The sequence below is a fragment of the Ochotona princeps genome, chromosome X, assembly GCF_030435755.1.
Source record: "Ochotona princeps isolate mOchPri1 chromosome X, mOchPri1.hap1, whole genome shotgun sequence".
Taxonomy (NCBI): Eukaryota; Metazoa; Chordata; class Mammalia; order Lagomorpha; family Ochotonidae; genus Ochotona; species Ochotona princeps.
In genome coordinates this window covers 17,259,319-17,315,071 of record NC_080865.1, presented here as the reverse complement: position 1 = coordinate 17,315,071, position 55,753 = coordinate 17,259,319, and the positions used below count along the sequence as shown (strand labels likewise).

The following is a 55,753-nucleotide window of genomic DNA, read 5'->3' as shown; positions in this document are numbered from 1 at the left end:
TTGCATGGTGAAAATACAAGTCATGGTGAACCAAGAAGTTTTATTTTTGTATTATTTATGTTAGTATCTCTGAAATGGCAAAGTTAGACTTCACACCTTCACACTGTGTGGCTTGGTTGTCTTAATGCTGTAAAACAAACCAAGAAAAAAAAAAGTCCTGATGTGGTGGAATTAAAAAAAAAGTGTCTTTCAGCTATAATTTCAGTTTATAAAAGTCAATGCTTTGTCTGCTACAACTTGTCAGAACAGTTTGTCACAAGTGAGTCAGCATTATTGAGCTGGATAGGAGTGAAGGTTTTCCTCAAAATATAATGAAATAACATCATTAAACATATTTAAATGTTCTCTTGCCAACACTGGAGAAAGGCTAGTATAGGGACTCGGCTCTCTCCCTGTCCAGCCCTGGGGGTTACTTAATTACCCTATACTTCAGTTTGCTTACCCAGCTGAGTTGGATGTTTTACTTGCCCAGCCTACCTCACAAGCTTGTCAGAAAGATCAAGTTAAATCAAAACTGTGAAAATGCTTTGAAAATACTTGTAAAGTGCCATGCACATTTAAAGAGTTATTACAGTTATTCAAGTCTATAAGCAGTTTATTATTTTTTTATTGTTGGAAAGAAGTAAGTAGTGCCATCCACAATGAATGTCTTGAGTGAATATGCGGGCCTTTGGCCTTCTGGGCAGCTGCCCTTTCATGTGCCTCCCATTGCTTGCAAAAATTATCACCTAAATTTGTGGCATTTGGAGAAAAAAGAACCTTGAGCAAATGCTTCTGAAGGCAAATGAGTCTATCATTTTGGTATTGTGTTCCATATAGGATGTAGCATCATCTTTTCAATATTTGTGTTACAACATGAATGCCATATTCAAGGCTAAGTTTAATCTTTTCAGTCTTGTGAATGGGACAATAAGCACTAAACTTTATGGTCAAATACAGCACTTATTGGAAACTACCGTAGAACATTAGTGTTCTGGTTATGAGTGCATATGTCAGTATTTCTCAACCAATACATTGTGGATGTGAATTTCTGTGGACTGTCCTTCTGCATTCATTGATTTAAATATTGTTTATGTTTCTTCATATAATAAATTAATTTTTCAATTTCTCTTTGCATTTCATTTCATATAGGATCTTTTTTTTTAAAGATTTATTCATTTTATTACAGCCAGATATACACAGAGGAGGAGAGACAGAGAGGAAGATCTTCTGTCCGATGATTCACTCCCCAAGTGAGCACAACGGGCCGATGCGCGCCGATCCGAAGCCGGGAACCAGGAACCTCTTCCGGGTCTCCCACATGGGTGCAGGGTCCCAAAGCTTTGGGCCATCCTCGACTGCTTTCCCAGGCCACAAGCAGGGAGCTGGATGGGAAGTGGAGCTGCAGGGATTAGAACCGGCGCCCATATGGGATCCGGGGCTTTCAAGGAGAAGACTTAAGCCGCTAGGCCATGCTACCGGGCCCATATAGGATCTTAACATGGAGTTTTTACGTGGTGACAATTTCCAAAACAGATCTGAAAGTGGTTTGGTTTTTGTTAGTTGTAATCTTCAACCTCTGTGGAAGACCGTTCTGTAGAATGAGAAATGTGGGTGTGTTAAAATTCAGTAACAGTCCATGGTAACTTCTCTGATTGAAAAGCATTTGTTCTGTTTGGGAAAGATGCACTGCAGGAGTCTGGTCAGTTCTCTGACAGTTGCCACGTGTGAGACAGGAAAAATGAGGTGATTCATGTCATTTCAAGACAAATACAACTGGAATACTGATTTAGAAGCATAAAACAACAAAGGGGTAACTTGAAATTTTTACAAATTAATGATCAAACATAAATGACTAGTGTCTATTCCAGTTCTTTATTTTTTGTCAATCTTTTAGTTGCAAGGTTTCATTTCTTTGTCTTGTTTTGTTGCTATAGAGCTACAAAAGTTCTCAATATATTTTGAAGATTAACGGTTTGTCAGTTATATGGTTTGCAAACTTTTGCCCCGTCCTCCCTTTTCATTTTGTTGTTTCCCTTTTCTAGCTAGAACTTGTATAAGATATCTCTTGGTGCTAAGAAAACTGAATGTCAACAAGTATACATTCAAGTAGAGAAATCTGAATTTAAATCTAAATTCAAATCTGATGTTTGTGCATATTTTATTTTGAAATAATTTCAAACTAATGAAGAAGTCTCAAGAACAATGTAAGAAATTTCCTAATAATCTTCACTCAGATTAACCATTCCAAATATTTTCTGCCTTATCAAAATTCTTGAGAATATTTTCCCTAATGAAGATACTCTTCACATAGCCACAGTATGATCACTAAATACAGAAAATTTAACATTATGACAAAACTAATGTCTAACCTTGTGTCTGTATTCCATTTAACAATGTTCCCAATCACTGAATGTGAATCAACTCATTTCTGTGGGATTCTCTTTTATTAAAAGCAAAGATGTAAGTTTGCTGTGAATGCTCAGAAAGCGACAGCAGACTTTAAAACGTTATGTGAAGAAGACATATACACAATATCAGATCCGGTCATTTAAAGCCATAATTCTGAATTGTTTGGAAATCTTAGTAATTCTTTTTTATGGATATCCACTTTAGGACTCAGGTGTTTGCCATGTAATATGTGCTTCGCTTCCCCCTCCTTCTGTAAGAGTTCTGTGTTACAGAGGTTGAACCCAGCTTCTAAAGATCAGGAATGAGCTCAGGGGCTTAGATGTCCTGCTATCACCTTATTTCTCTGGGAATCCCCCTTGCAGGAAACGTTCCTGTGACCATCTTTCCACCTGGGAAAGAGCTCAGAGATCTGAATTATACGCTGTGGAAGAATGAATAGCATTGTTGTCTTTTTTCAGGAAAATATGTTTTATAAGCAGCCAAGATCGGTACAGAGTTGGACACCAACAATTGTTTCCAATCTGTTCTTTGCCAGTACATGCTTTCATGCTAGGGTTCTAATGTGTTAAACAGGTGTGTTTGCTGCTCTCCAGAATGGCTACACTTTTGGCTGCCCTCTCTGCAAGGTGGTTTCTCTGGAAATTAGTTTGCCAAGGATATTTAGGGCAGCGTTGATTTAGGCAGGCTTTCAAACACCCAGGGCGTCTCCAAAGTGGATGGCGATAGACACAAGTGCCTCTGCAGCAGGTGATCACTGGGCCCAGACCCTTGTCGGGGAAGGGGCTGCAGAGTGTGTTTCCTGCCAAGAAGATGCTCTCATCTGGGAATATTGTGAGATTCCGCCCTGTGCTTTTGCGCCCTCCCTGTCTTCCAGCCTGAATTAATTTCCCATCTCTGAATGATAAAGTCCTGATTGAAGCCTGATTAACCTGCTTCCAAGAGCCCTGGAAATCCTGTCTTCCCTTGACATCTGCATTATGCATACTGTTTTAAATTCTTATCAGTTTGCTTCCTATCTTAATTACCTAAATTATACAGTTAACGAGACAGAAGGCTTTTAGGAGTGATAGCAGACCAAAAACAAAATAGAATTTAAAAACCTTGTTTTGGAGTGGTACAAGTTCAGCTCTCCCCCATGCCCCACCCCCGGTCACCCAAGCACAGGGGAGAATGGCTCCCTGTTGTCACCTTTTTGTTATTATTTATTTTTATTGGAAACTCAGATTCACAAAGAGAATGAGAGAAAGATCTTGCATCTGCTGGTTCACTCCTCAAAAGGCCACAGCATACGAAGCTGGGCCCATCAGGAGCCAGGAGCTTCTTCCAACTCTCCCACACGGGTGCAGGGGGCCCAATGATTTGAGCTGTCCTCTGCTGCTTTCGGCTATAACAACAGAGTTAGATCGCAAGTAGAGCAGTGGGGATACGAACTGATGCCCACATGGGATGCTGGTACTTTCAGGTAAAGAATTAGCCTGTAAACCACTGAGGCAGCCCCACCTATTGTCACCTTCTAACGAAAGGGACCTAGAATTATTTCAAGCAACGGTGTCCTGCTATAAGGCTTCAGGCCTCCAAGAATGAAGAGTATCACCCTCCTCAGCACTAACAGAGATGTGTGGATCTTTGCTGCAATTATTTTTCAAACCAGTGAGAATGCCGTAAGGAATTAGCAGGACTAATTAAAAGTGTTACCATAGAAATTTTGTCATTATCGTCTCAGCCCCCATCATAAATAAGCACTAAAAATTCAATCACTATCATGTGGGGGATGACGTTAAAAGACATCATTTGTGATTAAAACTTTGGGGAGCTACTGTATTAGGAAGTTTTTATCTCTGCTGGAATAGTTTCTCCTGTGTACTTTATGATCTTTACACTTTTTTAAAAAAATAATTGTGTATTATTTATTTTAAAGGTGGAGAGAGGGAAAGAAAAAGAGAATTTGTCTCCACTGATTCACGCCCCAAATGACTGCAAGTGCCAGACTGGGCCAGGCAGAAACCAGGAGTCGGGAACACTATCTAGATCTCCCATATGGGTGGCAGGGATCCCAAGCACTTCGGCCACCCGTGCCTTCCCAGAACTGGTGCCCCAATATGGGATGCCCACATTACAGGCAGCAGCTTAACTTGCTGTGCCACAAGGCCAGTCCATTGCTCTTTCTTGTAAAAACTTGATTCAAGAGAAGAGAAGATAGTTTTATTGGTTCTGCTTTCAAAAAATGCGTTATTTACCTTCACCAAAGCAAAATGCTTTTAAAATATCAAGGCACCAGTACATGTATAATAATAATCAAAGCAACATAGTGGTTTCCACATACTCTTCAAATTTGGCCTTATTAAGAAAGAACATCAGGGTATTTACAACACCAGCTATAATTTATAGAGCACTCGATTGAAAGTGGCTTAAACTTAGATAACATGGTGTTCTGTAACCTAACAAGAAGTCTGCAGTGAGATGATTCTAGACCACAGCAGGGACAAATTTTCTCAGGCCTTAAAGGGTTCCCACTTTTCTGCTCTGACATCTTCAACCTGCTTCCTCACCTTCTATGCTTGTCACTTCTATTTTTCACAGCAGTTCTTTGTAGCAGTTACTGCAAGTATTGACATTTGACAGAAAATGAATTGATAAGATAACTTCCCCTGTGACTGCAGCAGGGTTGACATTCAAGCCTAATATTTGGTACCCAAATCCCAAGTGCTAATCACTAGTCTCTCCAGACTCTCGAACTGGTGTCAGATACGCTTTAAGTCTGGCAGGTGTCAGAGATTCAAGAAAGACATGCTAAGTAGTATTTTCCTGTCAGAGAAGCAGAAACCTTGGGGAGGGCTTTTTGAAAAGTTCATGGGATGCATGTTATAGAAAACTGCATGATTTTTAGTGTTTTGCACCAAGAATAAACCCACCATTTATTTCACTTTTCCCACCAGCTTTCTAAAGTTCCCTTAAATGAAACAGCCTGTAATAGGAGGAACTCTCAGCATCTTCCAACACTCCCCATGTCATGTTCTGATATGCCACAAGGGGGGACTACTAGATTAAAACCACGAAGGTTATAGAGGAAAGGACTCAGGTTGAAATCACATTGATAACAATATTTGTGCTCCTCTTTTCCTGGAAAAAAGCAATAAGAATTAACGTGGGCAATTAGCAAGTTAGAGCATGTGTGAACTCCAAAGCTGGTTTCTCACATCTTACTGCTTATTCTTTAGAACTGAAAGACACCACCTGTAAATAATATGTTCACAAAGAAATCCATTCTTCAAGCTTGTGCTTAGAGGCAGGGCGAGGGGTTTTCAAGTTGTGTCACAGTGAAGGAAGACAATTGTGAAAATATAGTTATTTTCCCCACCCCCATGATACAGATTTGCTTCAACAAATCATTCTTCATCCTCTCTCCCCTCCGCCCTCCCTATATCCCCCTCCTGTTATTTGTCCCTAAGTTATTACACTGGCATAGTCATTTATTTCACTGTTACAGGCTTAATTTTATGATAATATATCATGGTAAGTGTAAGAAAAAGAAAAAAATAAAGTAAGGGAATGAAAAACAATAATTAAAAACAATAGTAAGAACACTGTTATTTAGGAGTAAAGGTGCATGCTGTATCCATCCATTAAATTTTCCCAGTATTCTCCTCTCGCTTGTAGAGTTTATGGAAGGAAAGAAATGAGAATGCAGAACTCTAGTCAGCTGATCTGACTCGTCTGGAAGGATTCTTTTTCTCACTGTAGAAGTGTTTGAGTAGTTTAACTGTTTACAAACAGGCTGTAAGGCCTGCCCTTATTTGTTTATTATAAGTTTTTTACATACTTATTTTTCCTCACCATCAAGACTCAAGTCTTGGATTGCAAGACCAGTGGGAAAAGTAGCTCAGCCAACTGCATCAGCAAGCACATCTTCGCGTCTACCCAGCACTCAACTGTGGAATATTCTTGGCCCTGAACTCTGAAAGAAAAGAGGGATCCAGGAGTTGTGAACAGAAACAGAGTGATCTTAAGCCACCAAGGTCATATGTTGCACCAGAACCACTGATAATGGGGAAGAAAATGATCCTAACTCTTCTCCCTGGAAGAACACTTCATTTTTTCAGTCTTAGGACTCCATGACATGGTTTTGCATTCTATTTTCCATCTTCCACATAGAAATTGCCCCCTACTTTCTCTGGAGAAGTGGTTCTGGAATTCATGGATACACGAGGTTTCCATTAAGCCCCCACAAAACTACTACACTATGGCAGGACTGTACGTATCTGAGAGAGCCACCTTGCGTTAAGGGAAAAAGCAAGTACCATATTCTCATGGCCCTGATAACATGCACCTATATTGAGAGAGAAAAAAAAATGGAGGCTGCCATGTCATCTCCTTATAGTACATTCCTACTCAAATTTAAACACTAGTATACGACTATATGTATATGCTGTCCAATATGGTAGCAAATGGCCACATGGGACTACTTGACACACAACATTTTGTGACCACGTAGAATAGAAAGGAATTGTAAATTAAAGACATACCAATTTGATACTCAAAGGAAGTAAAAAACAAAATCTTTTTTACTAGTAATGTAAATAGAATGACATGTTGAAATGATAGTACCTTGGGTATACTGTACTAAATAAAACATACCATAAAATCAATGCCATCTCTTTATTTTCTCTTTAACTGTGGCTGCTGGGACTCTCAGAATGTCCCAGGTGGCCTCTGTTTGGAAGCCTGCCAGATGCCTTAAAGCCTGTTGCCATGTGGAAGGCTGCGTGCCCGGGAAAGTGCCCAAGCAGCCCAAGCTGCTGCTTGAATGGCCTGCTCCTCCTCTCCTGTTGGGAAGCCTGTCCTGAGACCAGAGCAGGCTCTCCTCCCTCTAGCCATTGCTCCTGTGTCCACAGGGAGTGTCCTGAGAGCGGGGAATGTTTGCACTGCAGGGGCTCTTCACCTTGGCCGCCAGCAAGAACCACCCAGGCAAGGCAGGGAGGGCCATGGAAACAGCTGCCTCACCCACCCGCATCGTGTTCCAACAAAACGGAAAGGGAAAAAGGGAAAGGCCTTGCTAAGCCTGATGTCCGCACAGATGCTGAACTCTGGAATAACTGGACACTGAGCTGCCATGCTCAGTCGCTGGGACGCCTCCCTTATTCCCTTCCTCTGCTCAGAAGGCCACCCCCAGTAATGTGGCATGGCACCAGCATGTGCCCTCATGGAAGAGGTACCTGGGCGCAGCCAGGCCAGGGCACGTTCCAGTGGGCCACACAGGTTGTACTGAAATCTGCAGCCTGACTCTGCAGCTGCCCAGGCCTGTCCTCTGCACATGTCCAGGGCCACCGTTGGCTCCCTGCAGGGTGGCCAGCCAGGTGCAGATCACTCGCTTCTGCAGGCCCCAGGAAGGTGCACACTCTGATGAGTAGGAGCTGGGTGACACAGGCAGAAGGGGAAAGGCCATTCTCATGCATTTTGAAATGGGATAACTTCTCGGCCTCCCACTCTTCAGAACATTTGCTGCCTGCTTTACGCGAATGAAGTCGTCAATCAGGACCATAAGCTAATGGGAGGCAGGAGCAGGGAGGTCCAGTGCTTCGCGCAGACACACAGCTGTGAAATGCCAGCCAGGGCTGTGCGTCTAGCTGGGCTGCAGCTTGTGCTCTCAAGGCCCGGTCTCTTCCTCTGTCCCATGGCCCTGTCACCTGCACCCTCCTCCTCCTCTTCAAGGGAGACACTGAGATGCAAGAAACCTTCTTAGACCTGGGTGGCCTGGGAGAGTCACCACTGCCGTGCCTTTTGGATAGAGTTGGAGTGCAGTATTTAGAGGCAAATAAACGAGGGGGGGGAGATTACAATTGTGTTTAGTCGTCATCATTTAACTCCCCTTCCCCAACAGTATTTAATCCGTCACTATGAGTTCGTGTTCTTCATGCAGAGCTCTGGACACTTGCACAGAGCTGGTGTTGCGTGTGTTACAGGGCTCCCGCCCCCACTCCATGGCCTCCCTCCTCCTGCCTCCAGATCGCTTCCGCTCCTCACCGGTCCTGGCCCGTGCATCTACACAGCTGCTGCAACACTGTGTTGCTTCTGCTTGCTTCCTCCACGGGCGTTTCATTCACGTGTGATCTCCTTGAGGCCAAGCACTGGCAGCTCCACAACGCCTCCCAAGGTAGGGAGCCCTTCGTAGGGGCCCGTGAGGAACTGTGGACCGATTCCCTCGGGAAGGGATTGAGCCCTTCGTAGGGGCCCGTGAGGAACTGTGGACCGATTCCCTCGGGAAGGGATTGTACGGTCTCCACATCTTTTTTGTCAATATGGCGCCTTTCCCTGGTTGCTCGCGTCTCAAGCCTTTGAAACTTAGTGTACCTTTTGCTTCTCTTATGGATCACATATCTGTATTGGACTCTTGGTAAACTTCCGGGGCTGAAATTTTAACACTCCAGGTTCCTTGCTGAGTGATCTTGGGTTAGGTCTGAAACTCTCTATGTCCATTGCTCAAATGTGAATGAAAACATAGTTGTAATGTCTCCCACATATCAGCCATAGATGAGAGGATGCTTGGTCCCCGTTTACCTTCAATGAAACTTCTGTGGTCTGCTTACTATACCCCTGGACCCATTTACACATGCGTGATTTTTTTAAGTATTAAAGTTAAGTTTTCTCTCCATTCAGTGAATCTCATTTTTCAATTATGCTTTTTAACAGATCCCTGGGCTGTCCTATTTTCTCTGACCAGCAGGTGGTGCTGAGTGCTAGGCCAGGGTCAGATGGTTCCCCTACTTGAGCCCTGCTGTGGAAGTGGCACAAGTTCACTCCCTACCTGGTTTTCTTACTCCGTGGTTAGTTGTTTCTTTCCCTCCGTGACCTCCCTTGCTGCCTGCACCATCTCGGTGCGGCCTCTACCCACCGCCTCAGATGTGTGTCTTGTTCAGTTCGCCCATCAGACTTGAGACTGCCATGCTGGCCAAAATCACACTATTTTTAGAGTCCTTGCAAAGCTGGGAAAGCTAAGGACTGGGCCAATAAATGTACAACTCTGAAGGAGAGGGACGGAAATATGTAGCTGGTCTGCCAGCCCTGTCCACAGCAAGCCCTGGCAGGCCAGCAAGGTTAGTCATGTCGCTGTCACTGTGTCCTGTCCTGGTGCCAGTCCCTGGCAGCGCAGCTCTCCGCCACCATTACCAACAGGGAAGCCAGACAGGCCTGCCACTCCCAGTAGGCCCAATATCAGGGGCAGGTGCATTCTGGCGCAGTTCCCAGGGAGCTAGGCTGCACGTGGCAGCCTCTAGCGGCTCCTGCCTGAGCCCCCTCCCCATTTCCTCTTCCCCAGCTGGTGCCAGCAGTTGTCCAGGAGCCCCTGTGGGCAGCCAGGAAGTCCGTGTCTCCCACGCACTGTATCCTGCAGCCTTCAGAAGAACTGAGAGTGACTTGGGTGGCCACCGCTGTCTAGGTTCAGAAAGTGGCCCTGCCATGACGGCAGGAAGGGGACAAGCTGGGACTGAGTCTGGGTCGAGTGACTTTGAAGACCTTGCTCTTCCCCGCTCCCTCCCTCGAGGTCCTGGAGGCCATCACATGCTGTGAGGTTTACAGTTGAGAGAAGAGTTGTGGGCCCCACCCAAGCCCCTTGTTCGAGTCCCCCAAGCCACACCCAGGTACCACCCTAGGTCATCACAGATTTGCAGAGAGAAATAGCCGACAGTTGGCCTACCACCCTTGGAAGCTGTGTGTCTTTCTCATGGGTTCCCTCTGCAGCATCACGGGACAGGACCCCCAGCACCCACACATAGTCAGCCCTTGGCACAGGCATGTGGTGAGCCGCTGCCACGCACTCCAGGGCCTGGGAGCCTGGGAGCCTGGTGGACCTGTAGTGGGTGGGGAGGCGGGAAGGGCAGCTTGCAGACACCTGCCCAGGTGTAGAGCCTGGCCCTGGCTGCTCTGAATCACCAGGGATTCCCCTCCTGAAGGAAGGGCTGGTTCTCCCATCCCCACTTGCAGGCGCTGTATTCTGAGTGACGCTTCAGATGAGGGGAGCGGACACCGACACGCAGCCCTGGTGAGACCCGTGGAGAGTCCAGTCCTGTCCCCGGGGATGCCAGCAAAGACTGGCCCAATTTCACCGAGAGCACTCAGTGGACAAATGTACGTGCCTATGGCTGGGACTGTGCACCGCATCTCCCAGTGTCGCTGTCTGGGAGAGTGGAGCAGCTTGTTGTGAGAGTTTTGTTTCAGTGCATGGTTGATGTCACTGGCCTGTAAAATGAGTAGGCATGGAAACTGTTGAAGGCTTGTTCTGGAAGGCCCCATTAGACTAGTATTGCCAGTAATGTTTTTGTTCCAGAATGCTTCCACTTGCAGTAGGAACCATTGATTCCCAATCAATTTAGTGCACCACAATCAGAATGTTTTAAAGTAAAAACAGACTAAGAATTGGATACAAAACAAAGTACCTTTTTGATTTTTACACATAGAAGGATTTGTGGGGAGATTTTTGTTTCAGTTGCATAAACTTATGTATGCAAAGAAGCATCGTAGGAAATGTGTTCTTACCAGGCCTGCAGTCAGCAATGTTTCTGCAGCTCTGTTCCTATGAGTCTCACCTGGAAAATCTTCCCGCTTTTGAGGAGCAGGATATTTCTAATGGCTAAACCCTGGCCATAATTGAAATGGTCCTTAATAGTAGAAAAGGTAAATAAATTAGAACAGGTTTGGTCAATGAGAGTGTTGTACATGCTGCCAAAAAGTGAATCATTCACAGCTATGTGCAGTAACATGAATGGATCTTACTTATATCAAAGGATGAGGGAAAATGCCTCTCTTTTAAAAAAAAATTTATCGTGTTTACATAGTAGATAAGGGTGGGAAGGATAGAGGGTTCGGGTGAAGTGGGTGAGACCATTGTTTCCAAATTTTCTTTTTCTTCTTCCTGTATCTGGGGGAAGGAGGTAATAAGACTGGCATGGCCCACCTCACCTCAGCTAATGCCAGCAGGTGCTGCATCCTGGTCCAGCCTGGTTGGCACCTGATTCCAGCTCCTGTTGTTGGATGCTGCAGTCTAACCTGGTCCAGCCAACCCCCAGTCCCAGCCCTTATGTGAACTGACTGGTGTTGCGGCCCAACCCAGGCTGTCCTGTGTCCCTTCCTAGTTCTCAGATCTGCCAGCGATTTTATGAACTGACCCAGCCTGGCCTAGCCCAAGACCTGACCTACACGTATGTCAGTTGGGCCTAGTCTGGGTTGCTCTCTGCTTTGGTTCTTGCAATCACCTTCAGGGACTGCATCCTGGCAGAAGAATTTCCCAATTTCACCCACATTGGTGAATAATTTGCCCAGGTTGACTTAGTCTACCTCCTGTACTGGCAGAAGAGTGGCTTTGCCCAACTGGCCCACAACCATTCTAGTTCTTACTGTTGGGCGTTTCAGCCCAGCCACACCTGATCTACTCCCAGACACTGTTCTTAATGTGGTTTAACCCTGGTGGTACTAACATGGTATTCACATCATGATACTTAGGCATATTGTACACTGATGCTATACTTCCTCTGAAGCAGGGGTAGCTTGAAACAGGCCCTCATTCTAGATCAGTATCATCCAATAAAGTTTTCAGTGTTGATGGAATATCCCACATCTGTTCTGTCCACATGTAACCATTGAACAATTGAAATGTGCCCAGAGTGACTATAGAACCTAATTTTAAGTTATATTTGATTTTAATTCATTTAAATTTAAAGAACCGCATGTAGCTAATGACTACCATATTGGCCATCATTAGTTGAATCCCATTTAACAGTTACAATCAAAAGTGCTAATGTTCTGTTTTTAGGCAAACCTGAATCCTAAACTTCAAATGAATTACTTGGCTTTTCTAAACCATTAGCCTCCTGATCTCTAAGACAGTGATGAATGAGACACTTATTTTTGATACTACTACTGTATTATATTCAGGAATGCAAGCCACTTATCAGCGAGCCTTCTAATAGGTGATGTTCAAGACATATCAGTTTCTCTTCTCCTTTCTGTATGGCCATAGTGAAAATCATGTGAACCCCTTCAAACAAGAACTGGCAAGAGGAGTCAGATGATTTGATGTCATTTGCTCTGTGTCTCTAACAGAGACTCCAAGAACCAACCTGAAGGGCAGTAGCAGCAGTCCTGCGTCTCTTTGGTAGAGTTGCCTCTATCACTGAAACTCCAAAGAAAGAAGGGAGGAGCTTAAACAGATGCCAGCCCAATCCTGAGACATGCAAAAAGATCATCTTGCCACACAATTTTTTGTTTTGTTTGTACTCAGAAGATCCTTCTCTCTATTTTCTTTTTAAAGTTATTTATTAGAGTCAGAAACATGAACAAACAGATGTAGCTCCCATCTACAGATTTGCTCTCTAAATGGCTATAACAGCTGGAGTTGGGATCAAGCTGAAGCCAGAGGTTCATTCCGTGTCTCCCACGGGGACCTCCAGACTTGAGCTGTCATAAATTGCCTTCTTCAGTGCGCATTAGTAGGAAGTTGGAATCAGGTGCAGAGCTGGGACGCAAATCCAGGCACTTTGCATCAGGACTCCGGCATCCTAACCAGCATTCTAAACTCTGAGCCCAAATGCTCACCTTGCCTTTTTTTTTAAGAGGATGTATGGTTTACGCCTTCTCTTCGTAGATTTTTTTTTTCAGATATTCCCCCCTTTAGTGTAAAGAAGTCTTACCCCTTGTTCTATTTGACTGAAACTTAATTTACATTCTTTCCTTTATTGAAACTGTTTTTGTGAGTTTCCAATATGTATTTAAAATGTGATCAGGAGCCTTGGAAAATGTATAAGTCTTACAAAATGGAATTCTCATTCATAACTTATGGGCTGGATTTTATCCCTGCAAAATACAGATGTTACAGTCCTAGCCCGTAGTATCTGTGATTGTGCTGGGTGAAAGGGTCTTTGAAGAGGCAACTCTTTCCAGTGGCTTCAGCAGAGATGCCACCTGGCCTTACGCTCTCTTGACCTCTTCATTTTAAAAAACCCTGCCTCCTTTCACTGTGACTATACTGCGAACCATTATTTCTCCATTATATTTCAGAAATTTGCTGCCTTTAAAGACTTCTGCCCACGGATCCTGTGTTTATGGCTTCCTCATTCACTCACACCCAAGACGAGTGTCCTGAAACCCCCTCCAAACCATTTGTATTATTTTGATCCTTTGTATCCTTTTGTGTTCACTTTGTAGTATCGTATCACTTTAGGTTCCATCAGGCATCCCTTTAGCCACTTTCTGGCATGTAGCCCAATTTCCCCCTGCTGTGGCCCTCTCTACCATACATCAGACCAAAGCCACACTAGGCAACTCAGCTGCCCTCCTCTACTGTAAATGTTCCTCAAGAACTCATGCCACTCACTAATTTTCGATCTTCAGTTTCAGCCAGTTCCTTATCTCAGCCTGGAAATGATTTCCTGTTTCTGTACTGAAGTCTGCTCTTCAGAATAGCAAATGCAATATTGACAGCTGTTTTCACTTTATCAAAATGTTTACTGCCACTGCACTTTCAACAGACTGCCTTGCCCTCTCTTTCACAAAAAAAAAAAAATGGAAACCACAAAGAGGAAGTCCCCCACCTGCCACAAGCCCTAAAACCCCTCCTTTATATGCCCCTTCCTTCCCTGCTTTTACAAGAGAATTGCCCTAATTCCATTTCCTCCCTCCCTGTTTTGAGAAAACTTGTTCTCAAAAGGTGCTCCATGTTTCTACCCTTTCCCTTGTCCTAACTCCTTCGCAACACCATTTGTATGCTCGTAGTTAAAAAGAAACCAGACCCTCTTGTCTTCTCAATCCCAGCCATACTCTCTCTTCCCTAACAGCCTCAGCCATTTCGAGCTGACTAACTTCCTCATCTCAACCCAAAACATCTCACTCTCCTTATTGCTTTCTAGTAAAGTCCCTTACAGAGGTGATTGTTAACTTCCTATTGGCTATCCCAGGGCTAATTTATTGGCCTGTTTTGTACTTGAACTTTTGGTATCACATGATTAGTACCTGAAACTCAGGTGTCTTCCCATCCCATACTTCCAGGTTTGCATTTCCTGACTGCTTTCTTTATTCATCTCAGATTCCTCTTCTGCAGTTGTGCAAGCAAAGCTCTTCAAAGCGTGTTTGTCCCTGGGCCTCATCCTGTCTGACTGCTGCCCTATCCTATGACTGTGCTTACCTCCCTTTTATCAGTGGTAAAAGAGACAGAGCTCCCACACATGTGTGTTCAGGCCGGATATTGTGAGTTCCATATTTCTACAACAAGCCTAACTATATGCTCTCTTGCAGAGGTCTCTGCCTAACCCACTTAAACTCAATCCCGTGCAAGCTGTGTTCATTCTTTCCTTACATCTTGCTTGTCTTCTCTGCCAATTGTATTCCAAGGAATGGCTGTACCGCTCTGAGAAGTTCAAACTGGAAACTAGAGGTCAGCCTTGACTCTATTCACCAGCCCCCTTCCACCATACTCCTCAGGAAACAATTTCCAGCATCACTTCCAATTCCTCCAATTTTTCTCCGTTGCCATTCTCTCTACTCTGTTCTTTGCTAATTCGTCTCACTAACCTCGCTCCAGGTGGTGGTATCGTGTCTGTTGGTTACTGTTTGAGGCTATTCAGTTCTGCTGTAGAAGACAAGAAAACAAGCGGGCTGCATGGAAGTCCTAAGATGTGTTCAGTACAGATGTGTGTCTTAGCTGTGGCTGTCATAACAGAATGCCATAGACTAGGTCGCTATAACAGCAGGAGTTTATCTCTCCCAGCTGGGCAGCCTGGAATTCCCAGTATGTGGTGTCAGTTCGGTCAGATTCTGGTGAGGGGTCTCTTACGGGCTTGCTCATGGCCACCTTCTGGCTGTGCCCTGACATGGCCTTTGTCCAGCGTGTGTATGCTCTCGGAGAGGAGACATTTCTCATCTTGCAAGGCCACCAGTCTGTTTAATTGGAACTCAACCTTTGTAATCTGATTTAACTTTAAGTATTTTCTAAAAATCCTGTTTTCAAATACAATAAAGGGTTAAGACGTCAGCTTATGGACTATTGGGGGGGGCGTGAAGGAGAGAATACAATTCAGTTCTTTTCAGTAAGTTAGTAACCTGGAAGACAAGTCCATATAAAGAAGTCTGTCACTCACCTGGGAAGCAATGAGATAAGCCAAGGCAGTTCAGCATAGCAAGGATCTTCAAAAAGTTCATGAAAATTGCTTATCACGAAAAAACGATCATCTTTACCCTCCCCATAGACTACATTCCAATATGAATTTTTTATAAGTTGAAATTAAAATAGACTAAAAGGGCTTTTTTAAAAAATGCCATCAACAGGCTGATTTAAACATAGCAATGCACAAATAATCATCATGGCATGTTGAACAAAGCAACGAACAAACAGTTATCATGAAATGTTGAATATACAACAATTACACCACAAACTTCCCCATTACATCAATTACCACACTGTGTGTTAACCGCTTAATGAACACGTCTGCATCATCTACTATGCTGTAAGATCCATGAAGATTGGGAGGATCATACATGCCACGCTCCCCACTGCTTCCACAATACATCATGTGGAGACTGCATTAATGGCACACAAAGTAATGGCTTCCCTCCAGCCACATCTTAGCTCTAATTTTGGTCCATGGAATGTTAGTGATGTAATGCAGGTACAGGTGGAATTCTTTTGTTTTCTTCTTTTTAAATTGAATATTCTTTTTCATGTGTTTTGTATTATATGTAAATACAATTTAAAAAATAAAAATTGAAAAAGGGAGAAAAAATGAAAAAAGAAGAAAAATTCAATCATATATTCAATACTTTTTATATTTACTTAACAATTTGGACTTGATCCCTTTGTTTATAGTCCGATTGCTGTAGTCTATTTGGACTGTTACAACCAATACTAGATAATGAGGAACAACAGCAACATGTTTCTCACAGTTCTGGAGCCTGGAAAACTCACAATCATTTTGACACCAGTTTTAGTTTCTGATGATAGCCTGTTTTGGAGGTCTTAGATGGCATGTGTCCTCCATGGTAGAAGCGGATAAAGCAGCTCTCTGGAGTCTCATAAGAGCACTGATCCCATTAATGAGGGCTCTACCTCCTACTTCCTAATATCAGGACCTTGGGAATCAGGACTTCAGTATATCGATTTTAGGGAGACACATTCAGAGAGTAGCACTGTTGTAATAGTCTATGAAATCAACTGGTTAGTGATTAATAATATTTTATTTTAGGGGCCCGGTGCCGTAGCCTAGTGGCTAAAGTCCTTGCCTTGCACACACCCAGGATCTCATATGGGCACCAGTTCATGTCCTGGTGGCCCTGCTTCCCATCTAGCTCCCTGCTTGTGGTCTGGAAAAGCAGTCAAGGACAGCCCAAAGCTTTGGGACCCTGCACCTGCGTGGGAGACCTGGAAAAGGCTCCAGGCTCCTGCTTGTGGCAATTTGGAGAATAATCCACTAGATGAAGGGTTTCTTTCTCTGTCATTCTCTCTCTTTCCCCCTACCCCTGTGTGTGTGTCTGTCTCTGTTGGTGTGTCCTTTGAATAACTTAATTAATAAATAGATTTTTAAAAAATAATGGATGATGAGCATTTTGAGCCACAGCCTTCTGGATTTGTTTTCACGCAAATTTTGCAGCAATAGATGAGAAATATTTCCATCCATTCATCAATTGACAGATACTTAGGTTGATTCCATATCTTAACAATTTATGGTTAGTGTTGCAATGAACATGGGAGTACAAATAACACTTTCATAGGCTGATCTCATTTCCTCAGTATATAGACCCAGAAGGGGGATAGCTGGGTCCAATGGCAGATCTAGTTTTAGTTTTTCTTTGTGTGTCTGTTTGAAAGAGAGAGGAGAGATCTTTCATATGCTCATTTACTCTCCAAATAACCACAATGGCTGGCACTGAGCCTAGACCAGGCTGAAGCCAGGAACCTTAAACTTCATCTGATATCTCACATGGCAGACAGGAGTCCAGGTACTTGGGCCATCTTCCACCACTTTTCCAGCTGTGCATAAACAGGGTGCTGGATCTGAAGTGAAGCAACCCGGACTGCAGATTCCAAAGGTTGCTCTAAAACGAGATGCTGTTGCTGGTGTTGTAGGGAGAGGCTTAAGTCCCTGTGCTACAATGCAGGCCTCTGAAATATCTTCATATTTAAACCTCAAGAAGAAATGAAAATTTGAATTTCATTCATACTTGTCACTTTCCTTGAAAAGGATTATTTTTATTTCCAACCAAAATATTTGCCATTGTTCAAAACAGCTAAGCCATTGGAATCTGTGAAGTTTAACAAGGAAAGTGGACTCCATGAATTATATACAAGTCTGGCTTGAGTTTGGCTATCTTTACTTCTTTAAACTGAGAGCAATATTCATGTTTTGTTCTTATAGTTTCAGACTTAGTGTGTGCAGGTGTCTTCTCACATCAGCGAGAAAGTAAAACCTATGTGATTCATCTGAAATCTCGCAGATTGAGTTTCCTAGACTTTTTCTGAGAAAAATCTGTCTCCAAAGCCTTCCCCCTTTCTCACAAAAGAGCACACATTAATAATATTACTACATTAAAATAAAACAAGCATCGTTATCATCTATAAGTTGACACATAGTCTGCACTCAGCAAACCTTGAAATCACAACATGTGCAAATGTCTCTTGATCCACCTCCCCCGCAATAGCTGGCTTGGCTTTGCTAAGTCGCTCTTCCGATAGTTGCAGTAAAAGATGGGCACACCAATCCTTTTTAGTCTTGAAGAAACATAGAAATATATTTTAAAATGTTAATTGCATGTGATTCATAGGGAGCAAATGAACTCTGCTTTCCTGAACATAATTGAGTTCTCCAGTAGTTTTCCAAGTAGTTCATCCTGCTATAAATGGGTTTGATAACTTTATAGAACTCACAGTGTAGTAGTGGAAAATAACAAAGCATATGAGCTCTGTGGCATGTATTTAGTACTTTATAAATCTTGTTTTTAATAAAACCAAGTTAAGGGTGAAAATATTTTTTGGGTTTTTTGTTTGTTTGTTTGTTTGTTTGTTTTCAGGAAAAAAAGAAAAGCCAGTTCACTACAGGAGCTATATTGAAAAGTTTTAAACTGAAATTAATGATTATAGGATTTAATTATTTCATGTTTTTATGGGTGAGTGATATTCCATTGCGCATATGCACAATATTTTCTTTACCCAGTCATCAACTGGATATGGACATGTGGATTGATTTCAAATCTTTGCTATCGCGAATTGATCTTCAATAAACACAAGTTTACAAATAACACTTTAATATGCTGCTTTCATTTCCTTTGGGCTAATTCCCACGCGCGGGGTGGTTGGGTCATATGGTAGATTTATTTTTAGATCTCCGAGAAATCTCCATTCTGTCTTCCATAATGAATGTACTAAATTTATATTCCCACCAATGTAGGGTACCTTAAGCCTGAGGCTGTTTGCAACTATTGCCTGCTGATAATGATGAGTACATCTTGACCACAGTTTAACTTTACACTAACAACTTGGATGTGAAATTGGCTTGGAGATGGTAGACCGTCAGTCAATATATAGAGATTCAATTTTGTACGTTTTTCGTGTCTAGTCTGTGGCAGTCACCTAGTATGTATTACTCCTTTTTAAAACTTTCTATCTTTAAAAACTGTGTGCATTACATTTGATTTTAAATGTTCTCAAAAGGGAAGTTACTTTGCATGAGAGATTTTAACCTTCTTTGCTACTGATCTATCTTCCTCCAACTGTGAAACTAGTTGAAGTTCTCAAGGCTCTCAAGAAATGACTACTCACCATGTTGTGATTACTTTTATAAAAGGAGAATAAAGCAATAAGAGAATTTTTATTACCCATGGAAAATATCCTTGAAAATACTTTCTTAGGGCCCGGCGGCGTGGCCTAGCGGCTAAAGTCCTCGCCTTGAAAGCCCCAGGATCCCATATGGGCGCTGGTTCTAATCCCGGCAGCTCCACTTCCCATCCAGCTCCCTGCCTGTGGCCTGGGAAAGCAGTCGAGGACAGCCCAAAGCTTTGGGACCCTGCACCCACGTGTGGGAGACCCGGAAGAGGTTTCAGGTTCCCAGCTTCGGATCGGCGCACACCGGCCGTTGCGGCTCACTTGGGGGAGTGAATCATCAGACAGGAGATCTTCCTCTCTGTCTCTCCTCCTCTGTGTATATCTGACTTTGTAATAAAATAAATAAATCTTTAAAAAAAAAAGAAAATGCTTTCTTAAATTGTGGAAGGAGAAAAGAGTGCTTAAATGTTCAAGAATGAGGTTTGTGTGAAACAGGGAACTTTATAGCCCACTAAAAAGAGTGTCCATGGTTCTCCTCTCATTAGCTTTATCATAAAGAACAGGCTTCATGGGAGTATATAAAATGGGGGCGGGCCTGGCACGATGTGGCTCAGTTGGCTAATCTTCCCCTTGCAGGTGCCAGTATCCCATATAAGTGCTGATTCATGTTCCTCTGCTCCACTTTCCATCTAGCTCCATGCTTACACCCTGAGAAAGCAGTGGAGGACGGCACAAAACCTTGGGACCCCACACTCATGTGGGAGATCTGGAGAAGGCTCCTGGCTCCAGCCTTCAGATCAGCTCAGCTCTGGGTGTTGCAGCGATTTGGGGAGTGAACCAATGGAGGACAATCTTTCTGTCTCTCCTCTCTGCAAATATGCCTTTCCAATAAAAAAATAGGGGAAAGACTTGAGGATTTAGTTAGGACAAGGGAAGATGAATCATTAAGCAGGGAAAGAGAAAAAGGAAGAGATGCAGAGAGGCTTCAGAGAACACAATGGAGCAGCAAGGACCCCTGGAGAGGAATTTGAGAGCAGGGAAGATTGAGAAAGACAGAGAGAGACAGTTAAGGTGCTCTTTCTTTTCTTTCTTTCTTTCTTTCTTTCTTTCTTTCTTTCTTTCTTTCTTTCTTTCTTTCTTTCTTTCTTTCTTCTTTTCTTTCACAAATATGCCCCGTTTCCTTTAATTACATGAGAAAAATGAATGCTGGCCTGAATTATTTTGTGTTTCAAAGTCCAGTTTGAAAAACAGAAAAACCAAAAGTTCTAGATTTCAGCAGAGAAAATGTCACACCAGGAAATTGTTGCACGGTGATGGAAAAGTGGAGAAGTCTAACAGAGGAACAGAGGCAACATAAATATGAACAACTACAGGAAGTAGTTGCTACCCCCCCAGCCTTAGAGACACCAGGAGAGGATAGTGTAACACCAGCTCAGGAGGCAGGGTGATCTAGCAGAGTAGAGAACTACAATGGTGCTAGCCCAAGGTTGCCAGGAATCAATTGGTGAAAGTTAGTGTCCCTATAGAATGTAGCCACTTGATGGATTGAAGACAAAAGCTAGGGGAAGAAGCACTCTGACTTCTGCTGTGCTCCCTCTCCTCCCATTAACCTAAATATGCAGGAAGTCAGCTAAGCAAGTATCACTGCAATGTAATTCTCTCTGAAACACAAAGAATGAGGAAAGGGTGGGAACAGATCTGACAGCAAAAAGGCAAGTTACTGAAACTTGTTTTGATTGTCCCACTGTGTGTGTTTGAACTCTATGTGGAATTGAATCATGAGACCAACTTCCCTTTATGTGGGATACATATGATCCAAGAGCCATGCAGGTCAGAGTGGAGCAAATTTCTGTGAATATTAAGTGAAAAACAATACATCTTTACTATTTGTTGTAATTGTAGAGTGTGCTCTGAGTAGTTCACAGAGAGCAACCAAAAGAACTTATACTTTTTCTTCTTTCTCTTTCACTCCTCCCATTTCTTTCTGTTTTCTCACCTCCCTGTTAGCTGTGGCTGTTAAAGGATCAGCAATTGTTCAAATTTTCAACTTGATCTGAATGTAGTCACTATTCTACTCTCCTCATCATATCTGAAGACTGAGTAGCAGCCAGAGGAAAATGCTACATCTATTTTTCCATCTGCAATATCAGACATGCCTTCATGCTGATTATGTTTAATCATTTAACGTAGAAGATGTTACAGCTCCCTAGGAACATGGTTGTCATCTGTAATTATTGATATACTTGCTACATTTTCATTACCTGTAGTTGATATAATTTTGGGTGAGGTTGGCACAATCAAGCTTTTGTGCTGGTATTATAGTTAAAAGTGTAGATTTTGAAGCTAATTGCTTGGGATTTCAATCCTAATTCCACTGTTTACTAGTTGTGTGACTGGGGTCAATTAACTTAAATTCTGTGGGCCCCAGTGTCCTTATGTTTAATGTAACTATAATAATTGAACCTTCTTTGAATGGGTTAAGCTGAGAGGATCACATGAAGCGATATGTGGATGTATAAGCATGTAATGTCCGCATGTGGATACACACGTACACTCATATATGTATTGTATTTCGACTCATACATTCCTATGTGTATATATGTTCTCTCTCACACACAGCATATGCAATTGACACTTAATAAACATCCTGTAAATACTAGCCATCACTTGTTGCTTTTCTCAACAAGGCTGTAAGTACTATGTCAGCCTGTCAAAAGATATTCTTCTTAAAATGTTTTATTCAGCACCAACACTAGTTTGAGGAACACAAAAATTGCTAGCAGATGACTGTTTGCGAAAGGTTAATTCAGTAAGAAAAATGCCTCCTATGAATTGCTGTATTATGTGTCTCTCAGTTGTAGAAACTGATTTTATTTTCTGCTTTGTTTAGTTGTGAATCTATCATTGTAGATTTTTTTTTTTGGTCACCTGTAGTTTTTGTGGTGTAAAGATTTAAATTTGCTATGGAAATAAGCTTTGCAGTTGACCAATGGTAGCCAATTTCTGATCATAGAAAAGGAAATAGATTGCCCCAGAGCTTTTGTTTTCATTTCCTCATGGGAAGGAGAAGCTTACTATAGAAGAAGTGAGGACACAGCACAGTGAACCTCTGCCAATATGGGGAACTGGATTGAGAATGAGGGGCTCTCCATCTTTGTCGTTGTAAGTACCAACCAGAGATAAGTTATGAATTGTCTCACAAATTTGGGTTCTCTTGGGAGCTTCAATATAACAAAGCTTTTTTATTTGTTTGAAAAATCATATTGAAACTGATTTATTTTGCAAACCAACATCTATCTGAAAGCTGAGATCATTGCTCCAAATTCCTTAAACCATTCATTGAGGAATGAATGTTATCAGGGGGCTCACTCCTGCTAGTTTATTTCTGAGTTCCTCCAGGGACGTGACTAACCAGTGCTTCAGAAAGGGAATAATAAAAGGTATTTCATGCTAATGTTCCCTGGTTCTGAGGTGTTGACTACTGTTTACCTGGAGACAAATATCTCTATGTCTTAATGTGTTTTTGCTACTTAAAAATAGCCAATTGGTATTTTAGTCCATTTGCCAAATAACAAAATAAGAGTGACACATGTGTGGAAATCAGCCCTTATTTCAGTAATTATACCCAATGGAAGCAAATTTCTCAAGTTAATATATATATATATATATATATATATATATATATATATATATATATTCTTTTCTCTGAGGTATGAACTTGGTGTATTTATGAAATTTTTAAACACTGAAGAGAAGGGAATAGAAATGTTACCTATACTTCTACATAAAAACAAATTATGTTGAGAAATATTGTTACAGAGAAACAATATTTCTAATCAAATATGTAGTAACAATATTTCTAATGAAATAGACATTAATTTCTGTATTTGCTGACATAAAGAAGATCAACTGTTCTCATTAAGATGGTGGATTTCAGCAAAGCAACCATGAACAATTTGGGTGTCTAGAAATGTGATTTCTAAATAGTCTTTCCAAATAGCCAAGGGAAGTACTATGCAGATGTCTTAAAAAAAAAAAACCCTTATGAATAGAGCTTTTGTGAGAATTCACTATGTCTTGAGTCTGAATTTTAGAGAGAGAAATTAGGGGCACAAATATAGTTAAAATAAAATGTTTTATTATTAGAGAATATCTTTTATCTCAAAGCATGTTCTAATGCGATATAGAATTTTTCTGCGTACTAGCAGATGGGAACATGATCTCTTATCACCATTTTAACAGATGTTTCTCCAGAAGACAAGTCGAAATTACACTTTTAACTCTTACTCCGATTTTTCCCTAAGATAGTATCTTCTTTGACATTATGCACTCATATATTTGGAATTAAAAACTTAGAGAGCTAGAGTAAGAAAGAGTGACAAGATCAGGAAACTGAGAACTTGCTCTTCCACCTTCCTCTTGGTACAGGGAGATTGTACTCCAGTATTTATGGATATTTAATAGCTTCAAAGCAGTTAAAAGAAGATCATTATAGCGGTGAAGGTAGAGGACTGGGCAATGCCACTGGTTGATAAAAATCAGTGCTTGGGATGTAATGAATTATCGCAATCTAGAAAACACATATTTATCCTGCTAAATATCTCTTCCTTCAGAAGTCAATAAGTAGAGTAGAAGATTTGTCACTTTACTTGATAAGACTCCACTTCCTGGAATGCTGTAGTAGAGGGAGATGGCTGGCGCTTGTGAAAGAACACGGTGTCCTACTGGAGGAGCAACAGCAATAGTGACATGTTCCCTTCCCTTCTCATTTTAAGAAAAGTTACCTGCTTTGATCGCTCTATTTAATTAAGAACAAAAGAGGTAAAAGATAAGCTAGACTGATAATACCTTAGAATACTGGCCAAGTAGTAAAACAATAAGAGATAATAATGTAGAATAGAAAAACTACAGTTATAAGAAAGAGCTAAGTCTAATCTGGTTACACCCAGTTTGGTAACCACCTTTGTAAAAGACTGAACTTGGGAAAGTCCTGACTCTTGTACGACTCCAATTTTGTGTCAAATCTTCTCATTGAAATATGAAAACTTCATGTAGTTCTTTCTGCTTGTGCAGCTGGTATGGCTGGGGCTGAATGTCTTCCTCTTCGTGTGGTACTACTGGGTTTATGCCTTTGGAAAGAAGTACTATTACACTACAAAACTTCTCGGAGTAAGTATAAGTTCCATGTTCTGAAATATTGCCTGGTTCACATATCTAGTCTGACATTCTTGTTCCTATTCTGTTTAACATTTTTAATATTGTGACCACTCCAAATGGTGCTATCAGTCTCATTCCAGCCAATGCAAAATAAGAGTGAGAGTCTCTTAAATACCATTCAATATAGGACAAACAAAAGTGTGGCAGAGGGTCCTACCAGGATCCCCCCCTTCTCAAGAACCAATTGCCATCATTTGGTTTAAAGAAGAAATCACATCCTAACTCTGAAATGGAAGACCAGGTTGGAGCAATCCATCTTGGGTGACACATGGGACACAAGTGAGGTATTACAACCATTGAGTAGGCCAGGAAAGTTAAGTCCCTTCAATTTCCTTGGGTCCTTCAATAATCTCAATTTCCTTGAGTGTCAGTCTTCTTCTTCATGACAAATGAAAATAATTACAATCACACATTCTCTAGAACACAAGATTTGTTATGTCACACTAAAACTGTGAATTGATTTCTTTGTTAATTATAATGTCTGCTAATTCTCACATTTAGTAATTCTAACATTATATCACATTATTATGTCAACTTACACTGATTTTTTTCTTCCTTCAAAATATGCAATGTCTTCAGATGTTATAAAGCTAATATCAAGTACTACCTCATACCACTTTAAGTTCCAAGATTCATCCGTGTGCTAAGACTATCTTGCTTAAAATATTTAAGAGGTTTAATTTTGATATCAGCTTGCCATTAATGATATGAACACTTAAGTATTTAGAAGGACAACAAACTGATACCTGTACCTTAGTTTGAAATGCTTGAAAAAATGAGTTAATGGATGGAGAGAGAAATGGAAAGACTGATATCTGATACAGTGTATACAGTAAAATATAAAATGTATATGTGCTGCCGAAGCGAGCACTAGTAAAATGTAAAGGCTACAATCATAGACATGGAAAAACAAATCTTCACTGCAAATGCCCTTCAACATCCCTTCATGTTTGAAAACTTTCATTATAAAATATTGGGTTAGGTAAAGGATCATTTGCTGTGGATGTGTGGCCTCCTACATGGAACTCTGGGAGTGGGGACAGGTGTGTACTGTGCTCACAGGAGTCACTTTGCTCTCTCTCTCTCGCCTTCTTCAGGCAGCACTGCCCTTGGCCAGGGCCCCTGCAGCCTGCCTGAATTTTAACTGCATGCTGATCCTGCTGCCGGTCTGTCGAAATCTGCTATCTTTCCTCAGGGGTTCCAGTGCGGTAAGAGCAAACATTTTACTAAGTTTCTCAAATATTCAAAGGCCATCAAGTAAAATGTTCTTTCTCAGGAAAAGCAAACACCAATGATTTGGGTGAATTCCAGCTGTTGCATAATACTCATGAGTGAAATGAGGCCCTATTCTTCAGTTTTTGTTTTTTTTTGGGGGGGGGGCAGTTGTTGTCTGCACTGAAACTCTGTAATGAAACTCCCTAGGCCAAGCATTTAACTTGGAAAATAAATTTAAAAATCAAACAACCTCTACCTTGATAATAGTGGTGAATGAAGCATATATGTATAAAAACAGCTTTATGAAGCTAGCATAGACATTTGAAAATTAATCTTTCAGTGTCATTAAAGTCATTTAAATCAGGCAAAATATATGTTGTGCATGATATTCCAAGTACATGGAGTTGGTGGGCAAAGAATCACCTGCGTTGGACAATGATTAAGACGTGTTGGTTCCATGGAACTGAGGAGTGAAGAGGTTTCTAAACGCTTAGGTCTTGTTACACCTTCACTTCAACAATTTAGTGAACCCCCAGTGCTGGACAGGGAAAAAGCCCCATTTAAGCAAGAAGGACCTTTGTCCTTCTTGTTGTGCAACTATCTCACTGTTTTTATTAGACAATTTAAGATGAGGATCAGGAGCTTAGAGTCTACACACATACTTAAGTCATTATGACACAATTCAAAATATGAAGGGTCCCACCAAATAGGATTGGTTCCACTACAAATAAAAACCTACAGAGAATGAAAGAAAGGAGAAATTTTATCAAGGCAGGAAATGAAGAAAGCCTTCTTAGGGAAAGTGGCATCAGAGATGGGCATAGAGGATAAATAACCACCTAGCAGGTGTAAATGTGAGAGAAAGACGTACCAGGAAAAAATGGCATGTGCAAAAGCACAGGAAATGTTAAGGGAAACTTATTCTTTTAAATGATTTATTGTTTATTTGAAAGGCAGTTATATATAAAGGAGCAAAGAAAAGAGGGAGAGAGATCTTCCATTTGCTGATTCACTCCCCAAAATGTCCACAACAGTGGGGGGCGGTGTGGGGATGGGCAGGCAGAAATCAAGCATCTAGAACTAACTCCTTCTGGGTCTCCCATGTAAGTGCTTGGGACCCAACCACATTTTTGCTGATTTCCCAGGAGCTTCAGCAGGGAGCTGGATCAGAAATGAAGCAGTTGGGACTTGACCCGGTGCTTACACGGGATGCCAGCATTGCAGGCATCAATTTAATCCCCTATACCACAAAGGCAGCCCTAGGAAATCTTATTCTTGTAAACCGAGTGTTAGCATGACTTGCCACTCCTTTTTTGGATTTAAAAAAAAATTAATTAATTTTTGGGGGGCCATCTCAGACTATACTAAATGGATCTCCTGGGGAAAACAAGGATTTATGCCCATTTTACTGACTCATGGTTACTAGTAGCCCTTGTTTCTCCTTTAGATAAAATATGTGTATTTTTATATGTTTGATAAAATATATGTGCTTTTTAGTTTTTAAAATATATTTTATGTAGAAGTTATTTATGGAAGACAGCAGCAGACAACTTATTTTATGACAATGTAAATATTGTGTAGGGCAGATGTGTAAGATGAGGTTGGAAAGGAGAATTGAGATTATGCTGATAAACTAGAACCTTAAAAGGCATCACTGACGACTTAATAATGAGTTAGGTGCTCATAGAATATTTAGTGGAGGAAGTGAACTAAACTGTCAATAACAAGTATAAGCTGCCTTGAACTCTCTGGCTAGCTTTCCTAGCCATAGTCAATTCACATTGATCCACAGCTGTTGCTCTCTTATTGAACATACACTAAAAAGCATAAATAGGCCATAGATAAGCATTTCTCATTAGTGAGGTTTTTTTTTTTTACAAAATGTCATTTCATCTTAAACTAACTGCAAAAATCGAACACTCACCAGCTTAACTTTAAAGTAAAAGTTGACAGAAATGGTGCTAACATTCTTACTTCATTAGAAGGATAAAAGGATGAGAATAAGCATTTGGCATGGTGCCAACTTGAAATGCACACATCCCATACAAGAGAGCCTAGGTTGAAGTCCCAGTTTTCTTTGTGACTCACCTCCCTGCTGCTGCATGTTCTAGAAGGCAACAGGTGATGGCTCAAGTATATAGGTCCCTACCATCCATGCGGGGGACCCGGATTGAGCTCTGGGCTCCTAGCTTTGGCCTGGCCCAACTTTTCCTGTTACAGGAATTTGGGGAGTGAATCAGCAGATTGAAGACCTCTCTCTGCCTGCAAATTTTAAAAATAATGGAGAAAAAAAGAAGAATGCTGACAAACATTTAAAGATATTCCAAAAAGAGTCAGAAGTTAGTATTAGACATCGATTACAAGAATTTTCAAATTATCTCCTCAGTGTGAGAAATGACAGAGATAAAATTTCACCAGATTTAATTTTTTATTTAGCTACCTACTGTAAAGGACAATGTGTATCATTTACAATGTATCATAGTTGCCCAGTGAACATTTTTAAAATGAAGGCAATGCATTGTAGCTTTTTGTTTTTTTCAGGCGATCCATTACTATTTATTCTCCTTACCCCTGTTTGAATGCTTTCTATTTAGAGGAAGTAAGGCCTGAGAAATCAGCAGTGTTTTCACCAGAGTGGCTTATTAAGAAATCCTTGTTACCCCACAAACCTAAATTGCAGCACTGTTGAGCTAATAGGACCCATGAACAGTACATGTTGTAATGCCAGCCTTCAGGCTTCTGTGGCCCAGGCACAAAGATCCACATGAACTTTTCAAATGATATAGACGAAAGGAGGTGGCTCTTCAAATCACAGAGAAGCTCAACTCTGTCATCGGATCTATCTTTGTATAAAACAGTAAAAAAAAAAAAAAAAGCTAGCAGCAAGCAGCAAGCAGCAAGCAGCAAGGATTTCTCTTTGACAGACACATCCATTCTTCTGGGATTTGCTGTCTGAAATGCAAATTCTGCAAATTAAACTTATTTTTAATACCCAGAATTAAAATGAGCCAGTGTAGTTTGACTAATGTTGGAAATCACAGTAGCTGCTACTTGTGGAAGCTTCTTTGAATTCATGTCATGAAATCTGCACATCAAGCAAGCGAGGTGGCAACAAAACTAAAAAGCAATGGTTGGGTTCAAACCCTGGTCTTCATGCTCCCAATACCCATTCACCTTTCTATGTACCATTTAAACTTCGTGAAATTCTCCTAAGATGGCATTATGAGCTTCGAAATCAATCTGTTGGAGTATGTCAAATAAGCTAGAGTAAAAATGCTGTAAGTTCAAGAACTTATTAGTAGGACACTGAGAGAAGCAAGCAGCCACAGAACCTCTCTTCAGTTTCTAGGGGTGTTAATCATTGCTTTGTAAGTTTTCTGGTTAACTGGCATAAGGAAGTCCCAGGGTCACATCCCTCACCAACCCTAAACCCCAAGAAACAGGGCTATCAACTGGCTTTGTTGAGAGAGATGGAAAAACGATGCGTCTCAACATATACTAGGTCCTGAGCAAACAAGCCCCCAACTGGAAGTACAGAAACTTAATTTCTAACTGGATGGCAGTCCTTATTTTAATATCAGAAAGAAACAGGAAGGTGAGAGGGTGAGGTCTTATCTGTTACCTTATATAGTCTGGGAGTCAGAGGCCCTGAATATGGCTCTATCTTTAACCATGCGGTCTAGCGCAAGCCTCTTGGGCTTTCTGTCTGGTAGATTTTTGGTTGGTAATTTTGCCTTTGGCTGAAAACGAGTCAGGGTTATATTTTTAAGATTTATACATATGCTGATCAAGTTATGGTAATTAGCATTTCTATCTCCTTATCAATTCCTTATATTTGGAGCATTCAAGCTGCTTTCTTCTAGCCATCCATAAAATACTTAATGTTTTATTGTGAATCACAGTGACTCCACCACAAAGTGGAATATTAGAATAAATTACTTGTGTTTAAAGGTGTTTCAGATTTACCTCATAAATATGTATAACTATTATATATTAATGAAAAATGTATAAAGCCATGTGGACTGGAAAAAATTAAAATTAATTTAAAAATCAAGATCAATGGCCTGGCACAATGGCTCAATTGGCTGAATCCTCACCTTGCAGGCGCCTGGATCCCATATGGGCGCCAGTTCGTGTCCTCACTGCTCCACTTCCCATCTAGCTCCCTGCTCGTGACCCGGGAAAGCAGCAGGACGGCCAAAGCCTTGGGACCCTGCACCTGCGTGGGAGACCTGGAAGAAGCTCCTGGCTCCTGGCTTCAGATCAAATCAGCTCCGGCTGTTGTGGCCACTTGGAGAGTGAATTAGCAGATGGAATATTTTTTTTCTGTCTTTCCTTCTTTCCATAAATCCTACTTTCCAATAAAAATAAAAATGAATCTTAAAAAAAACCGAGATCAAATAATGCAAATATAAGAAGGAATGTGTCATTCTAAAAGTAGTTGAATTGATTGAGTCTTTCAGTGAGTTTTCAGTTAACAAATTACTGATGAAAATCATTTAGGTGCTAGGAAATCACTTGGAAAACATAGTGCAGAGGGAACTGTGGATGGATTCTATCTTAACAAACTTAGTCTTTTGGAAGAGATAGTGAATAAATGTGACATTTCAGAACTATAGATAGAACTATGCAAATAAAGTAGTGTTCTTCATATTTATCACATGCTCTACTGTCACCAGGTGTGACATTTACTGTCAGCTTCTGTGCCTATGTTTGGTAGATTCAAGACCAGATTTTACAACCTGTCATGTCTTGCATAAAACTATCTAATTGACATCTGTTAATGGTTTTGATAGTGAGACCACATGTACCTAAGCCAGAGCTTTTACATTTCCGCACCATTCAGGTTATACTTTATTAAATATATACTTCTTTTTAGTTCTACTCCTCATTTTTTGAAATGTATTTTCTCACAGTTTCAATTGAGCGAAAGAATCTGCCTATGTGACTCAATAATCTTTGCATTAGAAAGGTAGTTTATTAAAATTGAGCAAGGCTCTCAGTGACAGTAATGAAAAGGTCTCCCTATAGAAGTTAATAGCAAATATTACGGGACTATACTACATATAATTGGGGCGGGGGAAATGACAGGAGTGAAAAATGGGTAGGGAGAAAGAGGAGGGAAAGGAAGAACCTCTATACCTACAAAACTGTATCTTTGAGAAAAAAAAATTTTAAAAGCGCAAAGAATTTAAAAATTGAAAAAAAAAATTAATGGCAGAAACAGGAGGTATTCCGTGAGGAAACTATGGAGCATCATGGCAACTTGGGTAATTGGTAAGTGGTGATAATTCAGAAGTGACTCAATTCATAGACATGGCACCTACATCCAGAGAAGAAATAGAATGATCCTGGGACATAATAGACAACACAGGCCTTCCTTCCCGCTGATCATCCTTCCTTCTTTTTTGGGAAGTGTTGAAGAGGTAGTACTCTTGAAAGCGCAGTATCAGCATGACTTGTGGCTTCCCTTTGGTTTGTTTGCCTTTTCTGACCACTTCAAAGAGGGTAGCTGGCAAAAATTGAGCTCATTAGTGGCTAGTAGCCTTTTTTCCTTTTAATAAAATCTATGTGTTTTATATTAACTAGCTTTGAAAAACTGTTAAGATAAACATAGTATTGCTGAATGGATATGGTATTTCTCAAGCACATCTCTCCATCGTTCCAGCATTCAGTTTATATTTCCTTAAGACTGTTAAAGCTGTTAAGCAATACTGAAATCTATTGTTTCATATTTCTAATAATCCATATTGATGATGATGAAAAGGATAAGAACCATGGAGACAAAGTTGGGACCAATACAAAACTTCAGAGTCAGTATGAAGTAGATGTGAATTTGTCTCAAGTTGCATAACAGTTTGTTGGAAAGTAAAAAAGAAAATGGTGTAGGAGTTATAGATGGGGGTGGGTAAATAAAATTTGTATAGGTTTAGTCATTGTTGACTTAAGGCCAGTGAAAGTGTAATTTATTGATTCAAACAAATAAATATTAAAGGACCTTTAAATGAACACGAAATACTACCCTACATACAGGAAGTTTATAGCCTCTAGCTAGAGATCACGCCACAATGCCTGAAAAGTTAATGATACAAAATAACATTTTATTTAAATATCTATAAATTAGTCTATGCAGCAAATCTATAAGGAAAGAATTATAATAAGTATACAGGTGAGGAAATAAGGCTGAGTATATTGTTAAAGTTCATACAGCTAATTGGTAGTGCAGGGAACCCATACAGGTATATCTGAAGGCAAAACATGCTCTCAAATGTAATGCAGTAACTCCCATTCTCTGATTCTTAGGACTCCAATCTAGCTTCAGCACTCCAGTAAGACTACAAAGATGACAATTGTCTATTGCTGACTGTAAATGTAGTGGTTTCAAACAACTCTGACTTTATTAGTTGTCAGTTTTTAAGTCACATTCCAGCACTCTGCAGCTGGGTGCTCTGCTCATGGTATCACAAGACTGAAATCTAAGTATCTACTGGGTTGAATTCTCAGTACAAATTCTCTTCCAAACTCATTCTCTTGGCAGAATTCAGTTTGTTGTAGCTTTAGTACTGAGGTCACAGCTTCCTTGCTGCTGGGCATCCAGGAGCTATTCTCAGGTCCTAGAATCCCCTGTGTGTTCCCTGCCACAGGTCCTGCTCCATCTTCAAGCCAGGAGCAGTGCATTAAATCTTTGTTACACTTCAAATTTCTGACTTCCTCTACCCATGCCTTGTAGATCCAGTTTTAAGGAGTCCATGTGTGATTGGCTCAGGCTCACCCAGATAAGCTCCCTCTTAAAGTCAAGTTGAATCTTTAATTACCTTTGTGAAATCTTTTTTTGTCATATTATGTAAGAAAATCACTGGAATAATATCATACATAGTCACAGCCCTCATCCAAAGTCAAAGGGAGGAGGTTATGTAAGGTCATTGGGAGTTATTTTGGAATAACTCTAAGAAACCACAGAAGAAACAGGAAAATACATACTTATTTAAAGTTGCAAAGGATAGAAAGTAGCAAAATAGCCCTCTGCCCTTGAAATAAAAGTAAAACCAAGGTTACATATCAGAAAACAATGATAACTACTCTTTCAGCAATAAGCTATTTAAAACAGAAAACCCCTTTTTAAATTTGAGATTTCTTTAAAGATTTATTTATTTTTATTAGAAAGGCAGATTTACAGGAAGGAGAAACCCTTATTTTGAAGGTCTGAATCACCACTCAGTTTCATGGATGCTATAGTGGTAGCTTACTGGGTAATGCACCCATGATTTGTTCCCTTCCCTTTCTAGCCTTACTTCTACTATCCTCATTTTCTGTGATCACCTTCTGATGCACTTCAATTCTTGTCTCAGATTTTCAGGCACTCAGCATAATAGTGACTATATCCTTGCATTTGGTTTGCTTCGGTAGATAGGGCCATGAAACTTTGGTAGACAAATAACCTTGAAATCCAGCCAGTGAGGGATTTTGTTATTTCGTTTTCTTAGCTGTAAAATAAGGACCATAATATGTATCTAGTTGCCTTAAATGGGGGATTGATGAAAGATAAATGAGTTGGCTCAGAGAAGACACTCAGTAAAGCCTATTCCTTTTTCCAGTTTTCTGGAACCCCCAGTGTCTTCCCTCTGTGTACTTTTGTATTTCCAGGAATCTGTTTTCATCGTCTAAATAACCTGCTCTCTCTAGGTGTGGCTAACCAGAAGCTAGTGACATAATAACAGTTATCCGTGCAATTATGTATCTCTAAAATTTTTTGAACATTTTGTTATAATTAAGTAAGCCAAATATTAAACACCCCTATGTTTAAGTTGAATGCAATGCTTTAAAAATATATTGTATTTTAAATTCTTACTTTTATTGCTGCTTCATTCTCCTTTTCTTAAAGTTCTCTGAATCACAGGGGGAGTACATTTAGAACAAAATGGCCAGAGCAAGCAAATGATTTTCAGGAATGCACTGCTCTAATCAACTTTTGTTTTGTTTTGTTTTCTGATTTGAATATGAATCTGATTCAAATCCACATCTTGTAACATATACAGAAAGGACAAATAAATGCCATTTTAATGTCAATATGATTATGTAATTTGTGAAATATAAGAACATTAATAAACTCTGGTATCAGATGGCCTCACTTAAATCTCAGCTCACTTATCTATATATGCTGTGTGACCTCTGGCAAGGTATCCTGTGTATGCGTTTGTTTCCTTATCTGTTACAGAGTATTGATAATGGTATCTTCTTTGCCGTATTTTTTCCTCTGAATTATATGCTGATTTCATTTACTCTGGGTATATTCCCAATAGTAAGATGACTGTATCACATGATAGCTATATTTTCAGATTTCCAAAGAATCTCCATACTGCCTACCATAGTGGTTGTACTGGTTCACATTTTCCTCGACAATGTATTATGGTACCTTTAAAAAGATTCACATCCTCACTGGCACTTGTTATTTTTTTATGTTTTGAATGAAAGCCATTCTAAATGGCTTGATGTGAAATTTCACTGAAGGCTTTTTTTCTTTTTTTTTTTTTTTTTTTGTTTTTAAGGCTTTTTTTCTAAAAAATAATTATTCACTTGTTAATTGGAAAGGGAATGAGAGAGCGAGAAGGAGAGAGGTAGGGAGGAAGAGAGAGAGAGAGATGGATTGGGTCCAGTCAAATTCAGGAGCCTGAAACTCCATCTAGGCCTCTCATGTAGGTGACAATGGCCCAACCGCTGGGAGCATCATCCACTAGTTTTCAAAGCACATTAGTAGGGAACTGAATTGGAATGGAAAGGCTGGGACTCAAACCAGCACTCTGTTATGGGATCTGGTTAAGCAATACTTAACCCATTGTGCCAGAACACCTATCCACCTCACAGGATTGATGTAAGACTTAAATGAGTCAATATACATAAGACACTTAAAGCAGTTCTTTTCACAAGCTCCTGAGAAATACTGGTTACTGTTATTTATGCTATTATTTTGTCAACGATATTCCTTATGATGTCTCTCACCTACATGGGAAAGTCAATCTTTTTCTTCCTGTATTGTGTCATGGAGAAGTATTATTTAGGGACTGTCCACTTATTCCAGAACTGTTCACTTGTCTGTATCCCAATTAGAGTGTCAGGTACGTGATGGCAGCCTGTTCTGTGTTAATTTCCATGTCTGCTGATTTTTGGAACTGTGTGGTTAAATATGTTTACTTCCAAAATTCTTGTTTTTATATCATTAAGCAGTGACTTTCAGGAGAGACTTTATGGCACTGGTATGAAAGCAGAAAAAGAACTGGTGAAGTTGGCTATGTCACTCCACTAGCTGTTTGACTTGAGGTATATGATAGTATCTCACTGAGCCCTAGTTTCCTCATCTATCGAATACAGTGTAAAGTGTTAGGGTGGTTGTGAGAATCAAATGAGACAATATACCTCAAATATCTAGAACATTGAAGGCTTTCTCATTAATAATTCTTATTTTATTCCTTCTTCATTTCTCCAAAGTGCTGCTCAACAAGAATTCGAAGACAACTAGACAGAAATCTCACCTTTCATAAAATGGTGGCATGGATGATTGCACTGCATACTGGTAGGTATTTCAAAGAAATTTTGAACCAAATTTTTATTGTTCTTCGATGATTTTTTGCAAGAGTTCAGCTTTCATAGGTTAAATATGCTCAGATAGGTTGTAGTTTTTAAGAGTTCTTTTAAAAAGTATTTACCAACCTTTTTGTTGTCTCAATATTAGAGTTTCTTTAGCTATTAAAATTTTTACATCTTAGAATCTGTCTAAATGAAATTGTGCCATGGGAAAACTCAATCCAAGCATCCTCATTCTTTTCCATCCCTTTCAGCATCACAAATGTCTGTTAGTACACAAATGAGAGCCTTAATTCATTCCACCAAAGTGTTTGGTTGCACACGTGGGTCTGTGGATATTTTTTGCAGTAAATCTGTAGGAGCCAGAGCTCATAAATTAATAATCCCTTAAGATGTTTCATATTAGCTAAAATATCTTCATTATGGTGATGATAATAATGAAATTTTATGTGTATATGTTATATATAATATACATGAGTATGTTATATATAATATATATGAGTTTGCATGTAAACATATATATTTATGTACAATTATTAGGCTGGTGTTTCAGTGCAAAAGGTGAGTATCTGGGTCCATATCCAATGTCGATCAAGTATGCAGTCAGTGTTCCAGAAAGTAGATATGCAGTGATGATCACAACAGATTTTTTTAAAGATTTATTTGTTTTTATTGGAAAGTCAGATATACAGAGAGGAGGATAGACAGGGAGGGTAGATCTTCTGTCCGATGATTGCCTCCTCAAGTGGCCGCAATGGCCGGAGCTGAGCCAATCTGAAGCCAGGAGCTTCTTCTGGGTCTCCCACACAGGTGCAGGGTCCCAAGGCCTTGGGCCGTCCTCGACTGCTTTCCCAGGCCACAAGCAGAGAGTTGGATAGGAAGCAGGGTCGCCAGGATTAGAATCGGTGACCATGTGGGATCACGGTGCATTCAAGGCAAGGACTTTAACCACTACGCTATCGCACTGGGGCCCACAGCAGTTTTTTATTCATCCTCAGAGTTCATCCCTAGTCCAAGTAAAATAGCTTAGATTACAGATACAACATCTGATTTTTCTCTTCTTCTACCAGGACATGCAGGCTTTTTGAGATGTGGCAAATGAGCTAGCTCAAAGGAAATGTGTGACAGAATCTTGTTAGAAAGTAGTGTAGTTAGTGTCACAGATTTGGGTACCAAACTGCTTCTGTTGCTTCCTAATTGGTGACCCTGGGCAAGCGTTTAAATAAATGGATGTCTTAGTTTTCTCATCTTTAAGATGAGAAGAAATTAAATAGTACCTACACCATTGAGGCAATTACAAGTTAAGTAACTAAAGAACTCACACAACAGCGTGTAACACCTAGTAAGACCTGTATATGTGTTTGTTAAAATAATACATTCAGTTTCCTTCTTAAGAGAATCGTGCTTTGAAACTATTGGTTTGTATCAATTCAATCACATTTATCAATAATTTCAGAATCAGATAAATGGGCCAGCTGGCAGTCATAAAATTCCTGAAATTTTTCTCTGAGTACAACCGTATTGGGGGGCGAGGGATGATGTGGGCATAGCAAAGCACCATCCTTAGAGAACTAAGGTTATTTTTTAGAATCTTAGAACGTGATTAGGTCTCAGGTGCATGTAGTTCAAGATCCTCATTTTACAAGTGAGGAAACCAAGACGCAGAGAACTGAAGTGATTTTTCTCACAATCACATAATTGGACAGGAGATTATCTACTGTATTAGCCTGGCTTTGCTGGTTCTGCAGACCCAGCTCTTGTTACTAAGTGTCCTGGGCCACCTTAGTGTCTCCCTATGGCATCATAGAATCAGATGCTGTGGAAGGAGTTAACAATAAATTTGTACATACCACTAATCCTCTTTGTTTCTCTTTGCTGCTTTCTTTAGCAATTCACACAATTGCACATCTGTTTAATGTGGAGTGGTGTGTGAACGCCCGAGTCAACAATTCTGATGCTTATTCAATCGCACTCTCTGAAATCGGAGACAAAAAGGGTGAAACATACCTCAATTTTGTTCGAGACAGAATCAAGGTAAGCCTTTCATTTCCTGATTCAATTGTTCACTAAGCGGTTAAAATTGAGGACTAGTTTTTAGTTAGTGAATGCTGTGAGCAGAGCTGGAACCATAACAAAAGTTGGCTAATCACAAGAAGGGTAAATCTGTAGGTTATAAGACTGAATATAGAAAGAATGTCTGCCGCTTTCCTGACCCCATGTATGGAGGGGCTCTGGTTGTTTCCCAGACGCTTAAACTTACCTGTGAGAATGTGCATTCAGAGATTGTAATATCTCAGGCTCCATCTTGGCCAGTCCCATCAGCAAAGAAAACCAGGATCATGTCTATAGTCAAACAAATTTAGATTTATTATCTGCTACAGCAAATGGAACCTCACACTATGGGGGTGTTAGGATGAATTTGATGTAAGATTTAGACTGTCAGATGATTTGGGGGAGAGTTTAGGAAAGCAAATCTTCGATCTGTATAGTTTATGGTTCGGTAGCTTAATATATTTTTCTAGGAGGCAGAAGTAACAGAGGGGGGCTAGATTTTTAACAGGTTAAGAGACAGCAGTTTCCTCCATTTTGGTCTGAGCTCAGACATGATTTCAGAGTGGTCTTATTCTTTTTGCATTCCAGCACAGTCAGAGTGACCTAGTCCAATGTTGGTGTTTTGTGAAATAAGCAGGAAACACCCTTGGCTTGGCAATAGTGTCAGACCAGCCACCAACTGGCAGGTGTCAATGATGCCTTTCTTTCTTTCTTTCTCTCTCTCTCTCCCACTTCCTTCCTTCTTTCCTTTTTGTTTTTTATTACACACAACATCTGAGGGGTGGCCCACTAATTATTGTGCCTTGAGAAGCCTGGTGCGTTGGAAGTAACTCAACAGTTCTCCAGGAGCAATCACAAGGATATCCAGAGGAAAGGACTTCTTCCCTTTTCTCAGAGGAAGGGAAGTCATCGGGAGAAAGAGAGAGAGAGAGAGAGAGAGAGAGAGAGAAAGAGAGATGCCAAGCAATATTCATGTGCCCAAAAGGCTTGAAAAGATGGAAGATGGTTTAATTATATTGAATTCCAAACATGTTTATCTCATCTGCTTCACTTCCCATCCTGCTCTCTGCTAATGGCTTAGGAAAAGCAAGGGAAAATGGCCCAAGTGTTTAGACTCCTGCACTTACATGGGAGTCCGAGATGAGGTTCCTGACTCCTGGCTTTAGCCTGGTTCAGTCCTGGCCATTGTGGCCACATGAGAAGTGAACCAGCAAATGGAGACTCTCTCTTTCTCTCCTTTTCTCTCTGTAACTCTCAAATAAACAAACAAATCTCTCTCTCTTTTTTTAATCACAGAAGACATTATTTTGTGAAAGAATTTATTATACTCAGACTGACATGAAAAAATTTCATCTACTTAGGGACAAAATTAAACAGCATCAAAGTAAACAGAAATTCCTCCCCTATCATATTTTGCATACTTTTCTTTTACAATGGTTGTAATTTGCCACATGACACTTGAGACTGGTAATATAAAATGCTATGGTGAACTGACATTGTTACTCTGCCTAGATCTCTTTGGATCGTTTTTACTGTATCTGTACTCTTCCACCCTTCTGTTGCTTTCATTTTCAATGACCTACACATGTACTCTCTCTTCAGAGGCCTGCCCTGGAGATTAGAGTCCATTGGCCTATATGCTCATAAATCAAGAAGGACTCACCTAGATGGTTCTCTTTCCCTGGGTAGTCCTTAGTCACTGACGCATGAGTGCTCATGATGTAAACACAGATTCCTCTCTTTGAGTCAGGATAAACTCTGAGGCAGAACTTAGCCTGCAGCATCTCCCTCTAGGATCCAGCTGAATCTCTCCCTGCTAAGACTTTTCCTGATACTATCCCTTTGCTTGACTTGTTCCATTTTCCTGTTCTATCCCCCATTAGCTTACTCATTTCTCTTGGAGTAGATTTTTTTCTAGATCAATTTACCATGACGCTTCATCTCAGGCCCTGTTTCTGGCAAGCCCAACCTAAGATGTTAGGTGTTTCCAGAATATATTTGCCAACAAAGCACCCCCCTTCCAAATCAAAGGCGAAAAAGTGCCAGATACTTTCAGAGCACTTTATACTCAATTGGTTTCTTTTATTTGATATTCACTTAAATTGTTTAAGCATATCGATTCATGTTTCCTAGGGCATTTTAACCGTTTAAGACATTTTTAAATGAAGAAATGTCTATTTCAAATCCAGAAATCTGTAATGAATGATAAGGACTATCCAAAGGGTTGTGAAAGTACCTATTGCACAATACACTGTGCATTTCATCAAGAGGTACTCCTGCTTGAGAGCCTTCCATAGTATGTAATGTATTTGCATGTGTATGTGTTTATATTTTACAGAACCCTGAAGGAGGCCTGTTAGTGGCTGTGACTCGGTTAGCCGGCATCACTGGAATTGTCATTACACTGTGCCTCATACTAATCATCACATCCTCCACCAAAACCATCCGGAGGTCTTACTTTGAAGTGTTTTGGTACACACATCATCTCTTTGTCATCTTCTTCATTGGTCTTGCCATTCATGGTGCTGAGTAAGTATTTGAACGCTAACTCCAGGGACTTAATATCCCTGGTGTTTTTAGATGTGGTTGTCTTAATGGAAGCTCAGCAACCTTGCTGGTGAGTGGCCAAACTGCCTACTGAGGGTACGTGAAATTACAGCAGATGGTCAGTTCAATAAAAACCACTCAGCAGCCCTTTTGGGGGGGTTATCCAACCAGTTGGTATTGCGACAGTAGTTATTTATAGCAAACCTGACAAAAACACCAAACTCTGAGGATAAGATGTGTTGAGGGCGCAGATAGGGTCCTCGATGCCTTTAATAGTGTCTATGTGACTTAGTCAGTATTGAATTAGACAAAACCACAAAGTAGATGGGTTAATGGTTAATCAGTTTCAAGGGATTTGCTGCAGTTCAGTTAGGACTTAAGCGGACTTAAGCCAACAAGCATTTATTGATTGCCTACTGTCTGTGAGGAGCTATCTCAGGTGCCATGGGAATGCTAGTAGGAAAAAATACATGGATTTTTCCTTCAAATATTCTACTCTATTAAAGTTAGCTACTAATTTCTATTGAGCACTTGTTCACATCACAGCAAGTGCTAAGGATTCGAAATGAAAGTTTTTCTTAATCCTTAAAATAGATAGATGCTCTCACTATCCTCATTTCCTGGTAGTAGATATTGCACACAACAAACCTGAAATTAAAACTAGTCAAATATGTAGGCAAGGTCACACAGCTGGTAAGCCCTCTAAGGATGGAGTCCAGGTAATCTCAAGTAGGTTGTGATGCATCTCTCATAGATGGGAGAGTTGACCTTACTGGGAGTCCTCTTTGATGTCTAACTTTTTCTGTTTCACACCACCTGCACACAAGGCAAGCCTGGGATGTTCCCTGGTGGGCATAGTGTTCCAGAAACCAAAGGTCAGAGAGTGAATGCCCACAGTTCAAATTTTCGGCTCAGAGCCAAGTCCAAAGATTGCAGAGATGAATGTGAAGGGCAGGGGGCAGGAAGGGGAGAAGTAGCCCTTGAAGACCACTGTATGCATTCTTACTCTCCTTGATGACTGTAACCCCCTGCTAAACAGTTTCTAAGCACTGAGAAATCAGTGTTGACAATGATTCTCTTGGAGTGGGTCCTTGGCCAAGCTGCTCAGAAGTCTATTAAGATGCCTGCATTCCATAATGGAGTGCCCGGATTTGATAACCAGAACTTACTACTTAAACTGATAACCTGGCTCCAACTCCTGACTCCAGCTTCCTGCTAATGTGAACCCTGGGAAGTGGTGATGGTGACTTAGGTAATTGGATTCCTTCCACCTGCGTGGGAGTTCTGGATTCCATTCTCAGCTCCCAGCTCTGTCCCTTTCCGACCCTGGTCACTGTAAGCATTTGGAGAGTGAAGCAACTGATGGGCGTTCTCCCTGTCTCATTTCTCTCTTCCTCTCTTCCACCCTTCTCTTTCTCTTTCTCTCTCCCTCTCAAATAAAAGACAAAAAAAACCCAAAAAGAATGTCTTTGTTTTCCTAAAGCAACTGAGTTATCTGTCAATGAGAATTTAGTCATAATCCAGTGGCTTCACAGAATTCTGGAAAAGATAAGTAATTTCTCCCTCTTGATAATTTACTAATCCATCATTCTTCATTTGTAGCTTTCACAGATATCCATCTTCCTTTCAGAAGATTAGAGGCTTTATTTATCACATCTGCTTGAGAATTTGCTACTTACTATTGGTTAGGCGATTTCTCACTGTTTCAGTTTAGCTGGGGTTAAAATCCACGTCTCTGGACTACTGGTCCTAACAGTAAAGAGAAAAGCAGATTTGCTTTTTATTATTTATTTCCCTTTTGAATGTGAGCATGAAGACTTTAGTATCTTATATAATGCTTCCTTTGTATCTAACATTTTTTATACATCATGACAATTGATTGCTAAAATAGACTTTCATGAGACATTGTCATGCTTATTTTACAGCTGAAGAAACTGAGACACAAAAGGAATTCTATAATTTGCCTGAGTGCACCAAATTAGTAAGGGGTGAAACTGAGGTTGGGAGTCAAGGCTGACTTGCTTAAAATAGGGTTGTTTTCACTCAGCCATCATGGTTTGAGTTACCAGATCATCCCGTGCTGTTATTCCCCTCCTGTAAAATTGGGTCAATAATACTGGCATCTTAGGTTTGTTATTAAGATTAACTGAAAAAAAATATGTATAATGCCCTTCTTCAAGTTTGAAACGTAATATATGCTCAGACCGTACTAATTCTCTTCCCCAATACCTCAGAATACAAAGAAGTGGTTAATGGAAACAGTCATAATATACCAAATGGCATGATAAAAATTTCCTGCTTCTCTTCTATACTCTGAAGATCCTGTCAGTTGTGTTCCTGGAGGTCAGGGACATGACTTACTTAGCTTTGTGCCTCCCTTTCTCTATCCTCACTAAACCCAGAACTGTCCTAGGTTTTTCATTTTTTACCTATTGAACTGAAGTGAATGAGCTGTAACAGTTCGAGGTAGTTTCTCTCAGTCCAGATATCTGTTAATATGTCATCATCACGCTAAAATTATGTCTTCTCAAAAAAGACTCTAGCCTTTGGGTTTCACTGAGACAAAATTTATAAAACACTAGGGCTAAGTCCTAGGGCTACTGTATCTTACCATTTGGGTTGTCTGCTATACAAAGGTGCTTGGCCACAGAGGATAGATGTTGCCTATGGGACTGTCCTTTTTCTAATTCATGCAGGGGCACTGTATGAGCTAACAATCACTCTCTTCCATTTGTAATTTTCTGGTTTTCTTTGATTGTCAATGACAACAATACTTTTTTTTTAAATTAGCAACTTGCTTTAATTTTTTTTTCATTTTATGACACAGTTTCATAGGCTCTGGGATTCCCCCAACCCCTCCAAAAAGCCCTCCCCCATATTAAATTCCTCCATATTGTTACAGTAGTACAGTTCATAACCAGTCATGATTCCTTCATTGCAGGCATGGACCCTGCAGAGAGTCCAGCATCTTAGTGTCCAGATAAATTCAACAGTTTCACTGGGAGACCATCCCTGGTCTGAAAGTAGAGCAGGCGGAATGACAATGATACTTGACTCAGAAGCATGAGTTCTCCCTTTAAGAAAACACATTGGTGATCCAAGACTTAGCCTCTATAATGTTGCACTGTAGATAACCCTTGTGACATTGCATGTGTTTTTCCATTGTTCAAGAACATTTACATTTTATTTTTTGCTTTACTTTAATTAGTTAGAAGGGATGATAAATGTACTACTTTGAGTGAAACATACAGGACCTGTGTGAAAATATTTTAAATATTCCCAGAATCTGGGGAAAGAAAGCATAATACCTTGCTACTAAGTGAGCTGAACTCATATTTTTTCCCAGACGAATCGTACGTGGGCAAACCAACGATAGCTTGAAGATTCACGATCCGGAGTTTTGTGAGCAACATATCCGAGATTGGGGGAAGATGGAGAACTGCACGATCCCACAGTTTGCTGGGAACCCTCCTATGGTATGTACAATACATTGTGGCATTTAATCACTCAAAATCTTCCAACAACATCTAAGAAATGTGTACAAATGTCACAGAGTTGTGCATTATAAATGTTATGGGGCTGCTAAAATGTTATGTTTGGTTTTCTTTGCAGTACTTATTGGAAAAAATGTTTCTAGACAAATAAGATTTTCATTATTCTATCCGTCTCATTACAGAAGTTAGAAAAGCAGTGTTTTTTAAAAGTGCTATTTGGTTTCAAGAGGTTCCATCTTGCTTCTGCTTATAAGGGTCATGATAACACAAGTTGATGGTTTGGTTTGTTTGTTTGTTTTGTAAGGACATTTGGGTGATTCCATCCTGAACTGAATAGGATAGTTCAAATAAATTACTTCTATGGAGCTGGGGGCCTCTTTCAAAAGTAAAACGGTCTAAACAGGGAGGGAAATTGATGAGGTAGCACATTGTGTTTCTTTTTAATATCGAGAGGTCCCATCTATGAGGCATAAATGAGGCTAGAGATAGGCAGGTTCATACCAATAACCAAAGGTACCATATGGTGGGGCAGGAGGGTGGCAACGCTGACCAAGGGAAAACATGATAGAATATTCTTCCATAGAGAACACTGAAGGGCTCTATTTTATATTTTCTCAATATTTCTGCTCCATGATGTGAGAAGTGTGCCCTGTAATCCCCATTATGTTTTATTCTATTGGCAGACAATATTAGTGTACTTTATTGGTTATTGAGTCAGCCACTGGTGTAAAAGTAGACAAGAATCAAAGTTTATACAAGCTTTCTGAATGGTGTTATTAGTTTTTCCTTAAACACAACGTAACATAAAGGCACATTTCTCATCCCATCTTCTCCTGTCCCTTTTCCTACTCTCTTAGCATGGGGATACTCTTCTCATAGACACAGCATGTTGTGTGAGGAGTTCACATCTTAAGCATTCTTGCTCAATGAGGACAATAAATAATCAGTGAGCTGCCTCTGCTACACGCAGACATTGGTGGGAAAGACAAAAAGGAAATTGCATTGCTGGTTTTCTTATGGGTTGAGGAAGGCAAATTCCTCAATGACAACTGAGGTCAGAATTCTACTGCTATAATTGGCATCTACCTAGCTACCTCAAAGGAACTTCCAGCTCTCTGGGGATGTTAGAGATGTGAAAGTCGAGAGGAAGGGAGGGAGGGAGGGAGGGAGGGAGAAAAAGAGAGAGAGAGAGAGAGAGAGAATGAGAGTCTCCCATTTGTTGGTTCATACACCCAAAAGGCTGCAACGGGCAGAACTGGACCAGTTCCAAGCCAGGAGCCTCCCTGGGTCTCCCACCTGGGTACATCTGTTTTCCTGGTGCATTACCATGGAAATGGTTCAGAAGTTGAGCAACTGGGACTCAAATCGATACTCACATGGGATGGCAGCAGTACAGAGTGAGTCCTAGCCTGATATGTTACAACGTTCACCTCAAGTATTGCCTTCTAAAAGTCTAATACTTCACATATTAGACTAGGAGCTCAACTGTACAGTCCCAGGATCGATTGATTTGGCCTAAATATTTTTATATATTCAGTAGTACCACAGAGTAATGCTGATTTACTGAAACAGTGCATATTCAGACCAGAGAGCTATCTAGAAAAATCTGAAAATATTTGGGTTTGTCTCAACTCAGCAAGTACACTACAAACCTCCCAGAAGTTACTAGAATATTGAAGAAATTGCTAAAAATCTTGCACAAATCTGTCATCTTGCACAAGATTAATCTTTGACTACATGGTGAGCACAATGTTGCATTAAAAATATCATGTTGCTGAAATGCCATCCTTTAGAAAATATTAATTCTGAAACCAACCTTGCACTCTTGTAAAGTTATTGCAACTACAGTTGCGACATGAGAGGAAATCACATTCTTGGGGGCAGTTCCTCTTGGGGAAGTTTCATTCTGTGGATACACTTCCCCAATGTGGCTAAGCAGAATGTTCCTTTTTATTAACTTAGTAATTTATCATAATGTTGTATTTTTACTTATTTTGTTGTAGGAGAAATTTACTTCTCTAATGTCAAATATTTCAACATTTCTCTAGATTAACTACTTGGACGAAATTTTTTTTCTCCCTTGGAATCTCCTTTTAGCTACAATCCCTTAACATGTTTAATTTTTGCTTTTATTGCAGACATGGAAATGGATAGTGGGTCCTATGTTCCTGTATCTGTGTGAGAGGCTGGTCCGGTTTTGGCGATCTCAGCAGAAGGTGGTCATCACCAAGGTATTATTTCATTTAGGAATTATGAGGAGTCATAACATTGGTCATAGCTGTCTTTTATTCAGTTTTCTGTTGATGGAATTTAAAACAGCAAGATGACCTCTAATATTTTATCCACTGTATTTAGGTTAGTAATCAACAGGTTGGGCCTTTATTGGGAAAACTGAAACTTATCATCTTCTGTGTTAAAATTAAGCCGGGTGTTTGCATGAGTCCTGCCCTGACTCACCCCTACCTCAACTGGTGTGTAGATCGTGACATTATGTAGTTAGAAGTGAAGGAAAGAAAAGCTGAGTTCAAAAGGGTGTAAATGAGGATTAAAATGTTCAGATGCCAGAAAAACCAAAGACGTAGGGGAAGATTGGTTTGACCTTGAAATACTGTCCCAGGTTACCTTCATTTCTTGTTCTGTGCTTTGTATTGTAATCACAGCAAATCAGGCAAAGTGCCCCAAGCTGCACCTCAGATTTACCCTCAGAACTCCAAATCTAGAGTAATGTCCCTCTGCCACCCTGCAGCACACATTTCTATGCTTTTCCTCATCACAAAATAAATAATATCCAGATACGTAGAAATAGAAACCCCTTGTTATAGCTTTAGCAAACACAAGGCAAGACCATTTTGATCAAATAAAATTTAGTTCAATTTGACCCAGTCTAAAAGTATTTACCAAAAGCCTACTATGGATCTTTTTTGTAAAACACACGAATTCTTTTTCTGAGCCCACGCATGATGTTCTCATTGGGTGTCTACGAAGGGTTATAGTAAGACAAATTTAGCTGACATTAGAAGTCTTAAAATATGAAACCACAACAGTTCTTCTTTTACATTTACAATAGATTTGTGAAGAAAATCCCACAGATCAGCAAAACAAGCTGCCAAAAATTTTCCCTTACTAAACAAGAAATGACTGAACTGAACAAGTGTTTTCTTTTAAAAACTTTTTTCTTTTATTCATTTTTAGTATTTTTCTTATACATAGTTTAAGGAAAAATATTTTTTCTATGAAGAAAGCACAATAATTTTCCTCTCTCAGAAGCAAAAGAAACAAGAGCATTCCAATGAACATGCTGTCCACTAACACATCTTTAAATTCTGTTTCTGCCAGTATGACAATATTGCAATATGCTAAAAATTGTTTTCATCACACAAAATTGCAACATGCTGTACATTTTTTCAAAGTAATTGTCATTTTCTATTTTCAAGATGAATCTTGACAATGCCTCATTTCATTAAAGAAGACAAGTTGTTTACAGATTTATTATATAAGATATATTTAATTCACAAGTTTTGCAAACATTTGGCTCTTTTTATCAGAAAAATTTCACACATTCCCTCACTTCTCACTTGTGAAAAGAGAAGTCCTCAATATCAGTCAATATTTAAAATTGTTGTTTTGTTTCTATTTAATTTTCTTTACTTTGGCATGTTTTAACTTGTCTTTACTTTAAAATACAAAGTTCTTGGTTGGGTGCTGTAGCCTATTGGCTAAAGTCCTTGCTTTGCTCGCACCCAGGATCCCATATGGGCACCAGTTCTAATCCCGGCAGCCCCACTTCCCATCCAGCTCCCTGCTTGTGGCCTGGGAAAGCAGTCGAGGACAGCCCAAAGCCTTGGGACCCTGCACCCACGTGGGAGACCCAGAAGAAGCTCCTGGCTCCTGGATTCAGATTGGCTCCAGTCATTGCGGCTACTTGGGTAGTCAATCAGTGGACAGAAGATCTTCTTCTCCATCTCTCCTCTCTGTATATCTGACTTTACAATAAAAATTATATATATACATATGTGTATATATAAATTTCTTCTAGGCATATATGGAATCATCAAAGAAACAGTACTTTTAGTTTAATTTCTAGTCGTCACAAAATAATCACACATATTTATGATGCACAATGTAATGTTTTTATGCACCAGTTTTTACGACCAGACCATAATATTTAGCATATCCATCACCTCAACATTTATCATTTCTTTGTAGTGGAAATATTTGAAATTTTTATTCTAGCTTTTTGCTTTAAATATACACTACTTCATCATTATCTAGTCACTTACTGTACAAAAAAGGATCGGCACTTATTCCTCCTAGCTACCTGTAACATTGAACCTGTTGACCAACTTCTCGCTGTGTTCCTCCTCCTTTCTACCTCCAGCCTCTGATAACCCTATTCTACTTGCAACTTCTGTGACTTCAACTTTTTTAGATTCTACATTTAAGTAGTATCATGCAGAACTTGCCTTGCTGTGCCTGGCTTAGTTCACTTGGCATCTTATTCTCCAAGTTCAACCATGTTGCCAGAAGAGAGAGAGAGAGAGAGAATCCTCCACTCACAGATTCACTGTCCAAATGGCCACGATGGGTAGAGGTGGACTAGTCTGGGCTTCCTATGAGAGTTCAGGAGCCCAAGCACTTGAGCCATCCTCCACTGCTATTCCAGGGTATAAGCAGAGAGCAGTATCAGAAATGGAGCAGCTGAGACATGAACTGGTGCCCATATGGAATGCCAGTGCCACAGGCACTGACTTAACTCGCTATCCCATAGCACTGACCCCCAAAGAAATGTTTTGTTTCATAGGTGGTCACTCACCCTTTCAAAACCATTGAACTACAAATGAAGAAGAAGGGATTCAAGATGGAGGTGGGACAATACATTTTTGTCAAGTGCCCCACTGTGTCCAAGCTGGAGTGGCACCCTTTCACACTGACCTCTGCTCCTGAGGAAGACTTCTTCAGCATCCATATCCGTATTGTTGGGGACTGGACAGAGGGGCTGTTCAAGGCTTGTGGTTGTGATAAGCAGGAGTTTCAAGATGCATGGAAACTACCTAAGTAAGTATAAAATGCCCAAAGCAAATGTGCGTGGGTTCAGGAAAAATGACATGGAATATTTCTTTATCCCTGTATCTCATTGAATTAGATCCTGAGCCTCTCTTGTAACACACAGAGATTCTCAGAAAACAGTTCCTTATCTCTGTGTTTCCTGTTGTGTCAGTGTGTTGTGTTTATGCAGTTTCAAATACCTCACATGAAATATAAAATATACGAATTTTAGTCATGAATAGTCCTTTAAATATGAGTTACTTTAAATAGAGAGTCAACGCCAAATTACATTAACTTTCAGTGTTTGAAAGAACTTCTTATATTTTAATGGATATGATTTATTCGAGGGTAAATGCCATATGTTATTTGCTTTGCCTTCTTCACCCCATATGCCTAACACAACTTCAGGCACTTTGTGAATGTTGAAGAAAAGCTTGTAAGACAGTTCCAAGAATAGACAGAAGAGGAATGGGGATATTGAATCAGTAAGATGTTTTGATGTTAAAAATTCTCACTATAGTGTTTAATATAAGCAAGAATTTTAAGTGAGGATTTTCTTGCAAAAGATGCAGGTGTGTGTGTGTGTGTGCATGCACGATGTTCAGAGGAGTGAAGAAATTTTTTAAAAATCCATACTGAGATATCAGATGCTATACATATGGTTGACTGAAAAGTCTTATTTCCAACCCCTGTGTAGTTAGGTTGAGTGTTGAGTTGGTTATTTGAAATTTGTTTCACAGAAGAAAGCTTCACATAAATACATTGTTGAAGTTTAAATAGACACATGTCTTCAATAATAAAAGGTGTCCCATCTTACTCTGAAGAGCAAGAATAACAATTTCCTCCAACTTCAATTTTAGGATAGCAGTTGACGGGCCCTTTGGCACAGCAAGTGAAGATGTGTTCAGCTATGAGGTGGTAATGTTAGTGGGAGCGGGAATTGGAGTGACACCGTTTGCATCCATCCTCAAGTCTGTCTGGTACAAATATTGCAATAACGCCACAAATCTGAGGCTAAAAAAGGTATGTTTCTTCGTTTTCTGAGAGTTTGGAGTGGTCATCCCTCTCTGCTAAGTGTAGCCTGACAGTGTGATAAGGGTTAAGGCTGACTAAGGCAAGAGGAAGTGAAGAGAAACATTAAGTTGGTCCCAGAAAGCAGATTTCTCTTCAAAGGACCATTGGATAAGTTAAATGTGCTTCCATACTCAAAAACAGGCCATTTAGTGAAAGCAATATGTTATATTTGTACCACATTATTGGAAATTCCAAAGAAAGAAAGTTGGAAAACAGTGAATGTATTTATAATGGAAATCCAATAACTATCTTTTTTATGTTTTATTCTAATATTTATCCATATTTACATATTTTGATAAAGGTGTAAATATTGAAAATGTACAATTGTTTATATAAACATATTACAGAAAGTGTGTTCAGGTTTTATAGTGATCATGATGATTCTTTCATGTTCCTTTGAGAGAATATACAATATTTTTTCCATCATCCCATTGTTAAATATTGAGATTGATTCAATTTCCACTCCACCCCCAATTATATACTTGCAGGAAGAAAACAGGAACCAAAATTTTTACTTCTTATGTGTATATTCTCAGGATCAATTCACAGAGAATTTTTGTTTTGTGCAAATTTATTTTCATTGCCCAATGAAAGATATCTTTAATAAATTTTGACTGGACTAGCTGGTGCTAACCTGGATCCCACTAACCTTTCTGCGAGGAGGTACAAAGGAATCCAGAGATTGTAGGAAAACAAGAGTAGCTCTGAAGGGAAAGTTTATGGGCCAATGGTATTTTAAAAACTGTCCTGAGGTCAACGTATTCACTGCCTCAATTGAGAGTGGGAAAGCCAAAGCAAATTCATGTGACCTAGTCTGTGTTGTGTCCAGAGCTGTCTGAAAACATGTACTTCCAGACATCCTGCCCATCAGGAAATGATTTGGGGATAGTAGAAATCCACATGTTAATAAAAGTCAGGTGTATCTAAATGTAAACCATCCCTCTTTCAGATCTACTTCTACTGGCTGTGCCGTGACACACATGCCTTTGAGTGGTTTGCAGACTTGCTGCAGCTGCTGGAGACCCAGATGCAGGAAAGGAATAATGCTGACTTTCTCAGCTACAACATCTACCTCACCGGCTGGGATGAGTCTCAGGTGAGGACAAGTCTTCACGTCTCCGATTCTTTCCATAGTGTTCAGGGCTTATCAGCTTACCCATGGTAATTGGTGTTTTCTGTGCATTGGTTTTTCCAAGGACAGATAATGGTTTGGGTGATACAGCCTGTTCCTTCTTACTCAGCATCTCCACATGATGGTAAAAATGTTAAGGTTAGATTGAAAGTTACAGGGCCTGCGAAGGAAGAAAATCTTTGACAAGCAATGTTCTCACTAAGGGATTTATCTCAAACAAGATGGCTAAGATGCTCCACTTTATTATTTGGAAAATTATATTAGATGGCTCATTTTCTCACTCCCTGTATGTGTGTTTCTTTATGTGTTTATATGTTTTATAATACAATCAACACATTGCTGGTTACTAAGTATATGTACTGTTTGCCATATCTGTCCTGAACACATCTTATCCCTTAGACAACACGATATGACACCTATTTACACAGCATGCCCATTGTATTATGTGGTTTAAATAATCTAGATATGATTTAAAATGTAAGGGAGGATGTATTTGGCTACTTACAATGCCACTTCATTCTCTGTAAGAGACTTGAGCATCTTCACATTTGGGACTTGGGTATCCTTGAGGAAGGGGCAGCTGAAACCAAACCCAACAGACATCAAAGGATAGCTTGCCATGTTACAGCTATTACTCTCAGTATTTACATAGAGTGTCTTATTATATCCTCCCCACAACCCTCTGAGATTATAATTTTCCAGATTTTACAAATGAAGAAACAGACACCAAAGCCCAGAACACACTAGGTCATTTGTCTAAGAGCACTCAACAAATGACAGTTACAATGCTTCTGAGTCAGCACTCTTAGCCCTCTCAGCAGTTTATGATTATACTTTGTAAATGAATCAACATATATGTCTTAAAGGTGCTATGCAAGGGTAAGATGTTTATAGAAAAGGCATGTTATAAAAAAGCAATGTGTGGATTTGCAAATGTATTTGCATTGAATAAACTTACCTTCTAAGTCTATCTTTCCATCAACTCTTTGAAGCATTCTGGTGTGTGTGTAGTGTACATATGTGTGCATGTGTATATATATATATATATATATATATATATATATATATATATACTTGAGGGTACAAGGAATTTTTGAGATCTATGCAGGTTTTCCACAGTATGCCTTTTCCATGACCACTTGCATGAGCTCTCATTTGACTATAATTTAGTCTATGATTGTTTCAGTTGTTAGTGTCTCTTTATAGGAATACTCGTATATTAGGGTGAAGAGAGAAAGTCAAATACAGAGCAGAGAGAAAAACAGAAAAGCACTAACTATACTTCAATGTCTGACTCAAGTGTGGCCTTTCCTATCTGCCCATTCCCCCTTTGTTCTCCTAAGAATGCTTTTGTCTCTTCATGAAGCTCACCACACCCTCTTCTACAAATAGGATGATGGGCATTTATACTTCAAGGTCTCCTGTTCCAGACTGAGATCACTGAGAACAGTTTGCTCATCTCTTCTTACCCAGCAGGTTTATATAACATTTCTCTCTTTTTTTTTTCTGAATTCATGTAGGCCAATCACTTTGCTGTGCACCATGATGAGGAGAAAGATGTGATCACAGGCCTGAAACAAAAGACACTCTATGGACGGCCCAACTGGGATAATGAGTTCAAGACAATTGCAAGCCAACATCCTAAGTAAGTAATCCCTCACCAAGGTGTTCCAGAGGCTAGTGGTTTGCTTAAAGCAGCAACTGCCAAGCATGGGTAGACTTGTATATTTCAAACTAGGGTACCCATATTACTACATAGGAGTTGAATTCATGAATAATATGAAGGCAAGGTATCTCTGGCTTTAAGACACAATCTTTATGTCAAACCAAAATTACCAAAAGGGCTAGGAAAAACAGATTCCCAGGTATTCAGAGCCTGTTAACCTAGTTATCCCAAATACAGCCATAGCCTGGTACTTTCTTTCAGTCTCCTAAATTTCACTAGTTTATCTACTTCTTTTAAATCTTCAACATTACTTATACTTATTAAGAATATACTATTCTTTAATTTCGTTACAACTGCTGGGTTTAAAATCCTAAATTGAAAGACGTCCCAAGGTCGTTTTTACTTGTTTTGGAGGGCAATCCTTATCTTGCTAGAACACACTAGAAATGCAAAAGATCATCATGAATACATCCACTAGACCACTGCGTGTTGAATACAAAACCCCTGGGGATCCTTGACAGCTGCAGATACTGATTTACTAGGTATCAGGAGTGGTCCTGGAATCTGCAGTGTTTACAGTCTAATTAACATGGAGGCTCCTAATCTGGAACAACACTGTGAAGCGCAAGGATCTGGGATAAAGTTTAGAGAAATGAAGCCACAGCGAGCTGTTGGCAGAGCTGGTGTACCTAAAGGCAGGTTCCTGATTCCAGGATGTTAGAGAGGGACTAGGGACACAACGTTCTGAAGCCACAGACTCCTGAACTGCTTTTTACTCTGTGGTAGAAGTTGCCCAGAGCTCGGTGTGATTGTCATTTTTCTAGAAAAACGACTGTTGAATGATCTACCTTTCCAAAGAGTAATTTGAACTCTGCCATTTGTAACAACAACAACAAAAGGAGCCCTGGGACATCAACTCAATAGGAAATTTCCTCACCTCCTTTGCCTCTGTTGTAGTCTATCTCATCCCAAAGCTTGAATGTGTTTTCTTTTTTCCTTCTTTCCTGAAAGTACCAGAATAGGAGTTTTCCTCTGTGGACCTGAAGCCTTGGCTGAAACCCTCAGCAAGCAGAGCATCTCTAACTCTGAATCTGGCCCTCGGGGAGTGCATTTCATTTTCAACAAGGAAAACTTCTAGTTCATCCCGGCCGAGAGGATAAACATGAGTTATGCTGCATGGTGCCCGAAGAAGACTGATTAGTGATATGTTCTTCTCTCTTTAAAAGAAATAGAAGGAAAATGTAATGTTATAAATTCTCTTGAAAGGAGTGTCAAAGATTGTTTGCTAGCAATGCTACATTTATATAGGGCTTTATGGTTTTCAGAAGACTTTTGCAAACATTAATTCATTATTTCTTTCAGTAGTGCCAAAGATAGCGCCAGGGTTCCAGGACTCACTGTAGGATTTAACAAAATGGGAACTCAAATAGTTTCAATACTTTCCTGACAGCATCTCTAGGCCATCTGGCTTGAAGTCTGGTAGTCTTTCCACAAAATCAGACTGTCTCAAAATTGGTTTTTATATCCAAAAAGCAGCAGCAGACTAAGAAATAATGGCCATTTTCTAGTTTGCATCATCTTTCTTATCATCATTGTCATAATGAAGGAAATGTTTCCAATAAGAGATACATGTTTTAACATTTGTTAGTGACAGTGGTGACATCTGAGAGCACTCTAGTAGACCAATTTCCCAGTCTAAATGGGTCAGAGATGCTTCCATGATAAAAGTATTGGAATTGACAGAAGCCACTGTCATTGTCAGCATTTAGCATGAATCTCAGCAGACAATGGATTCTCAAGGAAAAGTTGCTGCAAGAATGCTTCTAGGTTCATACAATGCCAGGGTAGAATTACTTAAAATTTTTCATCAGAATTATCTATGGAAATCATTCTGGTTATTCTTATAAATCAAAGGAATGTAATTCCACAAGGGTAGAGAATAGGCTAAAAGTATTATCCAATAGGATGGTCTGGAGGGTCTCTCACATTTTTATTTGAAGCATGGAGGAAAGGAGAATGAAGGCATATGATTCTTCTCCTGCCATAATTCTGCTGGCCCCTCTAATCCTGTTTCCTGTGCTATGAAAGAAATATAGAGTGCTTTACTGACTGAAAGAGTGCCCTCCAGCCAGGCATTGTGAATTCTGAAGTTAAGAAACAGGCAAATATGCATTTCACATGCACATTTGCTTTAAATAGCATCTATTTCCTATCCTCCCACCCCCCTTTTTTTTCACTTTAAACGTACAAATGGATCTTTATGTGTGTGGCTAATCATTTATTTTTATTATATCATCATCTGCTTCTTCCTGAAATTTTACATCCTAGAAACTAAAATTCACAGCTTACTGCTCTGGATAATAAAAGGGAAAGAGCCTAAATCACTGTTAATGTGGTCAAAAGCAGTTGTTTTTCTTAAAACTGTTCTCATTTCTGGGAACCAAAAACAGCTTTATTTGCTCCGCCTCCTGAAACCGCAGATCTTTAAAATCATTCGACTTTGGTAATGAGGAACCAAGATAAAGGAGCAGAGGGAAGGGAACAGAGCAGAGTGAATGAAAGAAGGTACAAATGACAAAAGGAAAGAGAAGGGACGGCAGTCTCCCATGAGTCACTACCCCAGAATTCTTAAGCTTTTGAACTAACTCAGTGATCGAAAGAGACATGTAGGTTCATCTTTACATTACACATAACATTGAATCTTTTACAGTTGATTTTTACATTTTGGTCGCAAATTTTGGTGATGACCGGGGACATTCAAGAAACTGATATGAACTAAATAAAAACTTAGCTGGTCCTCATAGTACTCCGTAGTTCCTTTGATCTCCTAGAATCCTTGGAAACAAAGAGTCAGTTCTGGCAAACAGGGCATGAAATGTGAATGCTGCTGATCCACAATGTACCAGGGAAATCTTTTAGATCCAGCCTATTCACACTGCACCCTCGGTATCAGGTTAGTCATTCCACAGTGTGCATAGTTTCAATTTTCCCCATCAAAATGTGGGCAAGAGGAGAAACCATAGGTCTAAGGAGTCTGGGAACATTAGTCCTTGCTGACCTATGTGGTATAACAAAAACCAGTTCCATTTGTTGCTGTCAGAGGTTTTCTTCAGGGTTTTCTATCTTTGATACCAACCCATTAGCAAAGACCTACCTTGTGTTATTTGGTTTATTAAGGAACAAGTGTAACAGTGTTTGCCTTTGTGAAAACTTCATGCTTTATTCTCCCAAGTCCCTGGCTGCCTGCACTACTTTTTTTTTTTTAAGCATTGAATGTATAGTATTTAGTAACAGGTACTAATAGAATCTTGAAACATTGCTTTTAATCTCAAGGTTTTGGAAGCTTTCCTTACTTCCCCAGCCTTTGCAATATTGTGTTTATAAAATTTAAATACCTGATGTAGTATATATGCATCAATTTTTTGGTGGGGGAGGGGAACGAAGGTGGGGCCCAAAAGCAACTATTAAAACTGTGCTCAACTATTAAAATTAATCTGTTGACCCTGTGTTTATGTTCTTGACCTTGCTAGTAAAAGGTGGATTCA

General features: G+C 40.0%; 1 protein-coding gene across 1 annotated transcript; it reads left to right on the top strand.

Annotated features, from left to right (window-relative positions):
• The first annotated feature begins 22,235 nt into the window (after nucleotides 1-22,235).
• On the top strand, nucleotides 22,236-53,747 carry LOC101520179 (cytochrome b-245 heavy chain). Its single transcript, XM_004587838.2, has 13 exons — nucleotides 22,236-22,348; nucleotides 24,260-24,355; nucleotides 25,501-25,611; nucleotides 35,102-35,186; nucleotides 37,086-37,231; nucleotides 39,588-39,778; nucleotides 43,143-43,272; nucleotides 45,429-45,521; nucleotides 48,092-48,345; nucleotides 49,197-49,359; nucleotides 50,360-50,506; nucleotides 52,063-52,187; nucleotides 53,220-53,747. Exons 1-13 carry the CDS (start codon nucleotides 22,304-22,306, stop codon nucleotides 53,344-53,346), a joined length of 1,713 nt encoding a protein of 570 aa, XP_004587895.1. The 5' UTR covers nucleotides 22,236-22,303; the 3' UTR covers nucleotides 53,347-53,747.
• The last annotated feature ends 2,006 nt before the right edge of the window (nucleotides 53,748-55,753 follow it).

Coding starts and splice junctions, on each gene's coding strand:
- LOC101520179 (XM_004587838.2), top strand. CDS start 22,304: ATGGGGAACTGGATTGAGAATGAGGGGCTCTCCATCTTTGTCGTT. Junction 50,507..52,062: donor CCGGCTGGGATGAGTCTCAG/GTGAGGACAAGT, acceptor GAATTCATGTAG/GCCAATCACTTTGCTGTGCA. Junction 52,188..53,219: donor ATTGCAAGCCAACATCCTAA/GTAAGTAATCCC, acceptor CTTTCCTGAAAG/TACCAGAATAGGAGTTTTCC.